Source organism: Polypterus senegalus, chromosome 3 (genome assembly GCF_016835505.1).
Source record: "Polypterus senegalus isolate Bchr_013 chromosome 3, ASM1683550v1, whole genome shotgun sequence".
Lineage (NCBI taxonomy): Eukaryota > Metazoa > Chordata > Cladistia > Polypteriformes > Polypteridae > Polypterus > Polypterus senegalus.
In genome coordinates this window covers 32,759,651-32,823,308 of record NC_053156.1, presented here as the reverse complement: position 1 = coordinate 32,823,308, position 63,658 = coordinate 32,759,651, and the positions used below count along the sequence as shown (strand labels likewise).

Here is a 63,658-nt window from a genome sequence, read left to right as displayed (position 1 = left end):
GACATATCATGCCATCTTTACCACAAGACACTACATGAAATTCTTGCTCTGCTAAATCTGCTCTGGTCAACTGGAAGTGCATTACTATGAAGTGGATAAGTCTGAGAGTAACAAGTGCTCAGCCACAATCTGGTGGACCATGCAAACCTCATGCTGAGTATGGTCACTGAGTGGTGAAGCACAAGGAACTTAAGCATCACCTCTCCTCTGTGGCATCACTCACAACAGAGTTCTAGACTGAAGGTGGAATCAACATAAGTACAAGAACTGGGTGTTGGGGGGTTTGTGAAGTTGGCTTCCATGGCAGAGCAGCTGAACACAAGCCTAAGATCACAAGTGTTGGATGGAGTGTTCCAAAGCACAGTACCATTGGACTCTGGAGCAGTGGAAATGTGTTCTCTGGAGTGATGAATCACACCTCTGTACCTGGAAGTCTGATTGATCAATGTGGGTTTTGCAGATCCCAGGAGAACTCTGCCTTCCAGACTGCATAGCACCTACTGTAAAGTTTGGTGGAGCTGTGATAATGATCTGGGGCAGTTTTTCAGAGTTTGGGATTGGCCTTTTGGTTCCAGTGAAGAGTCCCATTAATGCTGCAGCATACAAAGACATTTTAGAAAAATGACCACTTCCAAATTTATGGCAACATTTTAGTAAAAGCCCTTGTCTGTTCCATCATGACTTTGCACCGGTGCAAAAAGCCAGGTCTATAAAGACATGTGGAGGAACTCAAGTGGCCAGCACAGAGCGCTGACCTCAATCCTACTGAATACAATAAGGACAAAGTGGATGCATAGGGGACAGCTAACTCCATATTGATTCCCATGGGTTTTGGAATGTGATGTTCATCAAGCTTATATGAGTTTGATGATCAGGTGTCTGCAAACATTTGGCCATATAATCTATCTATCTATCTATCTATCTATCTATCTATCTATCTATCTATCTATCTATCTATCTATCTATCTATCTATCTATCTATCTATCTATCTATCTATTAGATATTAGCAAGAGCTCCTTGTGTTTCTAAAACAAGAAAGCATTTTTTGTGGCCTCACTTTGAATGCAAAATGAAGCATTTCCCTTTTGTCCTTTGTTACATATCTTTTTCCAAGTAGCCCTGTTGTAAATTTTTCCATGTTTCTTTCAGGATTTCACCTAACTCTTCTTCTTGTTACTTTCTTTTCCCTTCCATGTGATTCTGTACAGCTTATGTTATACTTCAATGCAATTCAAATCAGTTTATCTTTGTATAGCACTCTTCCCTGTGACGAGTTTACAGGTAGATACAAATCCAAACCTTATAAAGTACTAATTACATAATGAGTAAGCATAATGACACATATGTATTTAAACAGACAGCAGAACAAAGAAGTTCAAAACAGATTAACATACTGTAAATTGTTCCCAGCATTATCTGTCTATCAATTTCATGTTGAACTTTGACCAGCTGACAGCGGAGGAGGACAAAACAAAAGGTCCACTCAGCAGCATCCCTGGAAAAAATAAACCTCTAGAATGTCCACAGTCAATTTTAAGATAGAAAGTCATGTTGCAGACCAGATGTGTTCTTGACAAGTAAATTCGGGGGAGGTCGTAACAGAATTTTCCTTTCTGTGTGCAGACTTCTCTAACATTAAAATTTCCACACCTACCTGATAATGTCTGGCCATCTTTTTGCTAATGACTGGTGAAATATGCAAGTTCAAGCACTTTTAATGGCACACAAAATCAACCAAACAATGGGAAGCTGGTACCTGGTCTGTGATACCCTCTGTGAACAGGACCCAGGGACATCCAGAGCATAATGACAGGATTACCCCTACATTTTGAAAGTTCAGTCTGCTGTTGCTATTCTGACTTGTGGCCTTATTAATACTAAACTCTGTTGTCTGTCAACGTATGTGGACATAAAATTAAAAATAAAAGGCAGACCAAAAGATTTTAAATATAAAAAAAGTTTAAAAAAAAAATGTAACATAAAACAGTTTGATCTGAGGTTTGTAGTATGAGAATGGGCATCCTGGCTAGGGAGGAGCACATGTTATTACCCGGATGGGAGGTTCGAGAGGAACATTGGACAGACAGGCAGGGTGGGCAGAATAATAACTCTGTGACCAACCAGTATAAATAATGGATGGACCAGTGGAAGCTGTGGAACTTGGGAGTGGTTCCATCCCCCACGCTCTAGGTGGCAGTGGTCCTCGTATGAGAACCCAGTTGGGACACTTGCAGGAGTGCAAGGGGAATGGAATCTGGAAATGCAGCCCTGTAGGGGTCCGTCACATCAGTACATGGACCGCCCTACTTTGGGTATGGCCTGGAAGTGCTTCCTAGAGGAGACAGAGTATCACTGGAAGTATTCCTGGGTCCGGCAAAAAAAGGAAACCCGCTGCCTTCCGATGCTGACTTGTCCATGTGTGACAGTGGGCTTCCTTTAATGTCGAATCAAACCTCAGTGGAGGCAGAGAAGGTGGCAGAATTGTGTGCTTAATGTGTATTCTCATTGTGTTTGTACAGCTGCTCAAAGAGGAGACTTAGAAAGGTGCTTGTGTGTAGAATAAAAACTCTTCATTTTATTCTACAAACGTGTGGTACTTTACTGTGTCTATGGTTTGGGGCTCTCTGGTGTCCCCTTGTGGCTACAGCTCACAAAACAGAGATAAAAAAAAAACCTTGGAGGAACAACCTTAATATATGACAAAAAAAGAAGTCAAAGTACTACACACATGTTCAAATATATTACATCCACTTTTAATAACACAAATAGCATTGTCTTTTCAGAGAATCCAAAATCTTGGACACTGATCACTATGGATTTTTTAGTTTTGCCACAATTTCTTTCCGCTACAATAGTCCAAAAGCACAAAAATGATAACAAGGCAAGAAAATACCGCAAAAGTCATTGGCGTGTCTTAGCTTAGCCATTTCCCAACCTCTTCTGAGGAATTCAGGTACATAAGTTGCGGTTGTTATTCATTCCAGCCATTTTTTGTTAAGGTTTGCCACTAGCACAACTGGTTTGGTTAGCTCCCATCTCATTAATCTGAATTGAATGTACTGTTGGTGGAATCGAACAAATACAAGCAATGGCTGGAGGTTTTTAGGAGTTTTGGACATTAACCCATGTGTTAGCCTAGCTATCACATAAGACATCATTGTGATTTCAGAAATTCAAGAAATTCTGGTTACTTCTTATTGTATCAGTGTTTACTTGCATGTTATATGATGTTTGCAGAAGCAAATAAACAGTTAGTGTGCAGATAAAGAACTTTAAAAATAATTTTCTTGCAAGGCCAAAAACATTTGCAAAATACTTTATTTAATTTTTCTACCTGTTGTGTATACTAGGAACCATCTTATACCCCAACTCCATACTAAAAGTGAATGATGCAAGGTACAGGTTCAAGCAAAGCTCTTATGTTATTATTTTCCTTTAAATAAGCTTCAATTAAATTAAATTAATTATATTTCACTACACTTTCCTTCTCTGTTTCTCTCTTTTCTTCCACTTCCACTCCAGGTGAGTTTTGCCCCACCCTACACCCCACTTTGATTTGTCTAGCTGAGTCAGGGTGACTTCTTTTGAAGGCACAGGAGGATTTCCAACATGTCAGAGGCACTTCCAGGTCAGACTGTACTCTAGGATAACGGGGGGCTTTCTTCCTACAGCTTCCATGAGTGACTCCGAATGACACCAGAATATCTCCCTGTCAATACTCCATTTCCCATACATCCTTGCAGGTGTCCAGACAGCAGCATGAGCGATATACTGCTACCCATTTTCAGAGATGAACATATGTCCCTATGAATTTGTTTCCTGCAGTCCAGCCATAATCCTGACATAACACTATTAGTTCAACTCATGATGTCCATCCACCAAGCTGCTCCTTGATTATCCAGACCTCTCAACAAGGAAAGACACCAGTCCCTCAACCCATAATGCCCATTCACCAGGCTGTCGATTTACTACAATGGCTTTCCAGCCAGGAAAGGAAACACCATCAATGTCTGCTGGGATGGTACAGTAGTCCATTCATGTCTTCCATTACACTTTCAATGTATGTCTTTTAATTTAAAATGAAGTGTATATCTAATAATTACAAACAAGTACACCAAAATTCATTACCTGTGGTGTTTCTGTATTAATTGATAGTGGAGCACAGCCCACCAGATACTGTACAAAATCATTTAAAATATTACGGAAATCCTTACAGTCCTTGTAATAATTTATAATAATAAATTCTTAAGCAAATTTTCTCCAATTTTCAATTTCTCCAATCTGGAACAAACTAATGAACCATTGAGTTGAAGCAGAAACCGTGACAACCTTTAAGAAGGATGTGGATGAGATAATGGCACAGCTTAGCTCTTAATAGTCTCACTGACGTCAGGCATATGATATATACATCTGGAGACAGCCATGCATGAATTTTGCTTAAAACTGAGTGGGAACATTTTGACTCATGAAGGCGGCGCTCACAGTAGGGGTGGAGATTTTGAACTGTGTTTCACGATGAACCTTCTACAGTTGAAATGTCTCCAAAAAACCCTGTTAGACATATAAAATATATGTTGTGTGTGCAGAGAGCACATTACACATTTTAAAAATAAACACAACTTGTTGCAAGGAAAAAAATTTCTGTTACATCAGATGATACACTGCCATTCAACGGCATCAACCGGTCAATGGTAAATGTGAATGATACGTTATCACAGGGGCTGTGTGTTCTCTTTCATGTTCAGCTTTATGATAAGAGTGTAGGAATTCATTTAACTTTGAAAGAACTGCCAGCAATATTCATGAAAATAAGAACTGCAAAATATACATTTGAAGTAAACGGTGAGCCATACTCCATTAAAAAAACTGCCATTTAAACTGGTATAGTGTTATACATTTCATTCCACCCCATTCCTCTCCTAATGTCATTGTCCCTGGTGGCGTATTGGTGAAAATCCCAGGTGGTGTGTTGGTCAATGTCCCTGCTGCGATTGATTTTTACTTTTGCTGTGCATCATGTTGTCTAGCACTTAGTATGATGTATGCTCACTGCTATAGTACACTCGTCCTTTGTATGTTGTATATCAGGGGTGCCCACCTCCAATCCTGGTTTTCATTTTAACACTTTTCTTAATTAGTGACCTGTTTTTGCTGCTAATTACCTTCTTTTGAATTCATTTTATTTTACTTGCTCTTCAAGACTCAGACCCCTCAATAGTTTCTTTTTCATTAATCAGCAGCCAAACAACAATAAGGAATAAAATGAACCAAAACAACTGGTGTCCATTATACAATATCTGAAAATAAAGAAAGGTGAAGGTCCCAGGAATGCTGATCTGCTCTTAGAAAAGAGAAAATCCACAATTTCGGAAATGTCTGCTTTTGCACAATGAGAGCAGCAACACGCCATGGAATTAAAGAACAGGTTTAATAAAACGACAAGACTCATTAAGCAACTGGTTGGAGAGAAATTGGTTGGAGTTTGAGGCCCTGACTTAGTCGGTCTTCTGTTGGCCCAATCAAGTCACATTTCACTTCTGTTTGGGTGCCATTTGAGGAAAGAAAGGAGGCAATTCAGAGGAACGATGAAGAAATTAAGGGGAACATTTCTTAAAAACCAAGTCAATTAAAATTAATTCAAAAGAAGTTAATTAGCAGCAAAAACAGATCACTAATTAAGAAAAGGGTTAGAATGAAAACCTGCAGCCACTGCTGTCCTATAGGAATGGAGTTGTGCCACCCATGTTGTACATCATCATGAAAAGCTCAAAGCCCTCAGGGGCTGAATGTAGGAAACGGAGAAGGGAGGTGGAAGAAAGAGCAGTGAAATGCCGTGGTTTGTTTTTTTTTTGGAAATTTAATTTTTTATTTATTTATTTTTAGCTGTCAAGCATGAAAAACTTCCTTTAACATGAATCTCACCTTAACTTTAGTAACGTCCCCTAACACCCTTTCCCTACTCAGGAGCCAGTTGGACCATCAGCTGCTAGCAGAGCCAAATACTCACCCTCCCACTCCTAAATCATGCTTCATAGACCCTCGAATCTTCAATGCAAATATTTAAACCTAACCCCTATTCCTTCATAAACATTCTTGGGTCAAGCAATTGGTCTCTCAAGCAGTACACATCATACTGGCGAAGAGGAGCACTCTGCACACAACCTTGGAGTATGGAGATTCAAGGGAACTTTGATATCGATACAGGAATGTGTAGAGTAAAGACTCATTCAGGGCTTAGACTTTAGTTGTCCCAAACAATCGTATGATGTTATAAATGATTTTAAAAAGACTTTTATTATCAGTGTTAAGTCTCTCCATTTACCAACAAAGTGTTTCTAATCTATATATATAATTCACTAAGGGCATGCAAGACACTGAGGGCATGTAAGACAGTGAGCGCAAGCAAGACAGAGCCCCGCCCGCCAACTCTAAGACCATGGGATACGCTCGACAGAACCCCGCCCGCCAACTCTAAGACCATGGGATACGCTCGACAGAGCCCCGCCCGCCAACTCTAACCCTCCTACCACATCATGGGATACGCACGACAGAGCCACGCACGCCAACTGTAACCGTCCTCCCGAGTCCAGCGTTGCTGTCGAGGCACGCAACAATTCACCAAACACAGCCCCAGTCTCTTTCGTCTGTGCAAAAGTCCACATGCACCTCTGAGCCACGTTGACTTTACACCGCACGCAAGACAGGGAGCCATGATCACCAACTCACAGAGCCCCACCAACCAACTCTAACTAAGGGCAAGCAAGACAGAGAGCGCACGCAAGACAGAGAGCCATGCCCGCCAACTCACAGAGCCCCGCCCACCAACTCTAGGACCATGGGATACACACGCATTTAGTGTATAAATGGATATAAATTATTGAATGTAAACAATTTGCCAAAATCTGTTGTATGTAAACGATACTGTTTAAAATGTTATTGTTTTTTCATCAGAAAACCCGGTTTCCACATCTACCTGTATTAGTTTAAATGGCACTTTTACCACTCGCAATAGGGTGGACGCGCTGACGTATCGTGTCGACTGGGCAACACAGTGAATGCGGCGTCATCTATATATGTCTATGTTTTCTGTAGCCTGCTACAGGAAAGTACTCTCTCGACCATTGGCATTGATTTCGCTCCTTGTTATTTTCGTTATTCTGCGATGGTGGTTTCCTAAGCCTTTGTTATACTGAATTCCTTTCTCACCATTTTCCATTCCTATTCTTACACCGCCGTATGCTATGGCGGGCTTCGGCTAGTATTATTTATTTGCTGTACTTCCTTGTTCTATATAAAGTTATTTACATGTAAAGTGGTTACATTTTGTTATTTTGCTGTTCTATATAAGTTTTGCATGTTTTGGTACATTCATTATTTACATCAGAAGAGTTCTATTGTTATATTGCTATTATTATTATTCTATTTATTTATTTTCTATTCTATTTTAATTAAATAAGTGATAAACCCTGTGTTAGCAGCATATTGTGTGTGTGTGTGTCTGTGTATGGTGGTGTGAAATGGGGGGTGGCGGGGAGAGAGACAGCTTTTCTTGCTTCAAGCACCAAATATGTCAGAAATGGCCATGATGTGACATCTAAGAGAATCGTGTCAAGTTAGCTATATTAACCGATATTAGATAAGCAAAGTGAACAGTCCTGTTTGTTCAGTTTCCTTACTGGGCATTAATAGAGCTGACATACTGGGATGCTATTTTATAAATTGTAAAAATGTAAGTAGAAGATACTTTACTAATATGTTATTAAGGAAACTGAGGAAAAAAATAACACAAATTCTCTAACTTTAACTTAACCAGACAAACATTTTTCCAATGTATTTTTGGAAGGGCATAAAAAACAATAATCAAAAGGGTAATGCTGTTGCATTTCCATTCCACTTGCCTCTGTCCAAGTAAATTCTTATCAGCCTTTAAGTTCACGTTAATGAACCTGTCAGCTCACTAGGAGACTCATTCCCTCACAGGTGCCTACTTGAGTGATAAGATCCGATAAGCAGTTTATAAAATTGTATCTGCTTGGTCGCACCTTTGTTATCTTTTAGCATTCCATCAAAGTGCTCTGTAATAAGTGCATTTGTTTACCCATTTTTAAATTTTGACAATGGCTCGCTTTTTAGCCCCCTCTTTTCTAGACATGGGTTGTGAGATTATTATCAGAAGCAGGTGTGTCACGTTTCTTAGTATAAAAGGTGGTTTGTCTGGGATACAAAAACATGATTAGAGGAATGCTTTGATTACATTTTGAATAGTTTTTTCTTTTCTCTGTAATTAAGCTAAGCATGCAAAGATTACTTATTTTATTTGCTTTTTTTTTCAGAAGTCATCTTAATCAATCTTAATCTACTGTAAAAATAATCCACCAATCTAAACTACGCTCTCAGAAAAACTGGTTATTTAATAGCATTTTATGAATTTTTACTGGTTTGTGTGGTTTCTTTGTTGAATCATTACTTAAGAAAGAACCATTTCTGTGAAGAGTTCTTTACATATAAAATTGGTTCTTTGTGCTTAGAATGGTTTGTGTACTGAAAAAATCTGAAAATCTCAATGTATCATAGGCTACCTAACAGGACCCTAGCAGATTATAAAACCTTGATCTTAGCCTGTGTTATTGTATGCAGTGAAAGTTCTTTTCAAATCACAACCCCAGTGGTATTTCACAAATCTATTAGAATCTGTTCATGATTATTTGTAAAGGCTATGGATCTAAATAAACTAACGTTCTTTCTGGAACGTTCACATGAATGGGTCCTTTGGGAACCAAAAATGGTTCCTCTATGGCAGTGGTTCCCAAACTCGGTCATGGAGACCCACTATGGCTACAGGTTTTTGTTCCAACCAACTTCCATTTTTCATTGGTTCCTTAGCCTAATTAAGTGAGTAATTTTTTCTCAGTTTCTGTGTTTTGGAGTCAATGTAGAAATTACAACTAAGTCTGGTAGATTTTTATTAAAATGTAATGTAAGAGGATTGGCTCCAGCAGACCCCCGGGACCCTGTGTTCAGATTCAGCGGGTTAGAAAATGGATGGATGGATGTAAGAGGGTGGCACGGTGGCGCAGTGGTTGTGCTGCTGCCTCGCAGTTAGGAAACCCGGGTTCACTTTCCGGGTCCTCCCTGCGTGGAGTTTGCATGTTCTCCCCATGTCTGCGTGGGTTTCCTCCAGGTAATCCGGTTTCCTCCCACAGTCCAAAGACATGCAGGTTAGGTGGATTGGCGATTCTAAATTGTCACTAATGTGTGCTTGGTTTGTGTGTGTCCTGCGGTTGGTTGGCACCCTGCCTGGGATTGGTTCCTGCCTTGTGCCCTGTGTTGGCTGGGATTGACTCCAGCAGACCCCCGTGACCCTGTGTTCGGATTCAACAGGTTGGAAAATGGATGGATGGATGTAATGTAAGAAGTTATATGTGGAATATGTAGATTTTTTAGGTCGTTAACAGTATTTTCAATCAAATTTTCATTCTGCTGGAACCAATCCTATGGCATTGTTCTGAAGAACTACTCTGTCACCTTTATATTTTAGAGTGTATAAGAGGCCGAACAGCCCATAATTCACATATGTTTGTGTGTAATCAATTGGTTTACATGTGAACACTATTGGTTTATGAGTATTTTCTATTGATTTGCACGCTTGCTTCATTGATTTGCGAGTAACAGTTGTGAAAAGATCAGACTCAGTACACTTAAAAAGGTTTGGGGCAGCCACCCATATATTATCCCTGGCTGCAATGGGTTTGGTTTTAGACAGAAGTGTCTCTGTTGGAGACCAGACATGAACTGCTGAGGGTTTGGCAAGATGGCAGTTTTAAGTGCTCAAAGCAGAAGTGACGTAGGGGAACCAGAAGTGACATTCTTCTGACGTTATCCTGGGCATCAGAATCAGAAGTGACATATTCAATGTTGAGTCAGACAGGTTTTCCCGCAGCGGGTCTGCAGAGACAACAGGAGAAGGTTTAGTGCACCCTGCTACCTTCGCTTGGTCCATACAACGTCCTCCTACTTGCACGTGGGTGACACAGTATTGGTTTCATTCAAATGAGCTATATTGGTTCGTGTCTGTCTGTTATCAGGCTGTGTGTGAACTATATTGGTTGATATATGTATACTAGGGTGGCACGGTGGCGCAGTGGGTAGTGCTGCTGCCTCGCAGTTAGGAGACCCGGGTTTGCTTCACAGGTCCTCTCTGCGTGGAGTTTGCATGTTCTCCCGTGTCTGCGTGGGTTTCCTCCGGGTGCTCCGGTTTCCCCACAGTCCCAAGACATGCAAGTTAGGTGGATTGGCGATTCTAAAAAATTGGCCCTAGTGTGTGCTTGGTGTGTGGGTGTGTTTGTGTGTGTCCTGCGGTGGGTTGGCACCCTGCCCGGGATTGGTTCCTGCCTTGTGCCCTGTGTTGGCTGGGATTGGCTCCAGCAGACCCCCGTGACCCTGTGTTCGGATTCAGCGGGTTGGAAAATGGATGGATGGATGGATATGTATACTACTGGTTTACATATGAACTATATTGATTTGCTCATGTATATCACTGATTCCAGTGCATTTGTTATTGGTTTTTGAGAAAACTGCATCGGTTTATGATCATATGCTACTGGCTTGCATATAAATTATGTTGGCTTGCATTCATATACTACTATTGTGCTGGTCTAGCAATGGTTTTGTGCATGCACTATATTGATTTCATGCATGTTTTATACTGGCTTCATGTGGGTAATATATTGGTCTCGTGTATAAAGTCAATTGGTTTTATGTATACACTAGATCGATTGGACCTAAGAACTGTACCTTACTAGTTTCATAAGCATAAAATGCTAATTTTACGTGTGTACTATATCGATTTGGCATATGAAACATACTGGTTATACGTAAGGACTCTGTCACAGCTTTGTGTGTGAACTCAATGAGTTCTGCGTTCAAACTGTATTGGCTGTTCACTTGACCTTCTGCGGCAATGGGCGGGGCAGGAAACAGGCACTCAAAGAGTGGTAGAGTCACTTCTAGTGATGGGCGGAGTGAAGCCTCACAAAGCATTGAAATGAAGCAATTGTTGCGGAAATTGTGTCAAGGCTTCGAAGCATTTGACACTCACATCTCTAGTCACATCTCCTGGCCATTTGTGTTAATGTTACACAAACACCTAATAAAGTTTAATGACGTCTGTTTAATAAGCTTCCAGTGTCCAATGTCTAAAAAAATGTAACTAATATCAACAGGCGGAATGTACTATACGACAAACAAAAGTTTTTATAAAACCAAATAAGGCACTTTGCTCATGGAGCTTGCAGCTCATTTATTACAAAAAATATTTTAAAATGTTATCATTATTATTATTCCTCATCTTTTCTTGAGATCTCATTTACTGAACCATTGTTTGGGGGTCCACAGCCCCAATAGTGTAGAAATACATACATACAAACATAAATAAATATTTTCTTTGTTCTGACTTGTTTAAAACCAAGTAGATGGAAAATAAAGGCTTAACCCTCTATATTGTAATAAAATAGGCGAGTACATTTGTGAAAGAAGATGAAAGCCTTAAATTAAAAGGCACTATTATTCCATCAAGTAACTAGATATTTCAATTATCAATACTTTATATTGGTGATATTTTGTGGAGCTCAAAATTAACAAGTTCGCCACCCAGTAAAGACGCTGTCACAGTCAAATCTATCACAAGCACTGATCTTGCCGTCCTGTGGCTCAACTGATTAAGGCTGGTTTCTTTTTGTATTCTGCACATAGTGCAAACCTGGGTTCAAGTAGGATTAAAGTGTCACATAAAAAAAATGATCAGATGTGATACGTATATTTATAACCTAAATTATACCGTTGAAGGATCACATTAGAGATTTGTTCTGCAATCATTCCCACTTAGAATCATCATCAAAAATGCAATAAATAGTTTGCAGAAGGCAGCTCATATATTTCCAATTATCCATCTTGAGGACTATAAATTTCACCATTGCAAACGATGATAACTAACCCAATGCGGAAGATCAGGCTGAATTCAAACCTCTCAATCTACAGCATATCAGAGGGGCTGAGAGACACAGCAAAGATGCCGCCACCAGCACACATGTCACACACACACTCACAGAGGACACTCCAAGATAAACACTGTGAGTATTTAGTCATCCATAGTCTATAGTTGATATCTACTTTATATGAAAAGTATAATGTCGATAAAAGTATATGCTGCATAACTAATTACAATTGTCATTCAAACAGAAACAGTCACCATGGACACCACCAGCAGCCACTGTAGACATGTTTGTGGTGTACAGAGAACTTGGTGATTGCTATATACAGAACTCGGCATTAAAGAATCACTTCAGTGCTGCGGCAACAAAGACCAGTGGGATAAACACATCTGTATCTGTTTTCAAAACAAGTATCTAACTTTACCAGTAAAATCCCTCCCTCGTGAACACATCCTCAAAGGTCAGTCAGTCAGTCATTGTCCAACCCACTATATCCTAACACAGAGTCACGGGGGTCTGCTGGAGCCAATCCCAGCCAGCACAGGGTGAAAGATGATTAAGAGATCATCAGATGTCCTGTGAGCAAAATTGGACAGTTGTGACATACACAGAAATGTCAAGGACAATAGCTAAACCTAAAGATATAGGGAATAGGACCCAAGAGCAGCGGGTGACTCCTCAGCACCACACTGGAACAGTTTTATACGATGGCTGGACTGACAATCCTTCCACCAACCCCCAAGTCTTCACTTTAAGTTGCAGGAGAAGAACGATAATATCCATCTATCCATCCATTATCCAACCCACTATATCCTAACTACAGGGTCACAGGGGTCTGCTGAAGCCAATCCCAGCCAGCACAAGGCACAAGGCAGGAGCAAACTCCGGGCAGGGCAACAGTCCCACCGCAGGGCATACAAACACACACCAAGCACACACTAGGGACAATTTAGAATTGCCAGTGCACCTAACCTGCATGTGTTTGGGCTGTGGGAGGAAACCAGAGTACCCAGAGGAAACCCACGCAGACACGGGGAGAACATGCACACTCAACGCAGGGAGGACCCGGGAAGTAAACTCAGGTCTCCTTACTGCGCCACCACTGTGAGACCGTGCTGCCCTCATCCTCAAAGGTCCAGATAAGAAATCAGTACAAATTTGTCTTGGTCACAGCACAGCATACTATTAAAGCATTTTCTTAAATAAAAATCTTTCAGTTACATAAGCACAAACCAAGTCACCAACACATTTACCATGTATGCCCCCACCCAAGGTGTATTGACAACCAATGTAAGAACAAATTCCATCTGATTAATTTAACATTTAATAATTCAAACTCCTAAATATGCAATCATTACCCATAACAACAATTTGTCAATTTTGTTATATACATGAAACAAGATACATACTCACTTTGATATATCTTTATTAATTATAATAATAATAGTGATGATAATGATAAGAGGCAAAGGGGGGATATTTATGAGAAGAGAGTATTGTTGTACTTTTTATGCGGCGTGGCTAAAAACTGGTCTGCGACAAAGATGCCCATCAGGAAGCCTTTAATAATTAAAGCACAGTATCCAGGAGTATTCAGCAGAACATATACATTGAATCTAATGAAACAGAAGCTGCATGACAGGTCGTTGCTCTGGCTCAGAGTATGGAGAGCTTTTAGTGAGCATCCAAACACCAAGCCTGTTAGCAGTTAACTAACTTGAGCTTGTACTTCACATGACAACCAACATTCCTACACCACATGTAAATGTTGCAATGAACATTGGAGTAAAGAAGACAACCCTGAACTTTTCTGGTCACTACAATATTATGGTGGCAGAGGTGTCATGACCCATATTACTAAAGATCTTATCTGCAACATTATGAATTCTACCAGTCAGCATTTGTAAGAATTATAATTTATAATTTTGTTACTCCACACTAAGCAGTAACAGGCACAATCCTTCTATATAAAAACGGTCAGGATTGTCCTTCTGTCCTGTGAGTGCTACGCAGGCACAGAGTTTCACACACGCCCCGTCCATTTTGCAATGCACGTTGATTTGTAGTTTCGTTTTTCCAGGTAAAAGATGATTTTCTACTCCAGACTGTGCGATATCTTCTTCTTCTTTCTTACTATATAAAATCGGTCGGGATTGTCCTTCCGTCCGTGAGTGGAAAGCGTAGCGGTATTCCGCTTATCACAGACTTACTACTTGCAGCTTGCGGTACGAAGCGACATGATGTGAGCAGAGTTCTGGTGCTCCCATCGTTCCCTTGCTTTTGTGTGCGATGCGCTGGAAAAATAGACAAAATTATGTCTCTGGAAATAATTAATGTTGATGGAGTACAAATGCCTCACCGCGTAGTAAATATCAGGGGGGTTCAAAAGAGCGATCTCAATATAGAAAAAAAGTTTAAATTTCATCACAAAAATAACAGAAACTACGAGTATTAAAGTAATACCGCTCAAATGCAATACAGTATAACCAAATTAAAGAGTTTGTATAAAATATCAAATTGATCTACATATTGAATTGCCTGAAGAAGTGGTCAACTTAAAAGTCGGTCACCTTAAAAGGCGGGTCAGCCTAGTTATTTAAAATGTATTGATGATCCACAAATATTCATTTTGCATGACACTTCTGTCGAGTTTTTAAAATCTGTGTAGTTTCATGTGTAGTTCAAACGAAGCTCGAATAAGGATTCAAAACGCCAAGCTGATATACACAGTTGAAATTAACAACCCCCACTCCCCACACACAAAATCCGAGTGTGGTTTAAAGCACATGAAGCACGGAGTGCGATTCGAAGCATTAAGCTGACATGTGTAATGGAACTGCAATGTGCGGTTCGAAGCACTCACATTCACAGTGGAAATTAACCATCCAAGTACGGTTCAAAGCATTGAGCGGATATGCACAGTTCAAAGGGAGCTTTGTAAAGTATCGACACATTTAAAGCCACTGTGGTGTGATATTTTGTCATTTATACTCACATTACATACACAGTTGATATAGATCAATAACAGAGTGAAAAAGCAGTTCAAGTAGATGCTGAAGTGATTTCCTTTGTCTGATACATAATGTCAAAAATATATTATATATATATATACAGTATATGTTAAGAGTGTGACTGTAAAACACATTCATCTTCATATTTGAGTGTCTGGAGGCACAGGTGTTGTACTGCATGTATATTTTACAAAAATACAACATAAATTACCCTCCAGCATGCTTCAGTTTGTGTTATTGTTTTTGAGCACTATACAATACTTCCCTTTTAGAAGAAATCACTACAAACAGTTTCAACTAATCAGCGCTTTCCAAACATTCAGCATGACAGTGTGATCCTTCATTGTGAACCTTATTGTTAGCAGCATCAGATGACTGCTTTGTGTACTTGGATTGAGTTGTTGGACTACTTATTGTTTATTATTGTATGAGTTGCAGTTTACTATATAACATAGGTCTTTACTTAGATCTTAACTCGATATGGAAATGCACACACATTCCTCTTAAATTATATACTGAAATCCTACACACAGTGGTAGTGCTGCTGCCTCGCAGTTAGGAGACCCGGGTTCACTTCCTGGGTCCTCCCTGCGTGGAGTTTGCATGTTCTCCCCGTGTCTGCGTGGGTTTCCTCCAGGTAATCCGGTTTTCTCCCACAGTCCAAAGACATGCAGGTTAGGTGCATTGACTATTCTAAATTGTCCTTGGTGTGTGTGTGTGTGCCCTGGGGTGGGTTGGCACCCTGCCCGGGGTTTGTTTTCTGCCTTGTGCCCTGTGTTGGCTGGGATTGGCTCCAGCAGACCCCCGTGACCCTCTAGTTAGGATGTAGCGGGTTAGATAATGGATGGATAGATGAAATCCTACATCTACTGTGTTCATTTTAGGAAGTTGTTATTTTTATTTTTTCCCATTATTATGCAATATAATTCCTCAGTGTCACTACTCACGAGTCTCACCTCATTGAGATCGTCTCATATTCTGTATATGTGCATTTTAAAGAGACCTTTAATTAAACTGACTGTGAAAGACTTGTCATTTTCTTAAAATGACTTCATTTCTATGATGTTGACAATTAAACAGAAAATCAAAAATCAAGGAGGCTGTAATTATTTTCATGATATCATCCAGCCGTTTGGAGTTTTTTTTTTTTTTTTTCTGTCCTCCCTGGCTATCGGACCTTATTTTTTACTCTATGTTAATTAGTGTTCCCTAATTCTTGTTTCTAATTTATTTTGTCTTTTTTCTCTTTCTTCATTATGTAAAGCATTTTGAGCTACATCATTTGTATGAAAATGGGCTATATAAATCAATGTTGTTGTTGTTGTTGTCTCAGTACAGAGAGTGTGTATCATTAACAGTTTATTCTGTCCTAAATGACACTCATGAGCTTCTTCATATTTTCTAAAGACAAATACTTTTCAGTTTGTTTATCAATATATTCTGACACTGCTTTAATTTAATCTGGATTATTTTAAACATATTGTCCATATTCATTTCCCATTCATATAACATTTGGTGAGAATAAAGAAAAAAGTAACGAAAGATATATTAGTTAAATGGTGCATTTTTTATAATTAGCAAAAGTCATTGTCTGAAATGTTATGCATAATCAAAAATCATATACAGCAATCTGCAAAATCTGCATATACAGCAGATTTACTCCACTTCTAAAGATGAACACTGACTGTATTCTCAATTGCATTTGGCCCCAGTGTAGTGTGTCAGTGTAACTGATAGATTGAAGTGCAGCAGACGATCTCAAGTAATGAGAGACAAGACACCTTCTCAACCAAACGCTCAGGCTCTTCTAATAGATATTCCAGTCATCTGTTTTTTCTCATTATTGCCATTTTACTATTATTACTATTATTGAACAGTAATAAAGAGAAAGTGTAAGTTTTATGTGTACAACAGGAAGGATGTTAAAGACTTGATTAAAACTTAGAGTTGATCAATGTCAAATGACAGCAGGTGCCTGCTCTGAGTAATTTGATGGGTACAGAGGTTATAGCTCATTGCCACTGCTTCCACACGCCAAACCATCTGGACTGGGACCCATGTGCAGTGGGTGACACCTCAGCACCACACTGGAACAGTGCAAGTTTTTTTTTTACATTGGCTTGAGTGCCAATCCTGCCACTAACCCCCATATTTTCCCTGTAAATTGCAGGACCTTGCAGGCTGGATGCAGATTAACATCATACCCAGGACGAAGCAATTGCAGGTTAAGGGCCTTGCTGAAGGGCCAAACGCGAGCAGGAAAATGTTGAATGTGACTGGGATTGTGTAACTAGAAGATGGTGTAAGAATACTGAAACGACAAAAGTGCAGTCTCTCTTTAATTTTAATCAGTTTGGACGACTTCTTATTCACTGACCCCTCGCTAGCCTTTGACAAGATGCATTAAAAATGGGACGGATGTTGCTGACAATGTCCGATGCTTTTTTGAAAGTCTGAGTCCAGATGTGTTTATCCAGCTGCTCTTTCTTGTCAGTAATCGAGTAAACTTTATGCCCTCTTCAGGATGAATCCGCAAAGTTTGGCTCCCACAAATTGCACAAGACGGTGTCGATGGCACTGGTTCTCTTTCAAAGACAGTTATACAGTGCACGTTTTTATCCACATTGCATTTGTAAATGCACAATTCACATCTGCTACAGATTTGAAAATCACTGAATAATAACAACGTTTACTGAGGAGTGGCATACGCCTATACTGTCGTAATGGCTTTGTAAACTATCGTGAAGCGTTGCACAGCCAATCTGACTCAATCGAGATGGGTAGAATAAAAGCTGGAATATTCATACGCGTGCTGCCTTAAGCCAAATACATTCATCAATTTGACGGAAATTCTAAGTGGACATGACTCCACCCACACCAAGAAACGAAGCGTCCTGCGTAAATCATATAAGGTCTCTGAAAAGTATTTGCTTACTTATAAGTATGACATAACGTTTTATATAATTGTCTTTGTTCTTGATACTCCATGCGCGACACCAACCCGGAGGACCCGCAAGCCTGAGGAGCACCAAGCAAATAACGATATGCCACTTCTTTTACTTTTGAGTCTTGACACCTCCAACGGGAGCAATCTGAAAGAATCCTTGTAGCGGTTGTGGGGCTTCGGACATCTGCGCTTCGACAGCGGGGCACGGTGTCGGCACATCATTATCGAGCGGCCCATCACTAATCGTTACAAAAGCGTGAAGATGAGTGGTTAGGAGACGGCGTTATGAGTTAAAACACTTCACAATTTACTTTTCGCACAATACGTTTGTGAGAGGACGCGATGGTAATTATTTTACCAGCACCCATACCACATTAACCTTAGAAGCGCCATCCACCTGACGTTAAACATGTTCGAGCCCCGCCAGTACAGGGATGGAAGACCATCCAGGATAAAAACTTGGGTTGCTGGTGGTCTGAACGTGGATCCCAATGCCCAAGTGCAAAGAAGGGGACAACCTTGCTCCCCACTACCTCACTGATCTCCTCCAGATTTACACTCCCTCTAGCTCACTCAGATCTTCATCTGCAGCTCTACTTTCTGTACCACACTTTAAACTCAGTTCTATGGGAGCTCGAGCGTCTCTCATAGTTCTCCTCAACTCTGGAATTCTTTTCCCCTCTCATATTCGTCTGCTTGATTCAATACCACATTGTAAAACTGTCCTCAAAACTTATCTTTTCAAACTGGCATACCAATTGTGAATTTTGCAGTGTTACTGCCTGTTATCTTTGTTTGCTAATTATTGTTTTTTAATTTATCACTCTGTTTTATTTTACTAATGTTTAATTTCATTGTAAGGTGACATTGAGTGTTAAGAAAGGCGCCTATTAAATAAAATGTATTATTATTATTATTATTATTATTATTATTATTATTATTATTATTATTATTATTATTATTATTATTATTATCCCATCCATCCATCCATTATCCAACCTGCTATATCCTAACTACAGGGTCACGGGGGAGCCGATCCCAGTCAACTAAGGGCGCAAGGCAGGAAACAAACCCCGGGCAGGGCGCCAGCTCACCGCAGGGCACACACACACCCACACACCAAGCACACACTAGGGACAATTTAGAATCGCCAATGCACCTAACCTGCATGTCTTTGGACTGTGGGAGGAAACCGGTGTACCTGGAGAAAAACCACGCAGACAATAAACAATTTCGCCGTCCTTCAGATGTGTCATTAAACCGAGACCCACACTCTGTGGTCATGAAAGATCCCTGGGCATCCTTCGTAAAGAGTAGGGTGTATCCCGATGTCCAGGCTAAGTTGTCCCCATGGCACAGTCATTCTGCCCCCCTAATCACCCCCTTGTCTGTAATTGGCTATCGGCTAATGTGTGGTGAGTGTACTGGCGCAAAAATGACTGCTGTCAAGTGGCTTCCCACTCTCTGAATCGCTTAGAGTAGTGCGAAAAGCACTATCTAAATGTACAGAATTATTTTCCCTTAAGTCGGAACTGATGACAAGGCTTAAAGTATTATGTAAGTATTCGGTTATTGATTTATTCGCTCCTAGATGTGTAATTTTTCTTTCGTGATTTTTTTTTTTGTAGTTTTGAGTTATAAACTTTCCCAAAATCAATGGTTCCTGCATATAGTAAGTAGCATACCGATCGTATGTTAGTTATAGTACGGGCGCTAATTAATGTTGCACCCCACAGTCCGCATCCACCTGGTTTCACTGTTAAGCCTCCATACGCATGCTGGATGCTTTCGGGGTGAGTCGTATTTTTAGCTGCCCCCAAACTTTTTCTAATTTTATTTGCCAAGTATATTATTTGGAAACGTTTAAGTATGTAGTAACTCAGTTGTTTCTCCCCAAGTTTTACATGTAGTTTTGTATGTTTAATTAAAAAAAAAAGTTAGCATTTATTGTTTATTGGTGCTACAGCGCTTAATGTAATTCGACGTGGTGTACAACGACCATATTTATATTTTGGGCTGTAATTTTTATTTTAAATATCTTATTTATATTGTATTAATAATTGTTTTTATAATAATTAGTAATCGATTTAATTTAATATTTAATGGGGATTGGGGAGAAGATGTTTGTCTGGCGTGACGCCCAGGTTTATTTATTTGTTATGAATATATAAGGTTATAAAGTCGGAATATTTTTATTGTGCAAGGGTAATGTATATTGTAAACAGTTTTTGATAGTGTAATGTGAATAATGTATGCAGTTGTATATCTACTGTGCTATGAAGAGAGCCAGACACGTGATAGTTGCAGTAGGGGGTGAATAAAACAAATTTCTGTTTCGCCTGTCATTGCAGGTTAGGTGGACTGGTGATTCTCAATTGACCCTAGTGTGTGCTTGGTGTGTGGGTGTGTTTGTCCTGCGGTGGGTTGGCACCCTGCCCCGGATTGGTTCCTGCCTTGTGCCCCGTGTTGGCTGGGATTGGCTCCAGCAGACCCCCGTGACCCTGTGTTCGGATTCAGCGGGATGAAAAATGGATGGATGGCCTGTCATTGCCTTTGTGTTGAGTTCTTTCCGACACACCCCGGAGTAGGGTGGGATCCTGTCGGTTACACTTGCAGTCAGCTACTTCTTCACATCTTTTGCAAAACAGTTTCTTACACAGTGTTAACAAAAGCAGAATATTCTACAATGTGTACATTAATCACCATCATCAAAAACGGATCCATTATTTGAGAAAATACGCTTAAGTATTCCACATTTTGGACCTGCATGTGACTCAACATATTAAAGTAAACTTTAATTTAACAAAGGACTCTGTCTTGTCACAAAACTGAAAAGTAGGTGGCCCAAAGTGATTTAACCCTTTACAGTTCCCATTAAACATTACAATGAATCCCATTTATCAGATGTTGGAGTGTGAATACTTTTCTGTCCCACCCAAGCACCCAAGTTGGGCTGAGCAAATGTCAGCTACATCTTAATAAAGGCATCTGTCTTGGCACAAAACTGTGAAAGGTACAGTTGCCCAATGTGATGTAACTCATCTGTAGAGGTCCAAAATGTGGAATAGATATAACAGATAGATAGATACTTTATTAATCCCAAGCGGAAATTCACATAATCCAGCAGCAGTATACTGATAAAAAACAATATTAAATTAAAGAGTGATAAAAATGCATGTAAAAGCAGACAATAACTTTGAATAATGTTAATGTTTGAATAATGTTAGCTAAACTGTGAAAGGTACAGTTGCCCAATGTGATATAACTCATCTGTAGAGGTTCAAAATGTGGAATAATAATAGAGTTGTTTATAATTATGTCAGTTCATATACATGTTGTAGATGTTCCAGCATTGTAGCATAGTATTTACGGCTTTGCACTTTAAACCCTGAGTTTGTGTGTTCAGGTCTTGATCAGAGGACTGGAGAGAGGGGAACTCAAAATGTCCAAAGCACTGACCTCAGTTGCATATAGAAAAAGTAGGATGCGGAAGGGTTAGAATGTCTAGATCGAGGAGAAAGGAATGCTTCCAGCCCTCACTCATTACATATACAGTAACGTCTGGCACAGATTTACCGGACTTGACACCAAGGATTGGAAAAAATTGGATGGCCTTTTAAGAGTCCTTTTAAAATCATGAGCCATTGGTATTTCACAAATCTGTTTATTCATGGTTATTTACTGTGTAGATCCTTTTACAGATCTAAATAAATAAAGTCTTGGTCTTGAACCTTAATGTGGGTAGGTCTTTTCGGAATCAAAAATGGCATGACTTTGCTCTGAAGAACCACCCTAGTAGCTTTTATTTTTAAGAATGTAGTATGCCAACAAAACAGAAATCTCAAAATGCATAGTAGGCTGTCTAGCAGGACATTAACAGATCAAGAAGACCTGAACATAGTCTGTGTTATTGTATGCAGGAAGAGTCACTTTAAACTTAGGAAATGTTTATTATGGAAACTGTTATGGAACCAAATGAAAGGTTCTTTCTGAAATCTCCATGTGGGTGGTTCTTTTGTGTACTAAAATTAATTCCCATATGACATTGCTCTGAAGAACCTCTTTTTTTATAGTGCGGTGTGGTGGCTCTGAGGCTTGGGAGCTAAATGGCAATCAAAAGGTTGCCGGTTCGAATCCCGTAAACACCAAAAAGGGACTCTGCTCTGTTGGGCCCTTGAGCAAGGCACTTAACCTGCAATTGCCGAGCATTTTGAGTAGTGAGAAAAGTGCTATATAAATGCAAAGAATTATTATTATTTATAGGTGACACTTAACAATACAATACCTGTCAAAAGTTTTAGGACACCTCAGTTTTTTTAGTTTTTATGGAAATGCATGCAGTTTAATGTCTTAATGTTTCATGAAATCAAGGCATAGAATAAATAAACAATGGCAAACAAAAAAATAAGTCAAGGAATTATTAAGTGTACAAAATTTAATTCACATTTTTGATTAGTTAAAGTAGCCACCTTTTGCAGATATAACAGCCTAACAAACAAAATGCCCGTCACTCTGTGCAAGTCAACAGCTCTGCCTCCAGCAAAAGTACTCCAGGCCATCACATTTCCTCCTTCATGTTTGACAGTTGGTGTCATACACAGAGGAATCATCCTTTCATCAACTCAATTGTGTACAAACACCCTGCGTGATGAACCAAAGATTTTAAATTTTGATCCGTAAGACTTTCTTCCAGTCTTCAGTAGTCCACAGCTGGTATTTCTTGGCACAGGCAAACCTCACTTTCTTATTTTGTCCTTTAAGGAAGTGGCTTTCTAACTGCCACTCGCCCGGTCCAACCTGCAGCATAAACTCTCCTCTTTACAGTAGAAACTGAGATTTGCACTTTTCGACCTCTGATAAGCTGTGCTTGAAGCAGTTGTGCTGTGAGGTGCCTGTCACGCAAACTGGTGACCCACAGAAGCTTGTCTTCTGATTGGGTTGTGATTTAGGGTCTGCCAGATCTCTTCCTATCAGAGTTTCTTCCTCTTTCCAATTGCGTTTGGATTGTGTAGACAACCATACTCACTTAACACTTTGATTTTTCTTTTCAATTTCTGAAACATTTCTACCCTTCTTAGGGTAATAATACTCTGTCTCATTTCGCTTGTTAATTGACATTTTCTTGCCATTATCACTGGAATTTACAGCTTTAATAATTTATATTGTCCAAGTATTACTCTGCTTTAAGAAAGACAGTTTTTTATGTAATCAAGAGAAGCTGGGACACCTGTGCAAACTGTTTGCTTCAACTTGCAAGGCTTAATTTATTTTAATTGCTGCCGAACTTTTGTAGGTTGTAACCTATTAGTTGTTCCCTGATGAAGGCCCGTTTGTAATATTCTGAAATTACCCTTTTTTCAGTTTTTGTTAATCTAAACTTTAAATTTAAATGTCTGGCAGTTTCACTCTCCTCTTTACAGTGGAAACTGAGACATGCACTTTTCGACATCTGTTAAGCTAGTGCTTGAAGTTGTTGTGCTGCGAGTGCGAGGCACCTGTTACGCAAACTGGTGACCCTCGGAAGCTTGTCTTCACTGTAAGAAAAACTGGACAAATTGATGTGTTCTAAAACTTTTGACCAGATGTGTACATACGGTACATCCGCCTAAATAAAAGGATAGGTGTCTGTGTGTCTGTGTCTGTGTGAATCCGGCTATGTTTCTGTCATTCCAACAGATGGCACATTGCAGACATTAACACTGCTTTTACAAATCCTGTACCAAATGGCATATAACAGAGACATATGCAAAATTTAACACGGGAGTCTGAATTGATTACTTAGATTTCATCTTGTCTTAGATGGGTAGTAAAACTAGTAAATATATAAATTCAAAAATAATCTAGTAAATTAAAAAGCAATGTATGTAAAAAATACTTGACTTTCAGATGAACCTGTGAATGTTGCAACCATAGATTAGAAAGAGGGACAATGGAGGCAATAGACTCTAAAATTTTAAATGGTACAACAGAATTAGTTCTAAAAATAAAACTGCAGAGAAGCATAGTAATCAGCAATTTTCTGCCTCAACTTCAAGAATATGAGTTCAAGTCTGAGCCCAGTCATTGACTAGTGATTTACAGGTACCCTGCATTCCTTCCACATCCCAAAAACCTGCTCCTTAATTTAATAGGGGGTGCAAAATACCCAGTGTAAGTGTAGTACATCTGTAGTTGTTAATCATTTAACATTCAGTGCTGTTGGGTTTGGTTTTGGCACAATCTAAAATAATTAATAGATGTAAGGATTCATAGAAAGACACACTAGACGGCCAGCTCAGACTCCATTATAAAAAAAAACCTCAGGAGTGGGTTGGCAGCTAGTTGGCCAAGGTCTACAGAACTTTGACTTTCTCTTGTACAAATTTAATCTCCTATTGTCCATTGGCATTAGTCAGTCAGTCAGTCATCTTCCAACCCACTATATCCTAACACAGGGTCACAGGGGTTCTGCTGGAGCCAATCTCAGTCAACACAGGGCGCAAGGCAGGAACAAATCCCTGGGCAGGGTGCCAGCCCACCGCAGTAGCTGTAGTTTATCACTAAATTAATGGAGAGATGTTGTTGGTTTTCAGTTATGTGTAATTAGTTCTAATTTGTTCTTTGTATTTACAAATGTGCATTTATATGTGCACGACTTCTGCATTTAGTAATTAGTTTAACCTATAATTGTATTTTAAATGTGAATTGCACTCAGTGAAGAGCACTATACATGTATACTTGATAGATGTATTCTGTTTAAAAATTAGGACCAGGGATGATCAAAGACAAAGAATGATTGAGCCTACACTCAGATGTACATGTATTTAGTGACAGTGTGTGAGCCATATGAGGAAAATATATTAAAAAAAATGCAACACAAGTTTTTATAAATAATCATACGTTCTCAACCTCTTTAACACTAGAATTACCAAAGCTTACGAAAAAACTTGTAAACCCGGGTCACCTTAAATCCGCTCGCACCTCTCTGTCATCGTCGTTTGTGTTGTAAATGTGTCGATAAGCCCAAGCTGCCTGCTATCCCATCCTCCCACCACTGCAGAAACGGCAAAAAGCTGTCCCAGCACCAGCCTTGTTTATCAGGGAGTGAGGTACCTAGAGCTGTATAGGCTAAAAAATATATTGTTACTTGGAAAACATGCATTTCATGTGTGTTCCATGTCTACTAAGATCTATGTAAGTGTAGGATGACAAGAAATGTTGAACACATACCTAAAAGACAAACGTTTTTCATGTTTTAGTACTAACGACAAAATTTTGACATGAACTGTATAATGTGTGAAGACTGAAGTCCAAATATCAAATGAGCACTTTCATAAAAGGTACAAATATAACAGAACAAATGCACTTTTATTTAAGACCATAACCGAAGAAAAAGAAATCGGGTTAGTGTGACTTGTTGTCATGACTTCTTTGGTAGTACAGCAGTAAGAACTGCTGACTCCTATTCAAAAGGTCACTGGTGTGAGCCTCCATGCTTCTCAAAATAAACGTTTTGAGTTGTGAGCTGCTCTTATTGTGTTACTATTATACAATAAAAACATACATTTGATTTGAGTCTGCGACAGCCTGTGTAAATGTATAGTACTTGTAAAGGTTAGTGTTTTTTTTATTCACAGGGCTCTAGAGTGCGACCAATTTGGTAATTTCTCAATTGTGCGACTAAAAAAAATCAAAGGTTGCACCGGTGCGACCAGCCATTCGAGGAGGAAAAAAAACGAAGCTCTGTGACTCTTAAAGTCTCCCTGTTGTTCAACAGCAGACACACATTAGGCCCATATCGTGGTCTAAACCAATCAGAGATAGTGAAGGGCGGATCCCACCCCCCTCTGATTGGCCGTGGTCCAGATATTCCTGTACGTGTGTGTACGTTTGAAAATAATGAGCCACATACGATCGAGTCCGAGCCCAGTGAAATTAAAAGGGGTAAAGTGTATACATTTCGAAAAGAGTGGCTTGACCAGTTTCCCTGGCTAAGATACAGTAAAGCCGATAATATAATGCACTGTATTTACTGTAAAGAGTGTGGGAAGACCATGGCCGGCAGTAGTGCATTTGTGACTGGTTCTAATACATTTAGAATTGAAACGCTGAAAAAGCGTAATGCATCTATAAAACACATTACATGCCGCGATAAATGCACTGCTCAAGTGTCCCCTCTCCCCGCTGCCTTTCAGCGGCAGGCAGCAACAAACAGATCATCAGACGAGGCCGAGATGATAATTAAGTTTAATGTTGCCTACAATATTGCAAAAGAAGAACTTCCCTTCACTAAATTCAAGTCCGAAATAATTCTTATGAAGAAAAATGGCTTGAACGTAAACCCGACATACAGCAATGATGTCACGTGCGCCCAATTTATAGGAGTCATCGCAGATACATTGAAAAAAGACGTCTGTGCAAATTGCGAACAGTGCGTACATGGCATTCCTGATCGACAGAGACACAGATATCGCCACAAAGGAATGCGTCATTGTGTACGGTCGTATCTTGCGGAGAGGAAGACCGGTGAATATACTTATTGGACACATTGAGGTCGAGCATGCTCATGCCCAAGTCTGGAAGATTTTGATGCTAGAGAGTGTGGCCAGCTGGTTTAGTCAAGGCCAAAGATCAAGAAGGCCAAACTACAGGAGTTGGCCATCCGAGGGGCATGTGACTGCAATGGAGGATATTCCATAAGACATTGAGCCATGAGATGTTCAGTTTGAAGCCCTTAAAACACTTAATTTAGATTTTCTTTTTAGTTAATTTATCTTGAGATTTTTTAAGTTTAAATTTCAGCCCAGTAAAGCACTTTAAGCACCAACACTTTTTTAGTAAGTTACCTTTCTTGTAGAATTGTGCATGCCTTCAAATAAAGAACTTTATATTGACCAGATTGTTAGTTAATCATTTACAAGTCAATATTGCCTATATGGACAGCGATTAAAAATAAATAAATAAATAAAGTGAACTTGTAAAACTGTGGTGTTAAATGTGATGCGGTTGAAAATTTGGGTGCACCTAACTTTTGTGCTGGTGCACCTAAGAAAAAAAGTTAGACGCACCAGTGCAACCAGTGCAACCAGTGCAAAAAGTTAGTCTAGAGCCCTGTATTCAGTTTTACTCTCTCAGTCGCATTCCTGCTCACCCTAATCTGAAACTGTTAGTTTTCAAATAAAGATGTGCTATAACAGAGGTGAACTCAGAAAGAAAGAGAACAGAAGCCTCCCCACAAGAAACGTTCACTCACATATAAGAACAACACAGCTGCACCATGCGTAAAGGCAAAAAATGGCACTGTTTGGATGCAGGAAGAGGTCCAGCGTCATCCTGCCAGTCAGTCTTCCCCACACCTATCCTTTCCTTCAATGAAGCAGCACGGCTTACACAGCTCGCCAACATATTGTGCAAAGTCCTGTTTGTGATTATGTTTTGTGATGGTCTTTATACAAGAAACATTTATATGTTACTTATATAAAAGTCAGAATGTTATTTAACTTGATTTATTTACTTATCTTCCTGCAGCGTAAAGTCACAAGTAGACTGCAGAGATTCCCGTGTTTGATCAACATGGGCATGCTCACAAATTACACATGTAATGCCACGAAAAATGCCTGTTGACACTTCAGTACGCGAGCAATGTTATGAGAATACAGTCAGGCTTCTTTTTTGGGCACATACGCCATCCAGATCTAAACACTAGCATGAAGAGTATGTAGCTGCAGTTGAAAGCTGCCGTCACACTTTTATCATCACTGTACTTTGTATATAAAAGTCAGATTGAATGTTACAGTCATATGAAAAAGTTTGTGATCCCCTCTCAGCCTGCATAATAATTTACTCTACTTTCAACAAAAACGATAACAGTGGTATGTCTTTCATTTCCTAGGAACATCTGAGTCCTGGGGTGTTTTCCAAACAAAGAATTAGTGAAGCAATATTTAGTTGCATGAAATTAAATCAAATGTGAAAAACTGGCTGTGCAAAAATGTGGTTCCCTTTGTAATTTTGCTGATTGAATGCATGTAACTGCTCAATACTGGTTACTTGCAACACCAAATTGGTTGGATTAGCTCTTTAAGCCTTGAACTTCATAGACAGGTGTGTCCGATCATGAGAAAAGGTATTTAAGGTGGTCGATTGCAAGTTGTGCTTCCCTTTGACTCTCCTCTGAAGAGTGACAGCATGGGATCCTCAAAGCAACTCTCAAAAGATCAGAAAACAAAGATTGTTCAGTCTCATGGTTTAGGGGAAGGCTATAAAAAGCTATCTCAGAGGTTTAAACTGTCAGTTTCAACTGTAAGGAATGCAACCAGGAAATGGAAGGCCACAGGCACAGTTGCTGTTAAACCCAGCAGGTCTGGCAGGCCAAGAAAAATACAGGAGCGGCATATACACAGTATTGTGAGAATGGTTACAGACAACCCACAGATCACCTTCAAAGACCTGCAAGAACATCTTGCTGCAGATGGTGTATCTGTACACCATTCTACAATTCAGTTCCATTTGCACAAAGAACATCTGTATGGCAGGGTGATGAGAAAGAAGTCCTTTCTGCAGTCACGCCACAAACAGAGTCACTTGTATGCAAATGCTCATTTAGACAAGCCTGATTCATTTTGGAACAAAGTGCTTTGGACTAATGAGACAAAAATGTAGTTATTTGGTCATAACAAAAAGCGTTTTGCATGGCGGAAGAAGAACACCGCATTCCAAGAAAAACACCTGCTACCTACTGTCAAATTTGGTGGAGGTTCCATCATGCTGTGGGGCTGTGTGGCTAGTTTAGGGACTGGGGCCCTTGTTAAAGTCAAGGGTTGGATGAATTCAACCCAATATCAACAAATTCTTCAGGATAATGTTCAAGCATCAGTCACAAAGTTGAAGGTATGCAGGGGTTGGATATTCCAACAAGACAATGACCCAAAACACAGTTTGAAATCTACAAAGGCATTCATGCAGGGGGAGAAGTACAATGTTCTGGAATGGCCGTCACAGTCCCCTGACTTGAATATTATCGAAAATCTATGGGATGATTAGAAGCAGGCTGTCCATGCTTGGCAGCCATCAAATTGAACTGAACTGGAGAGATTTTGTATGGAAGAATGGTCAATAATACCTCAATCTAGAATCCAGACACTCATCAAAGGCTATAGGAGGCGTCTAGAGGCTGTTATATTTACAAAAGGAGGCTCAACTAAGTATTGATATCATATCTCTGTTGGGGTACCCAAATTTATGCACCTGTCTAATTTTGTTATGATGCATATTGCATATTTTCTGTTAATTCAATAAACTTAATGTCACTGCTGAAATACTACTGTTTCCATAAGGCATGTCATATATTTAAAGGAAGATGCTACAGTGGGATGCAAAAGTTTGGGCAACCTTGTTAATAGTCATTATTTTCCTGTATAAATCGTTGGTTGTTACGATAAAAAATGTCAGTTAAATATATCATATAGGAGACACACACAGTGATATTTGAGAAGTGAAATGAAGTTTATTGGATTTACAGAAAGTGTGCAATAATTGTTCAAACAAAATCAGGCAGGTGCATAAATTTGGGCACCGTTGTCATTTTATTGATTCCAAAACTTTTAGAACTAATTATTGGAACTCAAATTGGCTTGGTAAGCTTAGTGACCCCTGACCTACATACACAGGTGAATCCTATAATGAGAAAGAGTATTTAAGGGGGTCAATTGTAAGTTTCCCTCCTCCTTTAATTTTCTCTGAAGAGTAGCAACATGGGGGTCACAAAACAACTCTCAAATGACCTAAAGACAAAGATTGTTCACCATCATGGTTTAGGGGAAGGATACAGAAAGCTGTCCCAGAGATTTAAGCTGTCTGTTTCCACAGTTAGGAACATATTGAGGAAATGGAAGACCACAGGCTCAGTTCAAGTTAAGGCTCGAAGTGGCAGACCAAGAAAGATTTCGGATAGACAGAAGCGACGAATGGTGAGAACAGTGAGTCAACCCACAGACCAGCACCAAAGACCTACAACATCATCTTTCAGCAGATGGAGTCACTGTGCATCATTCAACCATTCGCGACTTTACACAAGGAGATGCTGTATGCGAGAGTGATGCAGAGGAAGCCTTTTCTCTGCCCACAGCACAAACAGAGCCGCTTGAGGTATGCTCAAGCACATTTGGACAAGCCAGCTTCATTTTGGAATAAGGTGCTGTGGACTGATGAAACTAAAATTGAGTTATTTGGGCATAACAAGGGGCGTTATGCATGGAGGAAAAAGAACACAGCATTCCAAGAAAAACACCTGCTACCTACAGTAAAATATGGTGGTGGTTCCATCATGCTGTGGGGCTGTGTGGCCAGTGCAGGGACTGGGAATCTTGTCAAAGTTGAGGGACGCATGGATTCCACTCAGTATCAGCAGATTCTGGAGACCAATGTCCAGGAATCAGTGACAAAGCTGAAGCTGCGCCGGGGCTGGATCTTTCAACAAGTCAACGACCCGAAACACTGCTCAAAATCCACTAAGGCATTCATGCAGAGGAACAAGTACAACGTTCTGGTATGGCCATCTCAGTCCCCAGACCTGAATATAATTGAAAATCTGTGGTGTGAGTTAAAGAGAGCTGTCCATGCTTGGAAGCCATCAAACCTGAATGAACTAGAGATGTTTTGTAAAGAGGAATGGTCCAAAATACCTTCATCCACAATCCAGACTCTCATTGGAACCTACAGGAAGCGTTTAGAGGCTGTAATTTCTTCAAAAGGCGGATCTACTAAATATTGATTTCATTTCTTTTTTGTGGTGCCCACATTTATGCACCTGCCTGATTTTGTTTGAACAATTATTGCACACTTTATGTAAATACAATAAACTTCATTTCACTTCTCAAATATCACTGTGTGTGTCTCCTATATGATATATTTAACTGACATTTTTTATCGTAACAACCAACGATTTATACAGGAAAATAATGACTATTAACAAGGTTGCCCAAACTTTTGCATCACACTGTACTTTGAAAGCTCAGCCAATGATAAACAAAACTCCAAAGAGTTAAGAGGGGTTCCCAAACTTTTTCATATGACCGTATTTACCTTGATTTATTTGCTTATCTTCCTTTGATCGACACGGGCATGCTGACACAGTACATGTACACTGAAGTGACTTCAACTTCAGGTGGAAACTCCACGCAACAATTGTTATGGTTCTGCCTTTGTGTAGAAACAGTTTCATAAGCTTTATGACCTTCGTCTCGGAAAGACTTTCTCCAATGGGACGACTGGGATCTTTTCCTGAAAAAGATCAAACACAGTTGTGTTGGGTGTGACAGGAGGATAGGTGTGAGGCAGACTGACTGGCAAGATGACACCGGACCTCGTCCTTTATCCAAATGGTGCCATGTTTCGCCTTTACGCCTGTTGGAGCTGTGTTGTTCTTTCATGTGAGTGGACATTTCTTGTGGGGAGGGCTTTTATTTTCTTTCTCCGATGTAGAACCCTCATCCTCATCTGAGTTGACCTCTCTTATTTATATCTGTTATTCTTCACTTTAAGCAAAAGAATATTAAGTGGTTGTTTCCTGAAGAGGCATTAGCTCTCTTGGAAATGTGTTTTTTTTAAATTGCGGCATATTAAGTAACTAAACAATATAGTAATATACCAGAAAAGGCGATATCCCTCTCATCGTGATTACGGGGTACAAGAATCACATGAGAAAAAATATACTTTAGCTTACATTTACTGACGGTTAACACGGTTACAGACGGGGGCATATGGACATACTTTATCCAGGTGGGAATCTGGATCAACACAGGCTGCCATTTTCTCGTCTCCACGCTGGGAGGTTTTTCGGAACTTTGCCGACTCAGCCTCAAAGGGTATGGCTGTTGTCCAAGCCTTTAAATAATGTCTTGCTTCACTTGCTGGTCTTCTCTGTATCAAAATAAGGGCTGAACTCCTTCTCCACAAAATACAGAAATATCATAGTGCTTACATGCCGGTCCTCATTCTCCTAATAAGGAAAGAAGATTTTGTGCTGACAGAGGACAGAAATACACTATCTTGTGTTTAAGCTGACTATACAATCCTCCAGTTGTCTTTGGCTATCTAATCCAATGCTTGGCTAACAATTCTAACTGCTGAGCCTCTGTGTGCCAAATTTAACATGCACATGTGAAAAAATCCATACCAGTGAGCATAGAGACAGTGACATTAATATTAAAGAAAAATGTAGTATAACAGAGGTGACATGAGTAAAGTGTTTAAAGTTATGAAGGGAATTAGTACAGTGGATCGAGGCTTGTATTTTAAAATGAGTTCATCAAGAACACGGGGACACAGTTGGAAACTTGTTAAGGGTAAATTTCGCACAAACATTAGGAAGTTTTTCTTTACACAAAGAACGATAGACACTTGGAATAAGCTACCAAGTAGTGTGGTAGACAGTTAGGGACTTTCAAAACTCGACTTGATGTTTTCTTGGAGGAAATAAGTGGATAGGACTGGTGAGCTTTGTTGGGCTGAATGGCGTGTTCTCGTCTAGAGCGTTCTAATGTTCTAATGTTATAGCACGCCTTTATTTGAAAACTAACACTGTCAGATCGTGTGAACACGACTAAGAGAGTAAAACTGAATAAAAAAAAAGTTATTATGTTATGTTATTGCATAATAGTAACAATAAGAGTTGCTCACTACTCAAAATGTTTATTTTGGGATGTGGGAAGGCTCGAACTTTCAAACTTTTAATAGGAGTCAGCAGTTCTTACCACTGTACTACCAAAGAAGTCGCAACAACAAACTACATTAACCCGATTTCTATTTTTTCGGTTATAGTCTTGAATAAAAGTGCACTTGTTCTGTTATATTTGTACGTTTTGTGAAAGTGCTTATTCAATATTTGGACTTCAGTCTTCACAAATTATACAATTCATGTCAAAATTTTGTCATTAGTACTAAAACATGTAAAACGTTTGTCTTTTAGGTATGTGTTCAACATTTCTTGCATTACCTGTCATCCTACACTTAGATAGATATTTGTAGACACGGACCATACATGAAATGCATGTCTTCCAGATAACGGTATATTATTTAGCCTATACAGCTCTAGGTACCTCACTCCATGATAAACAAGGCTTGAGCTGGGATAGCTTTTTGCCATTTCTGTGCAGTGGGAGGATGGGATAGTAGGCTGCTTGTTGCTTGGGCTTATCGACACATTTTCAACACAAAATATGCTAAATGGAGAGGTGCGAACAGATTTAAGGTAGGTCTTTAACAGTTCTGTTTTTTGTTATTCTTTCATTTTTAGAACGGATATCAAAAATCACAATGGCAACATTTAACCAGCCTCAATCTGTGATTACCCAGCAAGTTACTGTTATGAAAAGACCTGAATGGAGCACAGACATGTGTGACTGTTGTGATGACATGGGCATTTGTAAGTATCTATCTATCTATCTATCTATCTATCTATCTATCTATCTATCTATCTATCTATCTATCTATCTATCTGTCTGTCTGTCTGTCTGTCTGTCTGTCTGTCCAGTTACAGACAGCTACTTAGAAGTATCCCAGAGGAGTGTGTTTCTTACAAAAATTAAGAAATATTGGAGGTTTACAGCACTTTTCTGACAGATCTCCCGTACATTTTTAAATAACATCTGGTCCTACTTCCTCTTGTCCCCTTGAAAAAATCTTTTCCTCCTGACTCCAAACCTTATAGGCTATTTGATCACCAGGTGTTTTCAACCCTTTATCAGAGATTACTTCTATGCCTAATCTGAAATTCATTACCATGAACAGTATCGCCACTAGAAACCTTAAGACAACAAAGTGAGTTATAACAAACGGGTTGTTAATGACGTTACTCATGATCGTGAGTGATCGTTGCCTCCTGGAGGTTTCTCCGTACTTGAAAGGCAGCTCCTTAACTCCTCCCAAGCGTCGGCCATTGCACATAGGTCACTCCCGCTGGCGATATTGCTCTGCTTGCCCTTCCTCTTCCCCATTTTGGACTTGGATTTTTCGGGTTTTGGCGATGTTGTGGTGAGTCCTGACGCCGTTGTCTTCTTGGGGTTCACTGCCCATAGAAAATTTGAATACAGGTCCTCTGCAAATGACGCTAGAGTATCCTCCCGACTACGTCACTGTGGTAGATAGGGGGCGCTCTTGCTCCCTTGAACCCCTGTCCACGACTCCAGACACCAGGTAAAAGTCCTCAAGTTGACTTTATTTTTATGCCACAGTGCACAAAGCACACTCTACACCACTATACTCATATAAATCACTCACAATACTACAATAAACAATCTTCCAGCTCCCAGACACGTTGCCACCCTTCCACCCAGCTCAGCTCACCGTCTGGGAGCTCCCACAGTCCTTTTATACTCCCTGACCCAGAAGTGTTCCTAGCCAACAGTCCACAAGTACTTATTCCTTCCGGGTCAGGGTAAACAGTACCTTTTTTTTCAGCCCGGAAACCCGTCGCTCTTCCTATGACGAACTTCCGGGTCATAGGGCACGAAGAACTCTTCGGTCCTCCCTGCAGCTCCCTCTCGTGGCCCCCATGGCATCCAGCAGGGCGTTGCATAAAAACTCCATTTTCCATAATGCCCTGCTGGTCTTCTGGGGACCTCCATGCTGCAAGGAGGGCTCTACCTGGCAGCTTGGGGGTATTGGCTGGGATAAATGACTGGCCATCCTCCACTATATATATATATATATATATATATATATACATATATATATATATACATATATATATATATATATATATATATATATATATATATATATACACTAATAAAAGGCAAAGCCCTCACTCACTCACTCACTCATCACTAATTCTCCAACTTCCCGTGTAGGTAGAAGGCTGAAATTTGGCAAGCTCATTCCTTACAGCTTACTTACAAAAGTTGGGCAGGTTTCATTTTGAAATTCTACGCGTAATGGTCATAACTGGAACCTATTTTTCTCCATATACTGTAATGGATGTTAGCCTGATGGCCGTGGGGAGTGGGGATGCGTGTGACATCATCACACCTCCCACGTAATCATGTGAACTGACTATGACCGCAGTACGTAGAAAAGAAGGAAGAGCTCCCAACAATAAAACAGCGGAGAACCCGTGGATTAAATAAAAACGCTGCTTAGTTGGCGAAGCAATGAAAAACGTGTAGAATTTCGAAATGAAACCTGCCCAACTTTTGTAAGTAAGCTGTAAGGAATGAGCCTGCCAAATTTCAGCCTTCTACCTACATGGGAAGTTGGAGAATTAGTGATGAGTGAGTCAGTGAGTCTGATGTTGGAAAGTTCAATATGGCGTCCGACAGTGGCGTCATACCACTGAAATAAATATGTACATCGGTTTCGGTTAGCGCAGGGAAGCTGCCTACCAAATTTCGTGAAGATTGTGCCATAAGTAAGAAAGTTCAACATGGCGGACGTTGTTGACCGTTATGACCATTACGCGTAGAATTTTAAAATGAAACCTGCTTAACTTTTGTAAGTAAGCTGTAAGGAATGAGCCTGCCAAATTGCAGCCTTCTACCTACATGGGGAGTTGGAGAATTAGTGATGAATGAGTGAGTCAGTCAGTCAGTCACTCAGTGAGGGCTTTGCCTTTAATTAGTATAAACTAGCAAAATACCCACACTTCGCAGCGAAGAAGTAGTGTGTTAAAGAAGTAATGAAAAAGAAAACGAAACATTTTAATAATAACATAACATGATTGTAATTGTTTTGTCATTGTCATGAGTGTTGCTGGCATATATATATATATATATATATATATATATATATATATATATACATATTTACATATATACACACACATATACATACACATCTATCTATCTATCTATCTATCTATATATATATATATATATATATATATATATATATATCTATATATATCTATATATATATATATATATATCCTTTGGGGTGCGAGCAGCTATTGCTGGGGGTGCCAGAATCCATCGAGGAAGAAAAATGAAAAACATTATTTGTACAAAATCTTAATTTATCTATCCATTCCTAAATAATGAAATGAGCAGGCTATTTCGTATCAGTGCAATATGCTGCTTGTTATAACGGATGCTGTTACGTGCACTTAGTGCTGCGTGGGTATTATGAACTATCGTATCTGTTCAAGTTGTATTTAAATTTTAAATATAAGTAATTTTTATTTGGTGGACAGAAATATGTTTAGTAGGAATGTAAGTTAAATTTAGTCATCATTGCATAATTTTTTCTTCACCATAGAAATTTAAAGACTAAATTGAACTTCCATTCCTACCAAAGATATTTCTGGCGACTAAATAGAACCTACTTATATCCAAATTCGAGCTATTGAGCTGTCGCCTGCCTGCCTGAATAAGTCACCCTCGCTTCTTACTTTTTTACCGTTCATTTAATCATGGCTATTCGTGGAAAAATTATAACATGGAAGGAGGATCACACGGAGTATGGCTTTACCAAAACAATTATTTATGGCGAATAAAGTATCCATCATTCATAAAGCTTCAATTGGTGATCTGTTTTTCTGCGTTAACCTCATATTTTTTCATACTTCTTCTCAAACCAAAGGGGTGCGAGGGTAAAATGAATCAGGAAGTGCATATATATATATTAAATATATTGAAATAGTTTTACTGTCAAATAATGCAAACAGTACGCGGCACGTGTTTCGCCCTAATTCTGGGCTTATCAGGCAGTACGCACTCACTGCACGCCGTCTCGGGAATCGAACCTCGGACGTCGGCGCTAGAGGTGAAGCCTCTCATGTTGTGCCAGGGTGTGTGGTTTGTTTATTTGACAGTATGTAGATTGGTGTGTGTGTGTGTATATATATATATATATATATATATATATATATATATATATATATATATATATATATATATATATATATATATATACTGCTCAAAAGAATTAAAGGAACACTTTTAATCAGAGTATAGCATAAAGTCAATGAAACTTATGGGATATTAATCTGGTCAGTTAAGTAGCAGAGGGGGTTGTTAATCAGTTTCAGCTGCTGTGGTGTTAATGAAATTAACAACAGATGCACTAGAGGGGCAACAATGAGATGACCCCAAAACAGGAATGGTTTAACAGGTGGAGGCCACTGACATTTTTCCTCCTCATCTTTTCTGACTGTTTCTTCACTAGTTTTGCATTTGGCTACAGTCAGTGTCACTACTGGTAGCATGAGGCGATACCTGGACCCTACAGAGGTTGCACAGGTAGTCCAACTTCTCCAGGATGGCACATCAATACGTGTCATTGCCAGAAGGTTTGCTGTGTCTCCCTGCACAGTCTCAAGGGCATGGAGGAGATTCTAGGAGACAAGCAGTTACTCTAAGAGAGCTGGAGAGGGCCATAGAAGGTCCATAACCCATCAGCAGGACTAGTATCTGCTCCTTTGGGCAAGGAGGAACAGGATGATCACTGCCAGAGCCCTACAAAATGACCTCCAGCAGGCCACTGGTGTGAATGTCTCTGACCAAACAACCAGAAAGACTTCATGAGGGTGACCCAAGGGCCCCATGTCCTCTAATGGGCCCTGAGCTCACTGCCCAGCAGCATGCAGCTCGATTGGCATTCGCCATAGAATACCAGAATTGGCAGATGCACCACTGGTGCCCTGTGCTTTTACAGATGAGAGCAGGTTCACCCTGAGCACGTGACAGAAGTGAAAGGGTCTGGAGAAGCCATGGAGAACATTATGCTGCCTGTAACATCATTCAGCATGAGCAGTTTGGTGGTGGGTTAATGATTGTCTGGGGAGGCATATCCATGGAGGGTCACACAGACCGCTACAGGCTTGACAAAGGCACCTTGGCTGCCATTAGGTATCAGGATGAAATCCTTGGACCCATTGTCAGACCCTATGCTGGTACAGTGGCTCCTGGTGCACGACAATTCCTGGCCTCATGTGGTGAGAGTATGCAGGCAGTTCCTGGAGGATGAAGGAATTGATACCATTGACTGGCCACCACACTTTCCTGACCTAAATCCAATAGAACACCTCTGGGACATTATTTTTGGTCCATCCAATGCCACCAGGTTGCACCTCAGACTGTCCAGGAGCTCAGTGATGCCCTGGTCCAGATCTGGGAGGAGATCCCCACAACACCATCTGTCATCTCATTAGAAGCATGCACCGATGTTGTCAGGCATGTATACAAGAACACAGGGGCCATACAAAGTGCTGCGTACAATTTTGAGTTGCTGCAATTAAATTTTGGCAAAATGGACTAGCCTGCCACATAATTTTTCACTCTGATTTTTGGGGCGTCTTTGAATTCAGGGCTCTGTAGGTTGATCATTTTCATTTCCATCAAACGATGTGGCATCCTTTCGTTCCTAACACATTACCCAGTCTATATCAGTATAGATATCCAGGAGGATTTCTTTTTCCCATTGAGATCTGATGTGTTTTCAAAGTGTTCCTTTAATTTTTTGAGCAGTTTATATATATATATATATATATATATATATATATATATATATATATATATATATATATATATATATATCACACATGTGCGATTAGGTCAAAGTCAAAGAGCCTAAAGGTGAGTGAAACATCGCGAGATAGAGGGTTATCACGTGGTACTTACCCAAATCTCTTTTGGTCAACAGAACACCAGAAGAAAAATAGTTCCTCCACTTCCAGGTTCCAAAATGGCCGTGACGACGCCACTTCCGGCCAACCATGATGATGTCACTTCCGGCTCCATCAATCCACCTCACTTCCGTCCAATCATGATGACGTTGTTTCCGGTTCCTGTTTCCAACGTCACTTCCTGCCGATCATTTCCTGTACCATAATCCTGTTCTGTATAAAGCCGCCATTTTGTCAAAGAAAGTTGTTCACTGTTTTACTTTTGGAAACTCTGAATCATTTACATTCTTTATTGTCTGGATGACAATATATGGGGACGGTCCCCAAAACTTTGTTTTTGTTTGTGCTGTCTTCTTTGGGGAAGAATAAACACCACAATATATATATATATATATATATTACTTTTGAGAATGCAACGTATAGTTTTGTCCAGGAGGAAAGCAATGTACGTTTTTTTTTGCTCGTTTATTACGATTATATAGATATTCATTGATTCCCTTGTTTAGCTGACTGTCTGCTCTTATAAGACGCTCCACTGTTTTTTTGTGAAACAACCTTTACACAGCTTCTACGCTCTTTTATAAATGAACGACATATGAAGCCATCACCTTGTCAATTGTGTAATGCATTTTTTGAACAGGTTTGATGCATGGAAGTGATCACTCGTACTGCATTCAGTAAGTTCACGTGAGCTGCTCTCTTGTGTGATGTTGCGATGTCCACGGCTTATTTTAATGTTAGCTAAGACCCGGCAATTAAAAGTTTCTGGCTGCAGTCCGGTTGTAATATGACAAAGCTGTGCAAGCTCACTCTTGAGAATGCAACGTATAGTTGTCCAGGAGAAAAGCAATCTTGCCTGAAATCAATGGTATCGTTTTGTAGGGTCTGTCTGTGAGACTTATTATTTGTCATCGCCAGGGCTGTGGAGTCGGTAGATAAATACTCCGACTCCGACTCCTCAGTTTCTAAATATTCCGACTCCGACTCCAACTCCTCTGTATGTATATACTATGCTAATGTATTTTCTACATCCATTGAAGGAAAGGAAGGCAACATACATGTCATTTCACCACAGAACTACTGGCTAGGAAGCCAACACTCTACTATAATGCCAGATTAAAGACAAACACAATTGATTGGCGGCCGCAGATTGCGGGTGTCCACATGGACAGGCAGATCCAGCTTGCCGAAAATCTCGACCACCGCCCCCATCCAAAGTAATGTGATGCCTCTGTCTGCTGCAGTGGCTGTCTCCTCTGTCAGCCAGCCGGAAGTTTAGTGCATTGTGTCACTCACCGGCCAGCTGATCAGCAGAACGAGCCTCTGCTGGAGACAGGTAGGGAGATCTGTGTTCTTGGCTCCTTCGGCCCCCTTCACTAGCGCATAGCAAAGGGGAGCTGACGGAGCTGAGAACACACCAGATGATTTTTCAGGCGTTTGACGCGTGATGACTCGTTGAACGGCCGAAAAATCGGCAGTGCATCTGTAAATGTATGGGGGGCTTTAGGCTAGGTTCACAGTTCCCTGTAACAGTGGAACACAACACAATGGAAAGCGGTGCCGCACCTTACCTGTGCATTACATCCCATATAGTGACGCATACAGTCAATAAAAAGCATGCTTCATGGTTACTTGACATGTTCGTTTTGTGGTAACATTATGCACTGCATGCAATGGGCTTTATTCTTACAGCAGAGAAGTAGTTCATTATGACTGTTTGTGAATTGGGACATTTCAACTTACTTTTTTAATTCCCATTTAAATTTAGTCGGAGTCAGTTAACTTTTTGCCGACTCCGACTCCAGGTACCTAAAATTGTCTCCGACTCCTCGACTCCGACTCCACAGCCCTGGTCATCGCGCAGCAGAGCCTTACTGGAAATTTGAGGCATCTGAACTGAAATGGGAGCAGAGGGTATAAAGGGGACGCAAGGAATACATTGAGTCTGGAGAAACTCTAGAAACAGTGTGTGTATTAACTTGTGGATTTTTCTGCGAGTATTTGGTGGCAGTGTGACAAAGTTGATTCCGCAAGACCGCGTTAGCTGTGGAGCTCAACTCGGAGCATATTCTTTTCCTACCTTGTCAATTGTGTAATGCGTTTATTGAACAGGTTTGATGCATGGAAGTGATCACTCATACTGCTTTCAGTCAGTTCACGTGAGCTGCTCTCTTCTGTGATGTTGCAATGTCCACGGCTTTATTTAATGTTAGCTAAGACCCGGCACTTAAAAGTTTCTTGCTACAGCAATTTGAACTCCGTTACAAAGTGATCCAAAGTCTCGTTCATACCTCGTGTCTTCTCAAGAAACTTGTATCTCGCGAATAAAGTATTTGGCGTTTATTTATTGACTAGCAAAATACCCGCGCTTCGCAGCGGAGAAGTAGTGTGTTAAAGAAATTATGAAAAAGAAAAGGAAACATTTGTCACTGTTGCTTGAGTGTTGCTGTCATATACAGTGTATATACCAAAATACCCGCGCTTCGCAGCGATGTCGTGTGTTAAAGAAGTTATGAAAAAGAAAAGAAAACATTTTAAAGATAACGTAACATGATTGTCAAAGTAATTGTTTTGTGTATTTGGCAGCAGCGTCACAAAGTTGTTTTCGTCTAGCTGCATCAGAAAATGTACCACAACGTCTGACACGCCTCCTTTTTACTGTTTTCTCACAGCTTGGATTGCTGCTGTCATAATGGGTTTGAGTCTACATATATATATATATATATATATATATATATATATATATATATTGTGAAAGCTGGCCCCGGCACAGACAGACGGACATCAATTTGTCACCCATCACACTGTTTATTTACACTATTTACAAATACAGAAGTCCAGTGCACACTCACGAACCCCAGTGCCTCTTGCACTGATTCCCCCAAAGTCCAGGGCCCACAGTCTCTTTGCCTTCCTGGCGCCTCCCGTCCTCTCTCTCAGTTCAGTCTTTCTGCCTCCCGACTTCCACCACCGACTGGAGGGAGGCGGCCTCTTAAATAAGGCTCCCGGATGAGGCCCAGGTGTTCCGTCGTTAGCCACGCCAAGCGTGGCGGAAGTGTCGGCTGTCTTCCTGGCAGCTCTCCGGTGCCACACAAAGTCTTCCCGGCACTTCCTGGTGTGGCGGAAGTGGCCGGGCTCCCGGGATAATTAGGCCCCGGGGCGCCGCCTGGCGGTGGCCACGGGTCCCTACAGGGCTGGGCTTCAAAGCCCTGTACCCGAGCCCCCTGCCTAACCAGGATGGACGCCCCACTCTGTCTGGAGGAGGCACTCGCCCTCCTCCGGTCCTCCAAGGCGTCCCGGCCGGGCTCCAGCCCCGACCGGCAACCGCACGGGATAAACCGGCATCGGGGCGCCGCCTGGCAGTGACCACGGGCCCCTACAGGGAAGGGCTTCCATGCCCTCAACCCGTGGCCCCCAACAGAACCAGGACGGACGCCCCCTCGCGGTCTGGAGGAGGCACAAGCCTCCTCACGTCCTCCTAGCGTCGCGGGCTCCAGCCGCCGGGGCCAATATATATATATATATATATATATATATATATATACACATACACATACATATCTTCATATCTCTATACATATCTACATATACACATATATATATATATACATGCCTATCTACATTATATATACACACATACATACACACACACAAATTATATATATGTGTGTGTGTATGTATGTGTGTGTGTGTATATATATACAATGTAGATAAGTGTGTGTGTGTGTATATATATATATATATATATATATATATATATATATATATATACATACAAACATACACACAGGTATATATATGTGTATATATATGTATGTGTCTATATGTGTGTGTATAGCTTTGGTCACTGAGTGCAAGGGAAAAATAATAAAATGTAGTCTATAAGTTATTAAACAGTAAAACATTAACGTTTTAAGAAGTACAGGTACATTGAGCACTACTGGAGTGGTTGCGGGTAAACTACATTTTAAAGACGGTGTAACAGAATAGGTAAGTAGTACTAACAGCAGCTAAAATGTATATGATTCATCTCTCGGTAGTTGATCCCTTTTGAAAGGCGCTACACGACGGCTGTGGTATAGAAATTACATTTTCTATGTGAATGTCCAAATTTCTGCCTCTGGTAATGTGCCTTACCGCCATTTAAAGAAAATTAGTTTTGTGTCCTTTGCAGTGTTAAGAGAGAAAGGCTTTGGTTTGGGATAAAAGGAAAAAAGGTGTAAAGAAAGGAAACTTGCCTTTTTCTTTTATATAGTATAGAGAGATGTGTTCGCTGACGATATGAGCGCCTTTTGGGGACAGTCGCGGTGGGTCTTGTGTAGACTGGTGAGACGTCCCGGCCATTAATCGGCTGTGATGGCACTGTCAGTCCTCCATTCCTGTGCGTGTCTTCATAATCCGAGCTGACGACCTCATAATCGTATACGTGCAAAAGAAAGTGCGAATCGCCTCAAATTAGTTTGCTGCAATGTAGAAAAGGGGTCCCGTGTTTGCACTTGTCTGGGCTATAGCTCAGGGGGAGGATGAAAAAAATTAAAAGTGCTCACTTTGACTTAAAGCAGAAGTGCAGTCAGCGTCTCAAAGGCCGGCACAGCTATGCTGCTCGACTTTCGCTGGGCAGGAGACCCCATTTTTTGAAGACTCGTTCACGTGAGCAAAAGTCTCAGCGCTCTTTGGAGGTCATTCACATATATATATATATATATATATATACTGTATATAGCAAAATACCCGCGCCTCGCAGCAGAGAAGTAGTGTGTTAAAGAAGTAATGAAAAAGAAAAGGAAACATTTTAATAATAACGTAACATGATTGACATTGTCATGAGTGTTGCTATCATATATATTCCTGCCTGAATAAGTCACCCTCGCTTCGCTCTTACTTTTTTACCGTTCATTTAATCATGGCTAGTGGCGGAAAAATTATAAAATGGAAGGAGGATTACACTGAGTATGGCTTTACCAAAACAATTATTGATGGCGAATCGATTATTCATAAAGCTTGAATTAGAGATCTGTTTTTTTGTGTTAACCTCATATTTTTTCATACTTCTTCTCAAACCAAGAGGGTGCGAGGGTAAAATGAATCGAGAAGAAAAGGAAACATTTTGAAAATAACGTAACACGATTGTCAATGTAACCTCTTGTAAGTAGTGCCTGGAGGATTTAGTGTGGAAAAACTCTAGAGACAGCGTGTGTATTAACTTGTGGATTTTTCTGTGAGTATTTGGTGGCAGTGTGACAAAGTTGCTTCGGAAGACGGCGTTAGCAGCGGAGCTCAGCTCAGAGCAAAATGAGGTGAATGGGAGGGGAGAGAATGACGTCACTCCTCCACCCGCCTTAACTGTCAATCCCCCCACAAACAAAGTTTCTCGGAATTTGCATAAGCACTGCCTTTAACTAGCAATTTAAACTTAGTTAGAAAGTGATGAAAACTGTCGTTTATACCCTGCGTCCTCTCATTAAACTTGTATCCCGCATTATCCGTGGGCATGACAAACGCCAGCGGCAGCTTGTCTATGAACTTAATTTAAACTTTAGTTTTACACCGTGCTTTGTTTCTGAAGTAGCTGCAGGCATGAATATGCTTGTACAGTATGTGTCACTCGCTCGCTTCTTATTGTTTCGCTGCCTTCTCAATTGTATAATGCACGTTTCTTCAGCGCTTTTTTGAGCTCTTCCTGGTTTTCTACGTAATGCGTTAACAGTCAGTTCACGTGATTACGTGGGAGGCGTGATGATGTCACACAAAACTCCGCCCCCCACGGGCATCGAGCTCAACTCCATTACATTATATGGAGAAAAATAGCTTCCATTTATGACCATTACGCGTAGAATTTCTAAATGAAATCTGCCCAACTTTTGTAAGTAAGCTGTAAGGAATGAGCCTGCCAAATTTCAGCCTTCTACCTACACGGGAAGTTGGAGAATTAGTGATGAGTCAGTCAATCAGTCAGTCAGTCAGTGAGGGCTTTGCCTTTTATTAGTATAGATTCCCTTCTTTGGCTGACTGCCTGCCCACATAAGGTGCTCCGCTGTTTTTTTGTGAAGCAGCCTTTACACAGCTTCTCCACTGTTTTATAAACAAACGCCATATAAGGCCAATGTTTTTCATTGCTTCGCCAACAAAGCAGAGTTTTTATTTAATCCACGGGTTCTCCGATGTTTTATTGTTGGGAGCTCTTCCTTCTTTTCTACGTACTGCGTTCATAGTCAGTTCAAGTGATTACGTGGGAGGCGTGATGATGTCACACGCAGCCCCGCCCCCCACGGCCATCAGGCTAACGTCCATTACAGTATATGGAGAAAAATAGGTTCCAGTTATGACCATTAGGCGTAGAATTTCGAAATGAAACCTGCCCAACTTTTGTAAGTAAGCTGTAAGGAATGTGCCTGCCAAATTTCAGCCTTCTACCTACACGGGAAGTTGGAGAATTAGTGAGTGAGTGAGTGAGTAAATGAGTGAGTGAGGGCTTTGCCTTTTATTAGTATAAATATATATATATATTGTGGAGGAGGACCAGAGGAGGGCTTGTGCCTCCTCCAGACCGCGAGGGGGCATCCGTCCTGGTTAGGTTGGGGGCCTCGGGTACAGGGCTTGGAAGCCCAGCCCTGTAGGGACCCGTGGCCACTGCCAGGCGGCGCCCCAGTGCTTGATTATCCCAGGAGCCCGGCACTTCCGCCACACGGGGGTGTGTCCGCAGGAGATTGCGGGGAAGCAGCTGGAGCCCATCCGGGTTCCTATAAAAGGGGCCACCTCCCTCCAGTCAGCAGTGGATGTCGGGCGGTAGTAGACAGAGCTTGAGCGAGGACTGGAGGCGGCCAGGAGAAAGACACAAAGGACTGTGAGCCTGGACTTTGGGGAATCGGTTCTGGAAGCACTGGGGTTTTATGAGCACGTGACTTTTGTAAATAGTTGTACAATAAACGGTGTGTTGGGTGAAAATATGATGTCCGTCTGTCTGTGTCCGGGTCAAAGTTCACAATATATATACACACACATATAAACATATATATATATATACATATACATCCACATATATACATATATATATGCATACATATGTATATATGAGTGTGTATATATATATATATATATATATATATATATATATATATATATATACACACACACAGACATATATATATATATATATGTATATATAACTATATATGCATATACATATCTACATATATATATATATATTAGGGGTGGAACTCGATTAAAAAAAATAATCTAATTAATTAGAGGCTTTGTAATTAATTAATCTTGATTAATTGCATGCAATCACACAAGTAAATTTGCCCGAAAGCGCAAAGGTTTTTTTTATTGTAAAAGGGTGTTAGTGGGCGACAGAATCAAATAATGGACATGGACATGAATACTGTAAACTTAAGCACTTTTAATTTCTGAAAAAAGAAATGCATTTAAACTGCATTTCAATTCAAAACAGAAACAAAAATATCATCCCTGGCTAAAATTGGGCAGACTTAAAAATAAAGTGGTATTTTAAGTACTTTAAGTACATGTTCAGAATGGTATTGTCTTTAAATAATAAGACAAATTTCAACATAAAGTGCAGTTTTTCTTCTTAAAAAAATAAGTTAGAAACATAAAAGGTAATTTGACCATGTTTACCTTTAAACTCTAAGTAACCTTAGCCAAAATTATTTTGTACATTAGGGTAAAACAGTGTGATCATTGAACATTCTGTAATTAGATGTAAGTAAAATTACTAACGGTCACGGAAGTCCAATGATCCCCAGTAAGAGCCACAAAGTCCGATTTCTGTAATGCATCTAAATTTGCTTGCTTTTCAGTGTCATAAAGCTGTTAAATTTTACTTGAAATAGTCTCTCGGCACGGTAGTTGGAAAGTTGGATGACCTGATGCTAATTGTAGCACATTTTCTAACCCCCTAGCTTCCACCACTATTAGTGGTCTACTGTCCAAAGCAATCCATTTTGCGAGAGAATTTGTATGTTTGACCGATGTTGACTAATTTTGGTCTTGAAGCCAGTCATTTCATCAGGTTTGGGCTGCCGACACCTTTTGTTGGTACTCGAGCTTGCACTGCTAGTGCTAACAGCATACACAGTTTCTGTGCTCGCTGTAACATGTTTTGCATTTAGATGGTACCGTAAGGTTGAAGTGCTTCGGTGGTCTGCAAACTCCTTTTTGCACAGTTTGCACAAAACCACGCTTTTATCAAGGCTTCCGTCGGGTAGTCTTTTGAAATGAAATTTGCCTCCGATCAGTCCCAGCAACGCGCTTTCTTCAGACTCTTCCATTTTTGTAGCTCTGATGTGTGCATCAATGTAATCGATGTACCAGGAAATCATGCATTGACATAAGTTCCCCTTTGCTTGGAATGCAAAGTGTGATTAAATGTGTTATTTTTTTAATGCGTTATGGAGCATATGCATCGAAGCTTCTCAGCTGTGCTTGTGCTAAGAAAAGGAAACATTTTAAAAATAACGTAACATGATTGTCAATGTAACCTTTTGTAAGGTCTGTCCCTGAGACAATTAATTGTCATCGTGAAACAGAGCTTTACTGGAAATTGGAGGCATTTGAATTGAAATGGGAGATCAGAGAGTATAACGGGGATGCAAGGAATACAAACTCTCTCTCCCCTGAGCAACTGCCAGTAAAAATAGTTGCCTCAATTAGGTTCTTTTGCAGACACGTGACCTGAAGTCTCGTGCCGTTACAAAGTCTCAGTGGCTGTAAGGTTTTCAGTAATATTAGTGGTGTCCCAACCCTCAAAATTAGATTATGCTCAGTAGTGCCTGGAGGATTCAGAGTGTGGAGAAACCCTAGAGACAGCGTGTGTATTAATTTGTGGATTTTTCTGTGAGTATTTGGTGGTAGCATCACAAAGTTGCTTCCAGAAGACCGCGTTAGCTGCAGAGCTCACCTCAGAGCAAAATGAAGTGAATGAAATGAGGTGAATGGGAGGGGAGATGATGACATCAATCCCCCCCACAAACACAGTCTCTCGGAATTTGCATAAGCACAGTCCTTCACCAGCAATTTTAACTTAGTTACAAAGTGATCAAAACTCTCGTTTATACCCTGCGTCCTCTCATTAAACTTGTATCCCACAAATATCGTATTAGTAGTGGGCATGACAAACGCCAGCAGCAGCCTGTCTATGAACTTAATTTAAACTTTAGGTTTACACCGTGCTTTGTTTCCGAAGTAGCTGCACTCGTGAATATGCTTGTATGCATCATTGTGCATGACAAACGCCAGCAGCAGCCTGTCTATAAACTTAATTTAAACTTACGGTTTACACCGTGCTTTGTTTCCGCTGTAGCTGCACTTATGAATATGCTTGTATGCGTCACTCGCTTGCTTCTTATTGTTTCGCTGCCTTCTAAATTGTACAATGCATGTTTTCTTCAGCTCTCTTTGGAGCTCCTCCTTGTTTTCTACTTAATGCCTTCACAGTCAGTTCACGTGATTACGTGGAAGGCGTGATGATGCGACACACAACTCTGTCTCCCACGGCCATCACGCTGCAGTCTATTACAGTATATGGAGAAAAAAGAGGTTCCAGTTATGACCATTACGCGTAGAATTTCGAAATGAAACCTGCCCAACTTTTGTAAGTAAGCTGTAAGGAATGAGCCTGCCAAATTTCAGCCTTCTACCTACATGGGAAGTTAGAGAATTAGTGATGACTGAGTCAGTCAGTCAGTGAGTGAGTGAGTCAGTCAGTGGGGGCTTTGCCTTTTATTAGTATAGATGACAAAATTTATACATGAAGTGTATAATGTGTGAAACCTGAAGTCCAAATATTAAATACACACTTTCACAAAAAGTACAAGTATAACAAAAGAACAGAAAAAGAACCTGCGTTAGAGTGCGACATTGACAACACCTTCGATACAACCGCTTTGGTGGCAAAACAGTAAGAACTGCTGATTGGTAATGAAAAGGTCATGGGTACAACTCCGTTTTGAGAAGTGAGCTACTCTTATTCTTACTATTTTAGAATAAAAACGTACATTTGATTTGAGTCTGTAACAGCCGGTGTAAATTTATGGATCTTGTAAAGGTTAGGTTTTTTTTTTTTTATTCAGTTTTATTCTCCCAGTCACATTGACATCCCCCCATCTGACACTGCTGTTTTCACATAAAGACGTGCTATAACAGAGGTGAACTCGACGACGAGGGTTCTACATCGGAGAAAGAATGCACGTCGCACTTTTGCCGTCGTTGTACTTTGTATACATACACGGGAAGCTGTGCAGTCTACTTGTGACTTTACGCTGTAGGAAGATATGTAAATAAATCAAGGTAAATAGGTAAATAACATTCGATCTGGCTTTTATATACAAAGTACAGCGAAGGCAGCTTCCACCTGCAGCTATAGATTCTTCAGTACGCTAGCGACTCTCCACACTAGTGTTTAGATCTAGACGGTGTATGTGCTCAAAAAAGAAGTCTGACTGCATTCTCATACCATTGCTTGTGAACTGAACTGTCAGAATGCACTTTTCATAGCATTACACATATATTTTTTGAGCGTGCCTGTGTCGATCAAACATAGGAAGCTCTGCAGTCAACTTGTGACTTTACGGTGTAGGAAGTAAGTAAATAAATCAAGGTAAATAGGTAAATAACTTTCGATCTGGCTTTTATATTCAAAATATAACGACGGCAAAAGTGCAACGTGCATTCTTTCTCCAATGTAGAACCCTCGTCATCATCTGAGTTCACCTCTGTTATAGCACGTCTTTATGTGAAAACAGCAGTGTCAGATGGGGGGAGCGTGAATGTGACTGGGAAAATAAAACTGAATAAAAAAAAAAAAAAACAAAGCTAACCTTTATATGTACCATAATTTCACTCTAGCTGTTACAGACTCAAGTCAAATGTATGTTTTTATTCTAAAATAGTAAGAATAAGAGCAGCTCACTTCTCAAATCGGCGTCGTGCGGGGTCAAACCTGAGAACTTTTAATTACCAATCAGCAGTTTGTACCATTTCACCACCAAAGCGGTCGTATCAAAGGCGATGTCAATGTCGCACCCTAACGCAGGTTCTTTTTCTGCAGTTATATTCTTCAATAGAAGAGCATTTCTTTTGTTATACTTGTACCTTTTATGAAAGTGTGTATGTGATATTTGAACTTCAGGCTTCACACATTATACACTTCATGTCTACATTTTGTCATTTATTACTAAAACACGAAAGACGTTTCTGTTTTAACAATATTGTTTACATAGATTGTTGTAGACACGGAACACACAGGAAATGCATGTGTTCCCAATAACAATATAGTATTTACTCTAAACTCAAAGCAACTGATACGCAAGTAAACAGACTTGAGCTGAGAAAACTTTGTGCCCATTCTGCGGCTGTGGGGGGATGCGATAGCAGGCTGCTTGCTGCCTATCGACACATTTCCAAGACAAAAGACGCTGATGGAGAGGTGCAAAGGGATTTAAGGTGGGCCAGAATTAGGAGTTTTTTCGTAGGCTTTGGTAATTCTAGCGTTAAGTCTTTCATTCCATGTGGGTAGAAAAATTGTGTTTAAACCTGGTTAATATCAAACTATTATGGATAATGTTAATAGCATTACACTTTTAATAAAAACAAATCCATTCTTTCTTTCTTTGAAAGGAGATGTACAGCAAAACAAAACAATTCCTTATTTTTAGTGGTAAAATATCTGTAATATTTAATGGTTATCGCTGTCATTTTGTCACACCTTTGTTCTTTTTTGCAGGTTGCTGTGCTACCTGGTGTTTGCCGTGCTTCATGTGCAAGACAGCCAGTGATTCTGGCCAGTGCCTATGTCTGCCACTGCCCGACCCCGTGATGTGCTGTTTTCTTAAGTTTACACCTGTGATAATTCCTCCTGTCTCTCTTGCCATGCGAGTATCCATTAGGGAAAGATACGGCATTCAGGTATTGTCATACAGTATGTCCCAGGATATCATAAGGGAACACTTTTTAGCACTTTGAGCATGGAAAAAGTACTATATAAATAATATGTATTATAATATTATTGGAGAGTATTAGTTACTAAAGGCCATAGTATTTGTCCTTGAACTATACTGTAATGAGCATGAACAAGTTAAAACCACTAGAAAAAACACGTCAAGTAATCAGAACATTAGAAAACTTTTAACAAGAACAGACCATTCAGCCTAACAATACTCACTTGTCCAATCCACTTTATTCCTCCAAGATAACATCAAGTCAGTTTTTGAACATCCTTAAAGACATGCTGTCTATCACACTACTTGGTAACTTATTCCATGTGTCTGTGGTTCTCTGTGCTGTGTGAAGATAAACATCCTAAAGTTTGTGCAAAATATACCCTTAACAAGTTTTCAATTGTGTCCTTAAGTTCTGGTTGAAACTCATTTTAAAGTAACTATGTCGATTCACTTGGAATAAACTACCGAGTAGACAATAAGACTTTAGGGACTTTCAAAACATGACAATATTTTTTTGGAAGAAATAAGTGGATAGGACTGGCAAGCTTTGTTGGGCTGAAAGGCTTGTTCTCATCTAGATTGGTCTAATGTTCACTGTACTAATTCATGTTATAAATTTGAACACTTCAATCATGTCACCTCTTATTTTATGTTGCTTAAACTGAACAGGCTGAGCTTTTATAATCTTTCCTCATAACTCATCACCTGTAGTCCTGGAATCAGCCTAGTCTCTCTTCTCTGGACTTTTGCTAGCACATTTATGTCTTTTTAGTAGCCTGGAAACCAAAACTGCACACAGTATTCCAGCTGAGGTCTCACCAGTGCATTACAAAGCTTGACCATAATCTCCCTTGGAGCAGTACTCCACACAACATTCTCTTTAAGTTGATAGTGACTAGCCCTCTACGACTCCTAAATACTTTTCATAAAAGTGTACTTTCAATTTTTAGACCTCCCATTGTCTATTTAAACCTAACATTTTTACTTCTTACATCTAATACTTTATATTTACTTACATTAAATTTGATCTGCTCAAGTCTGTATGCTGTCCATCTGTAATGATTCATTGATGAGGTTAATCACACCTTCAGACTTTTAGCCAATTCATTTGTGAAGAAGGCAAAGATCATAGCAAGGAAATCAATATCAATAATTGTCAAAAACCTTTAAATGAGGGCAGAAAAGTTAAAGTCAAAAGGACAAGGAGAAATCTTGAACTGGTACAATAAAACAAAACTAGTTAGAAAATATATGCATGGTTTAACATTTGTGTGTGTTCAGTGACTTTGCTGCATTTTACATTCTTTTAGTTATGTCATCAAAGAGTCAGTCATCATATTTTTGTTTATTAAGTATTTTTTTCACAATGAGTCATCTTCAAAAATAATAGCAATCATAAACTGTAATTACATATGATAGGAGACTGCATTAAATTCCTGTTTTTTAAAGAAGAATTTCCAATGTCATATAGTTAACAACAGATCACAAATAGGCTTGTGGTGGTTCAATGGCCTTCATATGCAGAAGATTCAAATGCAAGAGCTGTAAAAATGCAAAAAAGATAAAAACTGTAATAACCACCCAACAAATATTTAGTGCAGTAAATAAAATCCCTTCTTAGTAATAATGCCATACCACTTAAGTAAACAAACTTAAGGCTAACTCATACTATATTAATAATAAAGTGAAATTAACAAAGGAAGTAAATGTATCTAAATAACTATCAACATAGAAAGGAACTGATTTATTGAAGAATGGGAATATCAAAGGTAACATTTACCTTAAAGATTTTATTTACCATCTCAAAATGCACTGAAGTAAAATCATATCTTCGGGTTTTAAACCCAACTCTTTGTCATACAGTATACCACTAGGCAACTGTTTTATCACAGCAAAAGCTAAGTTCTGCTTTGTCCTTGCTATGTATGGTCCTTTGTGCTCTGCAGAGCCTTGTCATTTTTGTACACTTCATGGCTCTGATCTTCTGACCGTACATAAATTACAGTTGCCATTCTAAGCCCATTTTATCTTTATATCATCTATGATTAATTAGTCCAAACATCTTCAAGCAGCAAGTTGATGACATCTTTTATTTACAATAATGTTGTGAAGATAATGCAACCATTAGGTACTTTATACTGCAGCTGTTAGTTCAGCTCTTGCTTTTGGAGTGACACTTTCATTTTTTTTTTTTTTTACTTTTCCATTTATTTCCAGATAGGTGGCTTTGGTTTTTGTGTTTCTGCATGCTCACCTCCCATGTTTTGAATAACTTGTACAGGGGATGCAATATATAAAATATATGTGTCCTTACTTGAACCAGCAACAGTGAGCAAATCACACCCATCCTGCTTCGCCTTCACTTTCTCCCTGTGTCTTACAGGATTGAATATAAAATTGTATTAATAACCTACAAAGCTTTAAACGGCCTTGCACCGGATTACATCAGTAACTATCTAAATCACTATGCTCCTGTTCGCCTACTAAGGCCCTCTGATTCTGGTAATCTTGTTGTGCCCCACACTAACTTGCACTCTATGTGTGACAGGGCCTTCAGCTCCATAGCACCCAGACTTTGGAATGACATCCCTAAATTAATTAGATCAGCTGACTACATTCATCCTTTTAAAAAACAACTTAAAACTCATCTATTTAGGGAGGCTTTTTACTTAATATTCTGCCCTTTCTTTTAGTTTACCTCTCTGTCCAGGTGCTCAGGATAATTTGTGTGTCTGTTATACCACAAATTAGGTTATTTGTTAGGTTTTTCTTTTAGTATTGAGTTTAGTATTTTACTTGGGTTTATTGTCCTTTATTCTATTTAATGCTTTGTTGTCTGTTTCGTTGTTCTATTCAGGAAAACGTTTGAGTATCCAGTGTTACATATATCCTGCTGTTAAACTGTGTGAAGCGCCTTGAGCATATAGGAAAGACACTATAATCATAAAATGTATTATTATTATTAAATGTGGTTTTTTAACACTCTCAAAGTAAGATGGAAACAGCAAACTAATCCATAGTTGAAGTAAAACAAAATGTTTCTCCATTTTAAGACGATTTTGCAAATTTGCCAATGCCTTTCAATGGGAGACTTTAACATTTCAAAAGCTTTGTACAGTTCGATCTGTTCAAATTTCATGACAAATTTTCTAAAATGGCTTGGCGTACCATCTGGGGTTAGTTCGTGCCTTCAGCCCAATGCTTTTGGGATGGCATTTGATACCTATACAAAATTAGATTAGGCAGGATTGATAGCGGAGTAATGGATGTCTGCTATTTAGTTTAATATCATTTAACTAACTGCATGTGCATGTGCATGTGAACATGCAAAGCCAAACTACAACTGCAATTGTAAAAGTGTATTTACATTCAAGCAACATGACTGCAAATGAAAGCCAGACACCCTGCGAGCTAGGTTTAGAGGTAAAGGGAACATTTGGGTGGATTGGAACCTACAGTCTAATGCCATAGTGACATTCTGTCCACATGGAGCAGCTCCTGTTCAAACTGAGGTATAAAGTGACTAGGTGGCTTATGCTTGTAATTAGCAACTGCAAATTTATTTCAGATTTTCTTTTCAGGTTCTCAATGTGTTGTGTCTCTCTTTTTTCATTATTATTTTACATTAGCAAATGTTAATACAAAATGCCTCTGCTTTTACCACTTACTTCTTTTAAGAAACCAGATGTGCATGTAATAGCCTGTTAACAGTTCTGTTTTTTATTTTATACAAGTTCGTAGTGTGCTGTCTACTCTCTTGGTGACTTTGCATTTCAATGTCTACCATTTCGCCTTTGGCAGGGGACGATCTGTGATGACTGCTTCATGGTCGGCTGCTGCTTCTCCTGCTCCTGGTGCCAAATTGCGAGAGAACTCAAGAAACAAAAGCAGCCTCTGACCATTGTGAGTGCCCAAACCACAACATTCAATGTGGTCCAGACAGCCAGGCCACCCCCCTACAACTCCATATACTAATGTTTCAGTCCTGTGAATTATATGATGCAACATACAGTGGATGCTGTCTCATATGCAATTACTAAACGTGTAAAGTTTGCATTGTTTTTTTTTTTGTTGTTCAGCCATGTTCATTTAGTGTATCCCTGCAGACACCATAAGGAGACTTACTGTAGGTCCGCTCTAATGGGACGAACCTGTGATCACACTTTGGGACAAAAGAAATAAAACATGTGACTGCCATACCTAAACACTCTGGAGCTTCTCAGTTCTAAATTATGGAGATTATTACAAACTCTGGTGGGCTTTAGCAGTGCAGTTCTATTCATAATTTGTTTAGTAAATGATTGATTGCCATCACAAAGGCTTTGAAGTAATGGTTTAATCAGAAGCGTTAATATGCTTAAAATATGTAAGAGAAGATTTGTCCATCATGATCAAAGGGGACATTCAAATTGAAAAGTCACACTATTAGTAAGACAGCATGTGAAGACAATAAGAGGCAGCTTCTACTGACTGAAAAGCCTCAGGGTTCATATTTAACATTGGGAAGAGAACATTCAGCTTAATGTTCATGAAGTGATCACTTGGGTAACCATTCTACGATCCTTCCATATATCCTTTGATCTTTTTTTATCTTATTTTTTTTCTCATGTAGTAGGATGCTGACACCTAATCCAGCAGTGTCAGGTGTAGAAAAGGAACCCACCCAAGGACACATATACCAAATAAAATAAACCTCTGCACACCACTGAAAATGATGACAAACCTGCTTAAGCCCACACAGGTAGGACGCAGACAACTGATACAGCTTTGGATCCTGGTTGCAGTAGCAACATCTGAGCCACAATGCCAGCTCTATCAGGATCTACATGATATAAAATGAAATTTAAGCTGTGAAGATTATTGGGTAACTACTTACCTACAGTTAGGTATATAGGACAAAGTATCTGGTGCAGCCTGCATCCCATGGTAAACTGTGATGAAGGATCGGACTCAAGCTTGAATCTTCCAAACCTTAAGTTATGGAGATTGTTACAAACACTGGTGGGCTCTAGCAATGCAGTTCTGATCATAATTTGTTTCGTAAGTTATCAATCGGCTTTAATGTAATGGTTTCATCACAAGGGTTAAAATGCGTTAAGAATATGAGAGAAGATTTGTCCACCATGATCAAAAGATTGAACAATCACACTATTAGTAAGTCAGCAGGCAAAGACAAGGAGAGGCAGCTTCTACTGACTGACAAGCCTCAGGGTTCACATTTCATAGTGAGACGAGAGCATTCAGCTTTAGTTTTCATGACTACTCGTGTAACTTTTCTGCCATCGTTCCATACATCCATTGATTTTTTTGAGCTCAGTTTTTTCACATGTAGTAGAACCCAATCCCATTGCCAATACAAAGACCCTACTATGACACGCAAAAAGAAAGTTTCCATTTATTTAATTTTTTATAGGCTTAAATTTACCCAAGTTAGTATCGTTTTAAGTTTTTATATAAGTATAACAAATTATAATAAACATGTAACTTAGTTGTAAACAGATATATTGATGTGTGTGTTGATTGTACCATAAATAAACTTGGTTTTGATTTTTCCTGTTAATGTGCATCTTGCTGTATTATTAACCAGAACCTCAGTGTCATCTGTGCCTTACCTATTGCTGCTTGGGTATGCCAGGCACCTCTATGCTCAAACTACCTCATAAGCTTTCAACAAGCTTCATTAGTGTTGTACAACCTATTTATTGTAAAAGGCTTCCTTCTTGAATTTGTGCTAGCATGAGTGTGATTCTTTGTGACACTAATGGCAGTTTTACATTATTTATGGGTCCACTAATAAACTTCTGCTAACAAAATGTAGACGGTCTCCTTACAATAGTGGTAGTAGTACTGTGATGTGTACTGTGAAATTTCTAATTTGCTCCTCCAACCAATATGCAGTGTGTCAGCACTGTCCAGCACCAGGGTAAAGACCAGAGTATTAAAAGAGACGACCTCATTTTGCTGTAGTAGTATTGATTTTCTCCATCATTTGAGATTTTGTCTACTTTTTACTTTTTTTAAATTGTCATCAAGCTGGAATTGAACAAATGCAAGGAATGGTTGGGGGGCCTTGAGGACGGGTTTGGACATTAAACCATGTGTTAGCCTAGCTGTCTCACAAGATTTTATTACGATTTAAGAAATGTAATAAATTCTGATTACTTTTTATGGTATCAATGTTTACTTCCATTCATTGTAATCTTGCATGATGTTTGCACTAGCAAATAAACACTGCAGATAAAGAACTTTAAAAAAAAATTTTCTTGCATGGCCTAAGAGATTTTGTACAATACTTTTGGTAATGTTTCTAGCTGTTTTGTATTCTAGGGGCCATCTTACAGCACAACTCCATTATAAAACTGAATGATGCAAGGTCCAGGTTCAAACAAGACTCTTTTTTTTCACTATTTTCCTTTAAATAAGCTTCCATTAAATTCAGTGATGTGCAGTACTTTTCACTACACTTTCCTTCTCTGTTCCTCTCTTTTCTTATACTTCCACTCCAGGGGCCTCATGTATAAACCGTGCTTACGTACCATGTTGTGTACGCCCATTTCCTCTTTCACATCGTGATGTATAAAAACTAAACTTGGCGTAAAGCCACGCACATTCTCATGCCAGTACTCTCTCTTGCTTACGCACGTTTTCTGCTTTGGTTCGTACATTTCCACTTTTGTCCCTACACCATGTTTAAGTGTGAGTTCTATGCGCACCGTTGTGCATGAGGCCCCAGGTGAATTTCTTCCTACCCTTCTCCTGACATTGACTTCTCTAGCTCAGTCGAGGTGACAGCAAGCTTCTGTTTACAGTCAAAAAGTCTCCTGAAAAAAAAAACATTATGTGTATAAATGTGTGTCGCATGTGCAGAGAGCACATAACCTGATGCAGGCGAAATCTGTTCTGTAGCATCAGATTATACTCTGGCATTCAACATCATCAATGGGCAGGCGGTAAATATGAACAATATGTTCTCACAGATGCTCTCTGTTGTTAAGAGTTATAATGAGAGTGAAGGAATAAATGTGAGTTTGAAAGAATTGACAAGAATAGTCATGAAAATATGAACTGCAAAATATACATTTTAAGTAAACGGTGTGTCACACTCTGCCATAGAGAGAGCTGATAAATAATAAGACACAGGAGATGCTGATTTCAATACTCAAAACACCCAAATCATCAAATCTGCCTAACAACAAGAACAACAACATTTATTTATATAGCACATTTTCATACAAAAAAATGTTGCTCAAAGTGCAACAACAACAACACCAATAAAATCAGGGAGACGTTTATACAGCACACTCTTTGTGACGGCACGTCTAAGCGAATAACTTAAGAAATTTGGCATTACTGTCTAACTGGAAATGTAAACATGCCATGAGAAAACAGCCACTGCGTTTTAACACATAGTGTACACAATGCTTATCTAAAGTCTGTTTGCTGTTCTTATGCCATATAGCGATGCAATAGTTTTACTGGCAGAAAGATATTGTAGCAGACAGAGGCACTTCTCGAAAGTGTGAAGCCCAGTGGCAGCGGTGTTCTATGTGCGTGTGTGTGTGTCTGTCTGTCTGTCTCCATTGTCACAGCACTCATTACAATTTGCAACTGTTACCTTGTGCTACTGAGCTCCTGAATGGATAGCAGCAACTTTAGCTTTTTTATTTTGTCTTAGAGTCACGTCTTTCCTTCAGTATCGTTTGCTCTCTCCCTGAATCCCCGGCAGTGGTTTAAAATGCACAGACTGGAGGAATTAGTCATGGGTGTTTTAGGAAGAATCCCTGTGGGTGTAGCGTGTGCAGTGTTGGATTTCACTGCTATTCTCTACATGCTTTTTTAACAGGATATCCACAGATGTTTATTCTCGTTTGAGACTTGCGTTTGGCCCTGAGGGACTTTATCAACATAAGGGACTACTGTATACTGAAATCGAATTTTCCTTTGCCACCTTTACAGTTACAACTGAAACTTTAATATTTAATTAGAACGGTTGGCAAAATCAAAACTGATCTATCTCATTCATATACAGTAAGTACTCAGACTCTTTGCTGTGACCCTCCACGTTATGGTCAGGGACAATCTGTTTGTGTTATTTCTCCTTGAGATGTCGAGTCTACTTGATTGATGTCCACATGTGGCACATTGAGTTGATTAGTCAATGTTTACAAACAGTGTGTCAAATTCAAACTGCATGTCAGGACACAAACCAAGCCATGAAGTCCAAGGAACTCTCTATAGACCTCCACGATAAATCTGTAGTGAGGCATTGATCAGATCATGGGAAATAAAACCATTCCTAAAACTTTGAGCGTTCCCAGGAGCACAGTGGCCTCAATAATTGTGAAATGAAAAAAGTCTGCAACCACCAGGACTCTTTTCAGATTTGACTGTCCAACCAAACTGAGTAACCAAACATGCTGATCAATGGGGTGGGTATGGGGTTTGTTTTATCTTGGTAGAGTAATACATATATTGCTCTACTTTCCCCTATTGTATTATTAATATGTAGCCTTAGAATGTCTAATCTCACAGACTTCCCACTGTATATAACTTATCCCCACCTTCCCTTCTATATCTATAACCTCAGGTAATTAGATGTAGTAAAAAGACAAGCAGGAGTTATGTTACACATAAAATAATGTATTACTGATAATATTCATAAATAATAACAAAATGCAAAGTACATTTGAATATTGGCAACCATACAACCTGATAAAATGGTGATGTGTAACTCAGGTGGCACACAGACTTGTAGTTACTTAAAATGTCTCTAGTTAAGGCATCATTGATGCTCAGCTTTCTTCAGAACAGGCCTCAAGCCTGTCTCAATATGGCTGAAGCTGTGCTCTTCATTGTGCTGTTCTTGTCAGTTCATGGTGTGATGGTCTTCATCAGTTGTTAACAAGAGAAAGATACTTCTACATCATCACAGGTTAGCAAGAGATGCTTCTTTCATCATATGTTGGTTATTAAGAGAGAGAGAATGTGGTTGAGCAAGGAAATTTATAGGTTTTCTGTCCAACTCCTACAGCCAATTGAACATCATGGTACTTAAAGGCCTCTGAGACAAGCCAATTCCAAACAGCCATATCTCAGACCAATGGGGGGAAATAGTACATCTTAACACCTGCAACCCCCCCAAAAGACCATATGTTAAGCTAACCTGACTTTATGTGGGGGGTGAGAGAAAGACTTTAGCAAAGAAACACTCACCAAACTGGTTTAAGACACATCCCCCAAATCCTGTCGTAAAATTACAAATAGACTCAGTCATAAAGGGGGGGTTAAACACAAATGGCTCTCACCAAAGTAACACTAACTACATTGCTTTGCCTAAATTATAAATAAAGACATACAAAACATTTATCAAGTTATATGCAAAATCTCACATCACAACAGGGTTGGATGACCAAAAACGCAATGGTCACTCTAACAGAGCTTCAGAAGTCCTCTGTTGAGAGGCGTCCTCTACCATCAGTCAGGTGTTTATGGTAGAGATGCTAACTCCCACTCCACCAGGAGTTTAGCTGTTAGCTAAATAAACAAGCCTGATGATCCGAATTGTCTTCTCTCATTTGTCAGATGTTCTTAAACACTCAATGTAATTCCTTATCTATAAAAGTCCTTCTTCTTGTCTAATTGTCCTTATGCCAGGTCCCACCAGTCTGTTTCCAGCAGAGTGACAAGGCCTACTGGCCCTGCAGTGTTCTCTATACCCTTGGGTGTGTGTGTGTGCTCAACCTAAACTTTCCAGTTTGGTGATGAGGCTCAAAGGTCATCATCTAATGAGATGTGATAGGAACTAGGGCATCAGTGAGTCCCAAACCCCTAACACGAACACACACAGAGTCCTGGGTTCAAATACTGAGTGTTTATTCAACACAATGCCTCCAAAAGTAATAAAAGCACAATAATTTCTCTCTCTCTTTCTCTCTATAAATCTTCACACCACCCTTCTTCAGTGTTGCTACATGTCCTCCCAGCTCCAACTTGCCTGGATAAGGGTGTACAGTCTCTTTTATTGAGGACCAGAGAGTATGTCCGGTGCCAGGACCACTTCCCGATGGAAGTGCTGCCAGGTCATGAATTAGGGAGTGCATCTCTCGGCAGCGCCCCCTTGCAGCACCCATGGACCCTAGCAGAGGGCTGTGCTGCTGGACTACATCTCCCAGCATTCCCTTCTGGCTTCCAAATGGTTACTGCCATCTAATGCTTAGGGGAATTAAATACCCCACTGTGACAGTCCTTCCATGTCATTTCTCCCGGCCAGGGAAGGTATTATGTACACGTCCAGTTAGGATGCCTGTACACTTGTTTGGGGCTTCCCGCCCGGGTAGGGAATCTTCTTTGACTGGGATGTCCATCCATCCTTTAGGACAGTCTTGTTCGATCAAGCCATGCTTCTCTCTTTTGGCAGGGATGCCTCTCTGTTTGTTTGAGGCCTCCCATCTGGGTAAGGGATCTTCCCGACATCCTGCCAGGATGCCTCCTACAGAGGACTGCCAGTTATTGTTGTTTGTTTTTAATCTGGTGATTGCACTTCCAGTTTGATCTTTTCCAAGTCATGTTGCATACACCAGTGAAGTGGTACAAAAATCCCAGTATCATTTGCTCCCTTATAGGTATACACGGTTTTTAAAAAACAAAAAGAAAGCAGATTAATATCAGCAATGTATCATTCCCAAGACATTACTGTATGCCTCAGCTTAATTTTTACCAACCACTCAGGAGGATTGCATCAAATTTGAGCTACCAAGGAAGCATACAGATTGCACCTCAACAGTCTGATGTTCCTGTGTTTAAAAAATGCAGAATTCTGGTGTAGAAAGAAGAGATTACTCTTCTATTACTATGGATCATTCTTTTTTACCTGGAAGACGTTTGATTCTAAACTTTCAATCTACTCAATTCAGACCCAATAGATTTTCCTGAGCAGCAGGTGGTTGCAAGGCTCTCAATCTACTAAGTGTCTAAATCTCCTTGGCACAAGGTAATGGTGAGGTCAGAGGGTATCACAAAGATCTGATGCCAATCGAGACAGACCTGGCACCAATATCACACTGTCTGACTGATTTTGTGAAGTTGAAAGTTGAAGGGACAGACATTATCAGTTAGGCAGTCAATGTTAACATTCGAGAATTCTGAACACATGTAGGAAAATTCAGCTGTGAATCCACCAAAATTGATACGCAAAAAAAAAACCCACTGGTTTATTACTGAGGTATGGCGACATCCCAGCTTATAAAGAAAATTAATGTTGGATTATGTGATTTTCTTGTGGACAGAAAATTGTTTTCTAATGAAACACCACCACCCTCTTTTGTGAAAGTACATGTATGCACCCTCTCAGTCGTCACATAATAAAAATGCACGTGCTGAAACATGATATTAAAAGTTTTCTTGCTATAATAAAGACAAACAACATCATTAGATCTATTTATAAGCTGTCACGTACACATGTAATTAAAAAAGCATGACAAGAACATATTTGAATACGTTGTCACTGTCACTCCTCTCTTAGTGCCACCCAGTATTTAGAGTGAAAAGAAAGAACTCCTTGTTTCTTGTTATTTTTAAAGTTACAGCTACAACAATATCTATGTGTGTGTATATATATATATATATATATATATATATATATATATATATATATATATATATATATATATATATATATATATATATATATATATATATATATATATATATAAAAGTCAATGTGTGTATGTAGTTCTGATGATTTAAATACTTTCTAGGATCCCGTGCTTTTAACAGCATGGGCTTACACAGTTAGTATATAGCAGGCGACTGCCAGCATTCCCTATGTTTGAGCAGCACCCCTGTTGCTTTTCAAATTAATAGAGTTGGCCAGTTCCGAGCATCAACTAGCTGATAACATACATACAAGACCGCAAGACATGCACATTAGTGAGTCTTTATCCAGCCATCCATTATCTAACCCTCTATATCATAACTACAGGGTCACAGGGGTTCGCTTGGAGCCAATCCCAGCCAACACAGGGCGCAAGGCAGGAAACAAATCCCGAGCAGGGCGCCAGCCCACCACAGAAAACCCGGGCAACACTGAATATTTCAGCTAGTTAACAAACAAAGTAAGTTATCAAAGCACACAAAGTCACACACACACACACACAGCAGATTCAAAACCCCTTCACTTTCTGCACACTTTATTGTGTTGTAAATTTAATTTTAAATGGATACATTTGACATTTTGCCCATCAGTCTACACTCAGTAACCCATAATGACAAAATGAAAACATGTTTTCAGAAAGGTTGGCAAATGTATCAAAAATAAATTATAAATATTCAGACCCTTTGCTGTGGCAATTTAAATGGTGGTCAGGTGCCACCTGTTTGATGTAATTGTCCTTGAGATGCGTAGATAACCTGATTGGAGTTCTTCCGTGGCAAACCGATTTGATGTAGATAGGTGCACACCTGTGTATATAAGGTCCACATTTCACACTGCATTTCAGGACAAAAACCAAGCTATGAATTCCAAAGAACTCTCTTTAGATCTCCACGATCAAATTATGGTGAGGCACAGATCAGGGCACCCTGCGGTAGGCTGGCACCCTGCCCGGGGTTTGTTTCCTTCCTTGAGCCCTGTGTTGGCTGGGTTTGGCATTTGAGTCGAAAAATTAGGACTTTGGAGGGCTCCTTTCCCTAGGCATGATATGCCTTTATACTGTCTTATGGTTTTTAAAAATGACTAAGGGGCTTTGCCCCCTGCTTGTTTCACTCGCCAATCCCCGGCCAGTGCTTAGCCATTTTGCGGTTTTGTCGATTGCATAATTTAAACAGATTGTTATTTTTGTGGGAATTGTTACACATGCATAATAGAACTAACTATTTTACATTACAGTGAGTAATTAACCATATTAAAAAATAGTAAAACATAATATTTTGAAAGGTTGCGTTAGAGTTATTTGTTGCATTATGCAATTTTGTTCTGTTTGGATTTGAAATTAACACGCAAATACTTTTTAAACTTACATTTTTACTGTAAAACTCCAGTAAAAACTATTTTTTGAATTAGATTTTCATCAAAATCGCGTAGAAATTTGATTCTGTGTTTGGACTTACATCATGACAACACAACATATAACTGGCCATGAGTGAATTCATT

General features: G+C 39.7%; 1 protein-coding gene across 1 annotated transcript; it reads left to right on the top strand.

Moving 5' to 3' along the window:
- The first annotated feature begins 19,459 nt into the window (after positions 1–19,459).
- LOC120526759 (cornifelin homolog) lies at positions 19,460–54,997 on the top strand. The gene is made up of 4 exons (XM_039749909.1): positions 19,460–19,506; positions 33,224–33,352; positions 50,292–50,473; positions 54,310–54,997. Exons 2-4 carry the CDS (start codon positions 33,244–33,246, stop codon positions 54,481–54,483), a joined length of 465 nt encoding a protein of 154 aa, XP_039605843.1. The 5' UTR covers positions 19,460–19,506; positions 33,224–33,243; the 3' UTR covers positions 54,484–54,997.
- Positions 54,998–63,658: the final 8,661 nt, after the last annotated feature.

Excerpts from the sequence above, each read along its gene's own strand:
- LOC120526759 (XM_039749909.1), top strand. The coding sequence starts at position 33,244 with ATGGCAACATTTAACCAGCCTCAATCTGTGATTACCCAGCAAGTTACT. Across the intron at positions 33,353-50,291 it reads TTGTGATGACATGGGCATTT|GTTGCTGTGCTACCTGGTGT; the intron begins GTAAGTATCTAT and ends TCTTTTTTGCAG. Across the intron at positions 50,474-54,309 it reads GGGAAAGATACGGCATTCAG|GGGACGATCTGTGATGACTG; the intron begins GTATTGTCATAC and ends CGCCTTTGGCAG.